Source organism: Myotis daubentonii, chromosome 2, assembly GCF_963259705.1.
Source record: "Myotis daubentonii chromosome 2, mMyoDau2.1, whole genome shotgun sequence".
Classification (NCBI taxonomy): domain Eukaryota; kingdom Metazoa; phylum Chordata; class Mammalia; order Chiroptera; family Vespertilionidae; genus Myotis; species Myotis daubentonii.
The window spans coordinates 76,925,957-76,998,045 of NC_081841.1; positions in this window are offsets into that span (position 1 = coordinate 76,925,957).

Sequence of the window (72,089 nt, forward strand, 5' to 3'; positions counted from 1 at the left end):
TATATCAAGATGTCAAATGTCTTGACAGTCTTTCAGGCTGAATCCAATAAATCAAGTCTAGGACTACAACCTTTTCCCCCAAATCCTACCCCCCACCCCACCCCTGCAAAAAAAAAAAAAAAGGATAATGTGACATTGAGATATGGCTAAAAAACAATTGAAAAACAACACTGAAATCTAAGTGAAAAATTTTCAAATGAATGGAGGTATAATATTTCAAACCAGTGTGGACATGATGACACTCTACTTTCATTGTTCAGTTTATGAGTGAAATTTTGATTTTATGTGTTTAAGCTTATGGTAAATCATATGGTGAAGAGACATAAAGAGGACGGAAAACACTAGGCATGCTTGTGCTACAGGAGAGAAGCTTTAGTAGGTGCCAGAAAAGAAGCAGTATTGTAGTAGGAATGAGAGACTAAGCTTACTGTACATGGCTCCAAGGATATAAAAAAGTCACTAGAGTGTGTCTAGAGGGGTGGGGAGGTGGGGGAGGGAGGCATAGGAGGACTTGATTTAAAGAAGAATTTTGAAATAGAACTGTCCTGTCCCAAAATAGAATGAGTCACTCAGGGGAATAATCAATTACTCATTTTCAATAACAGGCTAGACTATTGGTAAATATATCATTTTAGGAGTTCAACTATTAAATAGATGATAAGGCAAAATGATAGATGATCTACTTTCCAGTACTCTGACATATATATTTTTAGAAGATTTTTCTGGAGATTGACTGAGATACATAGAAGTACTTTGAAAAATATGTGTTTGGGTAAAAAGTTTATTTTAGGTGTTTAATTTTAATAATTTAAATTCCAGATTTATATAGAAACAAGTTATATAAACATAAATTTTATGAAAAAAAGAGCTGAACTTAGAATTTAATATTAATCAACCCTTTGAAATAACTTTAATTTTTTAGAAGTAGTAGAAGAAATAATGAAAGTATTGGTAGAGTCTTTCATAATTAAAATAAAAAAACCTTCTAGCCCTGGCTGGTGGCTTAGTTGGTTGGAGTGTCCCATACACCAAAAGTTTGCCAGTTCAGTTCCTGGTCAAGTATTGTATAGGAGGCAACTGATTGAAGTTTCTCTCTCACATCTATGTTTCTCTCTGTCTCTATCTCTCTTCCTCTCTCTCTAAAAAGTCAATAAAAAGATATATCCTCAGTTGATGATTAAGGAAAAAAAGGGAAAATATTCTAAGTTGTTTTAATTAGATATAATAATGTAAAATAGAAAACCATTTATACTACCTAACAGTTAATATCCTATATAATAAGGAGGTAATATGCAAATTGACCATCATGCCCTTACACAAGTTGGTCGTCCCATGTGGGCACAAGATGGCCACCACAAGATGCCCAGCAGGGGAGGACAATTAGGGGTGACCAGGCCAGCAGAGGAGGGCAGTTGGGGGTGACCAGGCCAGCAGGGGAGCAGTTAGGCATTGATCAGGCTTGCAGGGGAGTGGTTAGGGGCTGATCAGGCTGGCAGGCAGAAGTGGTCAGGGGCAGTCAGACAGGCAGGCAGGTAGGCAGGCAGGCAAGTGGCTGGGAGCCAGCAGTCCTGGATTGTGAGAGGGATGTCTGACTGCTGATTTAGGTGTGATCCCACAGGGATCTGGCCTAAACCAGCAGTCAGACATCTCCCAAGGGGTCCCAGATTGGAGAGAGTGAAGGCGGGGCTGAGGGAAAGCTCCCCCCACACAGTGCATGAATTTCATTCATCAGGCACTAGTATGTTATATAAAAAACTCACACAAATATACAAGATACATCTTAAAATCCTTACAGATAACTATGCAAAGAATAATACAATTTGCACAGAAGGGAATACAAATATTAAATGTAATTGCATAGAAATTGTTACTTTCTAGTAATAAATGAAATGTCAATTAAATCAGTGTTGGGAATAATTCTATACCTGTTAAATTACCAATATTATAAAGATGATTGTACCCAGGTACAAATAAACTTTTTGGGAATTTATACACAGATACTCTTTATAAGGAATTATAAATTCTTTGTTAGGCAATATTATAATATGATCATTTGTTTGGTAAGGAAAGAAAATTTTCCATAGGTCTTCCTCATTTCTATACATTTTTTGAGCAGATGCACCAATGGTCTTTGTTCTGGATAATCTTTTCCAGGTTATATAGTAGCAACAGCCTTGGGACATAGGGATAGTGCTTTTTTACTATTTAGTATAATAAAAAATATTTTCCTCCAAAAAAGTGGTTGTGCTTACTGCCCATTATAAAACTATTGGGGTATTAAGAAAAATGGAGTGTTCCTCTCCTGTAACACAGCCCACTGCTGGTGCAGGTATCACCAGCCCTTCTCATGTCACCCAGTGGGAAATGGGGCTTGAGGAACTGACACAAGAAAATTTATGATATTCTGGCTATGTATATTTCTCAGAGTAAGAAACTGCCCTTTGTCTCTGACCCAGAAGTTTTGTGTGTTCTCCCAGCATCCATGAAACTATGGCAGACTTCCCTGTTAGTTTACAGGGTAAAATCTCAATTCTTGACATTCAGCATAGAGACAATGCAGTGTATTTAGAAGAAACGTGGACTTTGGAATCAAACCATTTTGTATTCAAATTTGATCCCTGCCTCAGTTATCTTAAATAAGTCTCAAAAACCTTTCCAAGTCTCAATTCCTTATTTCCAGAATGACAGATAATAATGCCTAACTTTTAACACTTCTGAGAATATTAAGTGGAAAAATACAAGTAATGTGCTGACATTTTGCCTGGCAAATACAAGAAATATAATTAATGCTTATATTTGTCTGTCCAATTCCCCCCCCCCCCAAAAAAAAATCCATCCTATGGGAATTCAACTTAAGAATATCAATCAGCAAAAATAAAGGTGTAATTTTTAAAAATTGCATTTATTGCATGCTGTTTTATCTGACATGATGGTCAGCCAAGATCTGAAGCTGTGATGCCTAGCACGTGAGACCGTCCCATGGTCATGGGATCTGTTAAGGGCTTTCTTACCATTAATAAACCAAGTTCAGAAATGTTCCTGTTGAGTATTAAGACCAACTACAAAGGTGTCTAGAGAGAAACATAAAGCTTGGCAATCAAGCCTACCAGGTAGCATCGGTAAATCTATCCTGGCAAAGTTAGGGATGGGAAGGAAGGCGGTACTTCCTTGTTTGCTTTTTTTTTCTTTATTGATTAAGGTATTACATGTGTCCTTATCGCCCATTGCCACCCCCCATCCGCCACTCATGCCCTCACCCCCCTGGTGTCTGTGTCCATTGGTTAGGCTTATATGCATGCATACAAGTTCTTTGGTTGATCTCTCCCCCTTATCCCCACCCTCCCCTACCTTCCCTCTGAGGTTTGATGGTCTGATGGATGCTTCTCTGTCTCTGGATCTGTTCTTGTTCATCAGTTTATGTTGTTCATTATAATCCATAAATGAGTGAGATCATGTGATATTTATCTTTCTCTGACTGGCTTATTTCACTTAGCATAATGCTCTCCAGGTCCATCCATGCTGTTGCAAATGGTAAGAATTCCTTCTTTTTTACCACAATGTAGTATTCCACTGAGTAGATGTACTACAGGTTTTTAATCCACTCATCTGCTGATGGGCACTTAGGCTGTTTCCTTGTTTGCTTTTTTACCACCTCTTGCCTGGGGTATTTCTTATCTCCTTAGGTCTCTGACATTACTCCCAAATTTTCTGAGAGAAATTTAACAGGCAAATTATCTGAGGCAATTTTCTCCTTTTCTTTTTTCTCACCATCTCCAAAAGACCTGGATGTGGTTCGCATGATTCTTCCATCTGTTTCATCTCCCAATGCCATGTTCTTAATCATCTTTCTTAGATTTATATTTCCCTTTCAACACTAATTACTGCCTGGGGCCTGGATCTGTCTCTGACTTGGTGACTGTGCTGTGCCCTATTCTCTCAGAGAAAGAATATCATGTGTATTCTGTTCTGTTTGCTCAGCAACCTTTTAAGTTGGTTCCACCTGGGTCTCACTGACTCCCAGAATTCTAAGTCATCAGAGCCCAGTTCATGTCATTTCCCCTCTAGGGTAAGGCTGGACATATAATATTTGGGGAGGCGGATGGAAAAAGGAGAAAAATTCAAACATACGAAAGTTCAGTGGGTCAATTATGGCATAAACCCCTATTGATAGATGTTTGTTGCTGTTTTCTTTTCCCTCAATCTTTAGACATTACAGAAAAAAATGTTGCAATGAATAACTGTAGATATATCACATTGTAAATATACATGTAAATTGGCAGAATAAATTCTTAAATGGAACAGTAAATGCATTTTCATCTTAAGACATTGCCAATTGCCTTCACAGAGGTTGCACCATTTTACTCTCACCATGATTATATTAGATAAATTATTTTCTCACAAACTGGCTAACAGAGTTTATTGTAAATTATAGATTTTTTCCATATCTATATAGGTAAAAATTATAGTTTCATATAGTTTTAATTTGCTATTTTCTCTTTTATATTCTGAAAGGTTATGTTTTCATATTTTTAAGAAACATTTTTTTCTTTTAACCTGTAAACACTGAGTTCATATTCTTTGCCTATTTTTCTATTGGGTTTTGTTTTCTTCTTAATGTAGTATAGGAGCTTCTTGCATATTTTTGAAGTGAAATATATAATTTGAAGCTTTGCCTGTTTGTAATTTGCATTTTTAATTATGTAAAAGTTGAATTTTTGGGACTTTTAATGTCTTCTGGAATTGAGGTCATAATTTGGAAGGTTATCTTTACTCCAAAAGAGTAAAGAAATGTGCATAAAAACTTGTAGAACTGAGAAATGAATTCAGTAAAGTAGCAGTATACAAAATAAATATTCAAAAATAGGTTGTGTTTTTATACACCAATAATGAACTATTAGGAAGGGAAACTAAGAAAACAATCCTATTTACAATTGCAACAAACAAGAATAAAATATTTAGAAATAAATCTAACCCAGGAGTTAAAATACCTATATCAGAAAATTTTAAGATACTAAAGAAAGGAATTGAAGAATATACAAATAAAACAAAAGCATATATATGTGCTCATGGATAGGAAGAATTAACATTATTAAAATGTTTGTACTACCTCCCAAAATCTATAGATTCAATGCAATTCCTATCAAAATATCAATAGTATATTGTACAGGACTAGAACAAATAATCCAGGAATTTATATGGAATCACAAAAACCCCAAATAGCCACAGCAATCTTGAGAAAGAAGAACAAAGTAGGAGGTACATGCTCCCTGACATTAAACTATACTACCAGGCTATAGTAATCAAAACAGCGTGGTATTGGCATAAAAACAGACATGTAGATCAATGGAACAGAATAGAGATCCCATAAACAAGCTCATGCCTGCATGGTCAGTTAACAGGAGGCAAGAACATACAGTAGGGTAAAGACAGTATAGCCAATAAATGATGTTGAGAAAGTTGCACAGATACATGCAAAAAATGAAATAGACCACCATCTTATATCATATACAAAAAATAAGCTCTTTTTTATTCCATATGAATTTTCAGAGAGTTTGTTCTAGATCTGTGGAGTATGCCATTGGTATTTTAATTTTAATGGGGATTGCATTGAATATATATATTGCTTTGTGTAGTGTGGACATTTTAATGATGTTGATTCTACTGATCCATGAGCATGGTATATTCTTTCATTTGTTTATGTCTTCCTCTATCTCTTTTTTCTATGTCCTGTAATTTTCTGAGTACAGGTCTTTTACCTCCTTAGTTAAGTTTATTCATAGGTATCTTAATTTTTTTGTTGCAGTGGTAAATGGGATTGTGTTTTTAGTTTCTCCTTCTGTGAGTTCATTGTTGGTATATAAAAGAACCATAGATTTCTGGGTGTTAATTTTATATCCTGCTACATTGCCAAACATCTTTAAGTCCAATAGATTTTTGATGAAATTTTTGGAGTTTTCTATGTACAATATCATGTCATCTGTAAATAATGAGAGTTTTACTTACTCCTTTCCAATTTGGATGCCTTTTATTCCTTCTTCTTATCTGATCACTGTGGCTAGCACTTCCAGTACTATGTCGAATGGGAGTGGTGAAAGTGGGCATTCCTCTCTTGTTCCTGTTCTTAGGGGAAATGGTTTTAGGTTTTGCCTATTGAGTATGATATTGGCTGTAGGTTTGTCATGTAAAGCTTTTACTATGTTGAGGTATGATCCCTCTCTTCACACTTTGCTGAGAGTTTTTATCAAGAATGGGTACTTGCCCTAACCGGTTTGGCTCAGTGGATAGAGCGTCGGCCTGCGGACTGAAAGGTCCCAGGTTTGATTCCGGTCAAGGGCATGTACCTTGGTTGCGGGCACATCCCCAGTAGGAGGTGTGCAGGAAGCAGCTGATCAATGTTTCTCTCTCATCGCTGTTTCTAACTCTCTATCCCTCTCCCTTCCTCTCTGTAAAAAGTCAATAAAATATATTTTAAAAAAAAGAATGGGTGCTGGACTTTGTCAAATGCTTTTTCTGCATCGATTGATATGATCATGTGATTTTTGTCTCTCAATTTGTTTATGTGATATATCACATTTATTGATTTGCGAATATTGTATCAGCCTTGCATTCCCAGTACATAATGAACAACATACACTGATGAACTAAAATAGACCTAGAGGCATAGAATCATTGAACAGACCATCCAACCTCAGGGGAAAGGGAGAGGAAGGGGGAAGGGAGGGCGGGGGAGAGATAAACCAGAAGACTTGTATGCATGTATATGAGCATAACCCATGGACACAGTGAGTAGGAGGGGGTGAGGGCATGTGCGGAGGGGGGTATGGGTGGGGTGGGAACAAGCAGGGAGAGGTCAATGGGGAAAAAAGGATTCATATGTAATACTTATATAATAAAGAAATTTTTAAAAATAAGCTCAAAATGGATTAAAGACTTAACTTGTAAGACTTGAAATCATAAAACTCCTAGAAGAAAACATAGACAGTGAAATCTCTGACATGTCTCTAAGAAATATATTTTTCTTATATATCCCTTGGGCAAGGGAAAATAAACAAAAATGAACAAATGGGACTATATCACAATAAAAAACTTTTGCACAGCAAAGAAAACAATCAACCAAATGCAAAGATAGCCTACTGAATGGAAAAATTCATTCACCAATTATATATCTGATACAGGGTCAATGTCCAATCCAGAGACAGAGAAGCATCGATCAGACCGTCAAACCTCAGAGGGAAGGTAGGGGAGTGTGGGGGTTAGGGGGAGAGATCAACCCAAGGACTTATATGCAAGCATATAGGACTAACCAATGGACACAGACAATAGGGGGGTGAGGGCATGAGTGGGGAGGATGGGGGGTAATGTGGGGATAAGGACACATACGTAATAACTTAATCAATAAAAAAATTAAAACAAACTCATATAACTCAATACCAAATTAAAAATACACACAATCCAATGAAAAATAGGCTAAGGAACTCAATAGACACTTCTCCAGAAAGGATATACAGATGGCCAATAGACATATGAAAAAATGTTCAATGTCACAAATTATCAGAGAAATGAAAATTAAAACCACAATCAGATATCAACTGACACCTGTTAGAATGGCTATCATCAATCACAAAGAGCAAGAGTTGGTGAGGATGTGGAGAAAAGGAAACCCTAGTGCACTGTTGGTGGGATTACAGATTGGTGCAGTGACTGTGGAAAACAGTATGGAGTTTCTTCAAAAAATAGAACTTCCTTATGACCCAGTGATTCCACTTCTGGAATCAAAAGAAACCCAAAGCATTAATTTGAAAGAATACATGCACCACTATTATTCATTGCAGCATTATTTATAATAGCCAAACTATGGAAGCAACCCAAGTGTCCATCAATAGATGGATGAGTAGATAAAAAACTGTGATGTATATATACAATATACATCACTTTTTCAACCATAAAGAAGAATGAAATCTTACCATTTGTGACATCATGGATGGACCTAGAGGGTATTATGCTCAGTGAAATAAGTCAGAGAAAGACAAAGACTATACGATTCACTTCTATGTGGAATCTAAAGAATGAAATAAATGAACAAACAAAATTGAAACAGCTTGACCAATAGAATATGACATAAGCAACACAGTGCCAGTTTTTGAGCTCAGTCCCGGTGGAAAAGGCACCTTCCATTTCCTGCTTCTTGGAACACTTGCTTTTAAAACGCAGTCGAGGCGAGGAAGCCCAAGCTATGTGGTGGGACCACAGCCAGGATCAACTGCCAGACATTAAGTGTAACTACACTTAACCTGAGAGACCCCTTGAAAGAATTTCCCTGTCAATATAGAGAATCCTAGATGAGGCATATCGAGTCGAGTTTAGTCAATATACAGAATTCTGAGGGATAATAATAAAGTGAGGCTGAGCCATAATGTGATAAAAGTATGACGTATTCTCTTCTAATATTTCCATGATCTTGTTTTCCGTCTAGACATACGTTAGTACCTTTTCTGTTGCTCTGTACCAATGTGACAGTTTACTTATGACCAAATTTGGATTCTCAATAACAAGAGAACAGTTCACAGTGTCGAATAAAAGAATAATAAAAATGAATTAGTGAATAAGTTTATGATTTTAAATTCATCTTATGTTGGAAAAATAAGGAAAGACTCCAGTATGTTATAAAAGTGAAATAAATGATTTCTTGTTCATTCTGGACTAGTTGGTGTTACGTTTTTAGACACATTCCCAAGGTCTTGTTATTTGTGTTTTCATTCGTGCACTTCAGCAATTAGAAATGGCTTTGCTACTTCAAAACCCTGTGATATCTCTTTAATGTAAATTTAGATTTTAAATGCCATTGCCACTTTCTGAATGCATTTGTAAGAGATGTGCAAATCAGCAAGTCTTTTCGAAGTGTATTTCGGCTAAATTATCTTTACTTACTGAATAGTTTCGAAACAAAAGGCATGAGTGATAGTCATTACCTACTTTTGTTCTTGCTACCTTGGCAAAAGTACAGGAGACAATGAAAAGCAATCAATTTTTTCTAATTTATGAATAGTAACGATTTCTTTTTACTGTGGCTTCTAGAATTGGGCTTTGTTTAGGCTACTGTTGGAGAGCTAGAGCTATAGAAATACATGTGATAAAGTAACAATTTGAAAATGCATTTACAAATACATACAGCTAACACCTTACTCAGACAATGATGAATTATTTTCTGTTGATAGAGCATGTATTTTCCTAGTGGAATTGAAATATTGAATAACAATCAAAATAATATTACTAAATATCCCTATTATAAAAAGGTGTGCCAATTATTGTTGTTAATAAAGAAGAATGCAGCATTCAACTTTAACACTTATCAGTTAGATAAGCATGAAAAAATAACTACTGTAAGCCTCAGTTTTCTCATGTGTTTAATGTGAATAATAGTATCTACTTCATTTCACGATTATGAGAATAAAATGAAATTATGCATCTAAAGTCGCCGAAACCGGCTTGACTCAGTGGATAGAGCGTCGGCCTGCAGACTGAAAGGTCCCAGGTTCGATTCCAGTCAAGGGCATGTACCTTGGTTGCGGGCATATCCCCAGTGGGAGATGTGCAGGAGGCAGCTGATCGATGTTTCTCTCTCATCGATGTTTCTAACTCTCTATCTCTCTCCTTTCCTCTCTGTAAAAAATCAATAAAATATATTTTTAAAAAAATTTAAAAGTATTTATATAAAAAAAATAAAGCTGTAAACACAGTAGCTGGTCTACAGTAAGCACACAATTCTGGTTATTAGTATACAGATAGAAAAAAAGAATGCACACTTATTTTATTGGCCCAGACTATTAATTTATACCTCTATAAATGTGACTTCATATTATGTTAGACATGAAACTTACTGCTACACATTTATATTTACAAATTAAATGAGTACTTTAATAAAACTCATCAAACATAAAACCATACACAAGTTTATATTTACAACCAGAATTTTTGTTCTTAAAGTCTATTTATACATCTGTTTGGAGTTCTGGATTTACCAAGGGTGATTTAAGCTTATAGTTCTTTCTGTAATGTAAGTACAAGAGTATGACTATATTCTTTGGAGCTTTAAATTCATAGTAACTTTATCAACAGAAAATCTGTGGAATCAGGCAACACTCCAACTTGGTGTTCTTTAAGGCTGTGCTACCCAGTAAGATAGCCATTTGCTACATATGGCTATTTAAATTTATTAATATGTGATTATAATATTAATTTAAATATACTATTAATTGTGTAATATTAGAAATTTAATTCCTAAGTTGCACCAGCGACAATTTCAATTCTCAAGAGTCACATTGTATTGGACAGCACAGATAGAAGACGTTTCCATCACTGCAGAAAGTCCTATTGGCCAGTGTAATCTTACAGACTCTTAGCAGCTACTCCTTTACAGAGGGGTGAGAGGCTCTGACCTTCTGTGGCTAGAGATGTTTTTCTTTTTAACAGACACTTCTTCCACCTTAAACTTAAGGTTTTGAATGATTTCCCAATCTTCTCCTGCATTAACATGATGCTAGTTGGCATGTGGCATTGATACTACCATCTTCATTCAGTGATCCTCAGTCTTGGCTGCATGTTAGAACTGCTTGGGGGGAGTTTAAAAAATCTGAATATGCAGGCCACAGGCTACATCACAGAGCAATTAAATTAGAACTCCGGGGACTGACTAGCAGACATTGGTGTTTTTATTGCCCTGTCAGTGAGTTCAACATCTTGTAATGTTTGTGAGTGATGGACCTAGCCACACAGATCTGCTTTTCCTACTTTTCTCATTTGGTGATTGTGTCTTGCAAAGGCACAAAACTCTTTCCATATCTTGCATGATTTAATCTTTCCTTTAAAGATCATACTTTTTGATGCATGTGCAACATTATTTTCTCACAAACTGCTTAATTTTATCATTACTACTTTCATTCCAAATCAGAAGTCTTATTTTCCAGGCATTTTATCATTCCCATTACTTTAGCATTTTTCAGGTGTTAGTGAAAATAAGTTCATAGAATAAATAAAATTACCTCTAAACAGGAAAATAAAAAGGTCAAAAAGAAAAATTAGGCAGATGAAAACAAAATGACCTTATATTACCCTTTCCAAATGCTTGTAAGAGAGGGAGTTAAGGTACTTTTGCCCTAGAGTGCTTTTTTTTTCCACATGCACAAAACTTTTTAATTTAGAAGTTCATAAATGTAAGCTTCTGTACTGACATCTTTCCAACCGAAATGATTTTCTAGGAACAAACTTAAAACTACCTGATTATTTTGGGAAGTGCTCATGGTGCAAAAAGAGTTTATATTGAGAATTTTAGGCAAATGCTAACATTTTCTTAAAATAACAGGTGAAGAAAATCTGGGATGGTGGTAATTGAGAAATACATTTGTTAAATAATATTTTAAGCCCATGTGGCACTGAAATTATATTTTGTTCACACACCAAAATAATCTATCAGCTAGATGTGCCCCAATACCTACTCTTTCTTTGTTGCATTGTAATAACACTTCAGTTGAGTGTATTAAGATTTTTAAAGCAGGAATGAAAAAAAAATAAGTGAAAACTTTATATATTTAAGGAACCAAATATATAAGGAGAATAGGTAAGTGCTGAGTCATTATGGGAGGTGAGTGGACATAATAGTTTGGCTGTTGTTTCAGCTCAATTGAAGATAGCAAAGATTATAGTGGCTTGATCAAAAGGAACTTTTTTCTCTTTCATGTGAAAGCCTAGGAAGTTGATCCAGCCTAGCATGGTAATCCCATAAATATCAAATATCTGGTCTCCTATTTTTTTGCTCTTTCATCTTTAACAAGCAGCTCCTATCTCATGACATAATACTTTTTTGTTAGTTGGAGGAAATAAAAATAAAAATGGAGAGCACTTCTTTCCTTTATGGCCATGATTTGAAAATTTCACATAATAGCCCTATTAACATTTCATTGGTCAGAACTTACTGATAGGGCCATACCTAGCTGTAAGAACAGTGGAAATGAGTCACTTTATGCTCAACCCAAAAATCCTACAACTATATGAGAAGGAAAGAATAGATTTGAGAGGCAATTAGTCTCTATAATATAACATACAAATATTCAGACACATACTCCTCCTCTACCTTACATATGCTCCTCTCACCGCTTCATCAAATGAAACAAGCACTTACTGGACTCAGGTCGAAATCCAGGATTTCTGGTTGATAATAGTCTTTCTCTTTTGATTTTAAACCACAGTTTAAAATTATTTTATCCACGGACAGTTTTAGAGTCTGGCTTTTTGTTAGGAAGACCCATACAGATTTAAACAGAAGAAAACATCAAATGTTGCTGCTTAGACATTTTCCAAAAATATTGTCCTGCATGAGTTGCCACTTTGCATTTCTCATTAGAAAATGAAAGTTATGAGGAGTGACAGTAAGATACCACTAAGGGTTCAATTGTTAAAGCACATTCACAAAATTCAGAAATCTGACCCGTATCACACTTCGCTAATAATTCAAAGGAAATAGAACTAAAATATGGTAAAGCCAGAGTTTTCCAAGTATTTTCTTATAGCATTAGTATCTAACCTGACCCAGATTTAATATATGAATCTTAAGTGATGCATGTAGGGCACTGCCGAGACAAAACTCCTCATTTTATACTTTAATTGTGTAGCTGACATGGCACTTGTAACTGGTCATGCCTTATAAATCCATAAGATCCATGTTTGTTTACCATTAACAATCTGAATGACCAAGCTAGAGTCTGTTAAAAACATCTAGAGATAAGAAATTCTCCATTACCTTCCTACTTATAACTAGTAGTAAACGTTTAATTAGCATGTTTACTTAGAGATTTAATCAGATTATTTTTCCAAAAAGATGGTGTACTTAAGGGGAAAGTGTAATAGACCATATAACAAAGTCTAAATCAGGATGGCTCCACGTTTGGCTCAGAGGCGTTATTATCATGTCATGGACCCCATGCTCTTTTCTTCGCTATGCTCTACAGTTTCAGTGTGTCAGCTTCAACCCATCGGTTTGTTTCCTCTTACTCACGAGAAGGCTGCCACAGCTCCAGGCATCACATCCTCTTTTTGTGAAGAACAAAAATGTTTCCTGAGAACTTAACCTTGGGTCTCACTGAAGAAGATTGAGTCACCTGCCCATGCTCTACCTGAGAGATATTGTGATTCTGATATTTTCTGTTTCTATAGTGAGGAAAGTAGAAACCACCAACAAAAAAGAAAAGGGCAGAGGAAGGAGTGGCCGTTGTTTAAGCAACTAAAAGTGTCCTCTTCCACACCTTAAAAATTTATTTCTTATGCAAAATATAAAGATTCAGAATGTTGTCTTTTATATAATTCTACACAAGTCTTCCTAGCCTAGAGCTAATATCCTGAAGTGAACTTTGATAAAATTTTATATAAAGCTGTCATTGGCTAGGAAATTGGAAGGTTACACAGGAGAAATCACTCATGGAGTTAACTCAGGAGAATCTTAAAGCAAATTAATCTCCATGCAGAGATAAAAAAGCAAATACCAAAAATGGTTCAGAGGGGTTTTTGGAATACTGTCCCTATTATTATTCATTGTCATTATGAAAGGTTGAGAATTTAAAAACCATGCTGATATAATATATGTGAGCCTACTACACACATTATGTGAAAAATAAAGAAGTCTAGATGGTGTATTGTCATTATTGAACAAATTAATCTGAAAATACTTTATTTTTTTTTTTACTTTTTTAAAATCTGAAAATACTTTAAAACTCATAAAAATGATTATGCTTTAGGGTAATGATATATACTTTTTAAGTAGACCATATAAAAACATTTATTCAGTTACAATTTTAAAATATTTTAATGTTCTAGAATTAGATAATAGTGATGGCTGCAAACCTCTGTGAAAATACTAAATAGTGCACTTTAAAACAGTTAAGTTTATGATATGGGAATTATATCTCAATAAAAAATTAATTAAAAAGTATTTAACCCTTTTATTTCTTCATTAACATGTATAGCACATTCTAAAAACTTGATTAAAATTCATAATACTCAGTAACTTTTATTCATGTTAAAAAAAAACAGAAACAAAAACTATATGAATTTTTCTTTCTATAACTGGGGCTACCAACCATATATGGAAATTGTGGATCAATCTAATGTTTACCAATGAAATATAGCTAAAAACCAATATCTACATAGTATAATGGTAATTCTTCAGCATTCTGTTATTTTGATCATTGTCACATTGGTCAAATTATCAGTAAAATTAATTCTACCTGATTGCTTGCAAGCAAACGATAACCCAGTCTTGGGGCAACATGTTTAGCCGATCCCTGAATCATGCCCCAAGATTGAGGGTTTCTTTCAGAGAGCTAGAGGGAGGAAAAACTCTAGTAAATAGGCTATGAGTGACTTACTGGAGATGAGAAATTCAGAAGCTAAAAATAGTATAGTTGAGGAAAAGGGTGTGATATAAGAAAGGGCTTACCTGGCTGGCGAGACTCAGTGATTGAGCTTCGACCTATGAACTAGGAAGTCACAGTTAAATTTCCAGTCAGGGCACATGCCCAGATTGCAGGTTCAATCCCCAGTTGGGGGCGTACAGGAGGCAGCCGATCAGATCAGTGATTCTCTCTCATCATTGATGTTTCTATCCCTCTCCATTCCTCTCTGAATCAATAATAATATAACTATATATATATATATGGCTTAACTTCTGAGCATTTGAAATCTTTGAGAAAGCTGAAGAGAAGATAGTAAAGATTCAGTAAGTAAAAGAAACCAATCCTAAATTTGGGGATACAAAAGTAAGGGGAGATTCAGGAATTGAACTTAATGGTGAGACAAATATTGAGATGATTAGGATCTACGGGGATCTAGAATGGCAAGGTAGAAGAATTAAATGATAAGACTCAGCCAGTCTTACCTTCCCAGCTTCCTTTCCTATGTTCATTTGGTGTTGGTGGTGGTGGTTGGGGGGAGGTGGCGAGTGGTATCTTTAAATAGATATAGCACTCTGTTCATGGATGTGTTATTCTCTGTGGCTCCTTTAAATCAACCATAATCTACATTTAGAGCTCTTTGTAGAGAAAGGAAAACCAGTCTCTCACCTCTGGCTATTTAGTTCTGAATTTCTTTGAATGCAAATCTGATCACATTACATCTTTGCTTAAATGGTGTCAATGGCTTCCTGTTGGTCTTATGTTAAAGGCCAAAATTCAGAAAATGACCTAGAAAGTTCCATATGACCTATCTTTAGCCTATCTGCCACCCTATCCCTCCCTGTCTCCATCACCCTGTTCTCCTCACTTTCTGTGCCCCTGCCCCACAGGCCACTTTTCAGTCCCTCCAGGGCCTGCTTCAGTCTTTGTGCTTGTCCTTTCTTTTGTTTCTTTTTCCCTATCCCCCTCCCCCTCCAGATCTCAGCTCAGATTTTACTTCCCCCGCCCACCACACTTATCAGAATTGGTCATTATGTGTTTTTGCAACATTAATATCTGTTTCAGTTGTAACCAATGATTCGGGTTGTTTTATGAGCAGGGTGATTTCTTTCCCGGGTCCTTGTCCAGGTGGATTGGAAGAATGAAGCCATGGACAAAAGGTGGTGAGTGGAAAGTACAGAAACTGTATTGCAAACACATACTACCTCTCCAACCGTAATTCTAAATTCTAAGCCTAAAACTCTGTCCCTCTTGGCGCAGAGGAGCAGAGGCCACCTAAGAAAGGTGTTCTCTAAGTTCCTAAGCCTAAGACTCTGCCCCTCCTGGGTAGCCAGGGGGCCCTCTAAGAAGGGTGACTGCTGCTTTCTTTGTCTTGAGGCATTAAATAGGCTGGAGACCCTCCTTCTCTAGCATGGGCCCTTAGCCCTGTAATCAGCTCCCAGGACCCCCGCATCTGTACTTTTCCTTGTTTGGTCATCTTATCTGTTTAGGCTGGAGTCACTTTTGATTTATCTTACGGTTTTCTCCCAGTTGTGCTGGCAGAGACGCCTTGCCTTATAGCTCTCCCAGCTACTCAGGTCAGGGCTACTTTTGGTCTAACTTATGGTCACTTTAATTGCTCAGGCGAGAGATACCCCTGTCTTTCCTTGGTTTATGGCTGTTCTAATTGCTGAGGACAGGAATGTTTCCATCTGCCTGTGGCATTTCCCTATCCTCTGTACAGGTAAGACAAGCACCCTGGCGTCTTCAAGTCTCCATCTATGTATTCCTCCCCTACGGACCCTTCTCATTCCTTAAACCTTCCTAATTGAGCTAGCCAGCTAACTCTTTCATCAAGGCTTAATCTATTTCTAGGAATCATAAAAGTCTGGACATGTCTAGCAAGTAACAAGGACAAATCCAGTAGAAACATATTTGCAAGGGACAGAGGGTATCCTGAGAGAAAACTCATTCTAAATAATAGATTCCCAGTGAAGGTTGGATGAGGCAATGCTTCTCCAAAGAGGCTCATCTGAATTACATGAAGTGGGGCTACCCCTGCCTGTTGCATATCCTGGTACTTCCTCCTCCAGATATATGGCCCAGTGGTTGCAAACACTACTGTAGGTTAGTTTTTGTCAATCATGGGAGGATGGTGCATACATCAGGATAGTACAGTACCTTCTCCCCCTCTCTCATCTCAGCTTGCTATCAGAGAAAAATAGAAAGCCTTCAGAAAAGAACTTCCTCCACATGCACCTTTACATCCTGTACCTGTACCCATATGCTCCGCAGTCCCTGCCGTGACTGGATAAAACGTTCCTGATCCCACCTCAGACTGAAGCTCCTGTTTGCTCACTTGATCATATCCTCTCTTACTTAAGAATATTTCTCCTTTAATTTTCCCCTCTCTATCCAGTATATTTATTATTTCCACTTTACTGACTCAATCTTCAGCTGCCCCTTACTATTCTCTGCTTACCTGTATGAGAAAACTCTTTGCAAAAGTCATTTATACTCTGTGTTTCTAATTTCTCTCCTCCCATTTTTTTGTGAATTCTCTCCAATTAGTCTTTTATCCGTACTACTTCACTAAAACGCATCTCATTAATGTTACCAAAGACCTCCAAATTGCTAAATTCAGTCAGTTCCCAGACCTCATCTTATTCAAACCATCATGAGCATTTGAAATTTGATTACTCTTTTCTTCTCAAAACAGGGTTTTCACGTAGCTCCCTAAGTACTACGGTTCTCTTCTCTCCTCACTGACTACTGCCTCTGAGTCTGTTCTATCCGTTTCTTCTCATTACCCTGATCTGACAATGTTGCAGCATCACAGGGCTCAGCCTTGGTGCTTCCCTATCTATGCCCACTCTCTAGAGCAGCGGTTCTCAACCTGTGGGCCGCGACCCCTTTGGGGGTCGAATGACCCTTTCACAGGGGTCGCCTAAGACCATCAGAAAACACATATATAATTACATATTGTTTTTGTGATTAATCACTCTACTTTAATTATGTTCAATTTGTAACAATGAAATTGGGGGTCACCACAACATGAGGAACTGTATTAAAGGGACGCGGCTTTAGGAAGGTTGAGAACCACTGCTCTAGAGGGACCTTGTTTACTAAGTGTACCAGTTAATAATGCCGATTTTTTTCAATAGATGGAGTTACGCATATGTTGAAATATATGTGATTTGATATGTATGCTATTTTGTTGTATTGACAACAAGTTTCAAAACTTTATATGTCAAATTTGCTGAAGGTGTTAATATCATAGATATTTTTACACTTAAAAATGTCAAATTTCGGGCCAAAAAAAGCATTTGCTGGAAGTTTTAATTCATTACTTTATTTTGAAGAAAAGTGCTGCTGAATACTTTGGGAAGCTTATGGTGAACACACTTCATCTCAAGATACTTGTGAACACTGGTTTAAACTCTTTAAAAGATGATTTTGATGTGAAAGACAAAGAATGTCCAGGTCAACCGAAAAAGTTTGAAGACCAACAATTACAAGCATTATTGGGTGAAGATGCGTGTCAAACTCAAAAACAACTTGCAGAAAGATTAAATGTTGCTCAGCAAACAATTTCCAATTGTTTACAAGCAATGGGAAAGATTTTGAAGGAAGGAAAATGGTGCCACATCAACTGAACGAAAGACAAATGGAAAACCGAAAAGTCATCAGTAAAATGTTGCTTCAACAGCATGAAAGAGTCTTTTTGGCATCAAATTGTGACTGGCGAAGAAAAGTGGATTTATTTTGAGAATCCCAAATGCACAAAATCCTGGGTTGATCCAAGTCAACCATCAACATCAACTGCAAGGCCAAATCGCTTTGGAAAGAAGACAATGCTCTGTGTTTGGTGGGATCAGGAAGGTGTGGTGTATTATGAGCTTCTAAAACCAGGTGAAACTGGTTTTATACTGATTAATACTGATCGCTACAAATACCGACAACAAATAATCAATTTGAACCATGCTTTGATTGTGAAACGACCAGAATGTGCCAGAAGACACGGCAAAGTAATTTTGCTTCATGATGACGCACCATCACACACTTCAAAACCAGTTAAAGACACGTTAAAAGCTCTTGCCTGGGAAGTATTAACCCACCCACTGTATTCACCAGACCTTGCTTCTTCAGATTATCACTTGTTCCAATCGATGGCACACGCACTGTCTGAGCAGCACTTCAAAACATACGAAGAAGTAGAAAATTGAGTCTCTGAATGGTTTGCCTCCAAACAAGAAATGTTCTATTGGGACGGTATCCACAAATTACCTGAAAGATGGGGAAATGTGTAGCTAACGATGGACATTACATTGAATAAAGCACTTTTGATGTTTCTCTTGAAATGATCATGTGTTGTTGTTTTTTATTACAAAATCTGCTATTATTAACTGGTACACTTAGTAGTCTCATGGTCTTAAGCACCATCTGAAATACACCAAGGATTTCCAAATATGTAATCGGAGACAGACTCATATAACCTACTAGCCTTTCAACGATTGTACCGGATGTCTAATAGACACCTCAAACTTAATAAGTCAAATATGAAACTAATACTCTCCTTTCTCCCCCCAACCTGTTTCTACTGCAGCAACACAGCAGCCACAGTTGTCCCGCTAAAATGTGAGTCAGATCACGTCACTCCTCTGCTCAAGATTTTCCAATAGCTTTCTTATCTCGCCTACAGAAAAAACAAAAAAATACAATGGCTTATAGATACCTATGTCAGTCATCTGCCTCCTTTTATTTTTTCTGGCTTGTGTCCTACCACTGTGTTTCAACTGCATTTTCCTAGATTTTGCATCCATTAGTCACAGGTCCAAACTAATGACCAAACTTGTTTATATCTCCCCTGTGATCCCATTTTTTACAGAAATGTGAAAATCCTATTATAAACCCTCCAATAAATCCCGAGTCTGTATTACCATCCACCTTCTTATAACTCTCACAGACCAAGCCAATATTTTTCCTGCCTAAGTCAACCCAGGATCAGATACCAGACAGCTATGGACAGTCCCAGTGTTCCAGAGTCCACCAGAACTAGTGAAACTACACAATCCTAAACTATTTATCCAGCTTTGCCTTTCCAATGGAAATCCCAATAAATATGGCCTGTGCTTTCTCCTTGCTCTTGATTCTGCCTCCAGACCAAACCTAGTGCTTCCATACGTGGCTCTGGGTGGTGTGGCATGATGTCTTCTCTAGGGAACTGTAGGCAATACATTCTTTGTTCAGTGACATTAGACTCTGTGTTGTTGAGATGTGGGCACAGAGAACACCGTTACCTTATTTATTTCCCCTCCAGCCTCACTGGTTGATCTCCTTGTGCATGCTCTCATCTCAGGGCTTTTGTCTTGCTCTTTCTTTTGACTGAAATTCTCTCCCACAGTTATTCACATGGTTTAATCCCTCCTTTACTTCAGGACCTGTTCAAATGGCATCTTATCAGCAAGGCCTTGGTTGAGGCCCCCTTAACAATAGCACTTTCCATTCATCTCCCCCAACCAAAGTTGACACTGTCTATTCTCCTTAACCAGCTTTATGTTCTTTCCCCCCAGAGGTCCTCAAACTTTTTAAACAGGGGGTCAGTTCACTGTCCCTCAGACATTCCACACATGCGCACTGCGGGCCTGGGACGAGTTGGCTGCTAAGCAGGACAGGCAGTGGTGGCAAAAACACCCGGCGGGCCTGATAACTGTTTTCGGCGGGCCGCATGTGGCCCGCGGGCCGCAGTTTGAGGACCCCTGCCATAGACTGTATATCACCTAAAGTATCACCTAGTTGCTTTTCTGGAAACATGACTAGAATATAATATCTATGAGAAAGAGGTTTGCTCACAATGTATCTCCAGGTTCTAGAATAGTATTTGGAATTAAATAGATATTCAGGAACTATGTTTTGGTTGAACAGATGAATCAGTATGCCGCTCCCTGGTTGGTTCAAGGGCTGTGCACAAGATGGTCAAAAATTAAATTGTAACACTTTTACCTTTGTATTCCTGCTATAACCATCCCAACTTGCCCCGATCCCCTATCACCTGTGGATAGATAGATACATCCTTCAGTGTGATTGGGGAGGGTGTTGAGTACATTTAATTGGGAAAGAGAAGAGTCAGTTTACATAGGACAACATGTTATTCACATTATAAACAAAAACACAAAGCAATAAAATATAAGGAAAAGAGGAGAGAGAGTGAGTCCCCTGGGGCTGTCCTCTGCTGTCAGGTGGAGTGGCAGTTGCGTCCAGGGAGAGCCCATGGGCTGCAGGTGACACTGGATGTTAACAGGTATTCTGTTTGTCCCAATTGCAACAGGATGCTGAATTGACTTATGTTCAGAAATATTACATACAATGAAAACAAAAAGCTGATGGAAGTCTTGACACTACATAGTTTATTGAGGGCTTTCGTCTCATCAACCATGCTGGCCTCTCTGTCATAGAGAGAAACAGAAACTACTCTGATATTGTCTTTCAAATATGTATACATTGAATTGTATGTAATGTCCTTTGTACTCTTTCTAGATGGTAGAAAAGTCATCATCATCTAGTATCTTCTATTTTTTGCTCAGATATAATATTTTATTTTTAGATTAATTCTCCCTTCTTCTGCAAGAAATCTTTTCCAGTTTTAAGAACTTATGCTGGCTTCAAAAGATATACATTGTCATATATTATTTCTAACCATGTATTTTATATAGGAACATCGAATGGTTCTATAGATGAATATGTGGAGAGGCTTTTTAATGGTTGGGGTCTTTGATTGTTTCTCAGTGGAGCACTAAAACCTAAAACTGGGGTAAGCAAATGCCACTAATTATTAGTTAATGTTGTGTTTGCAGCTCATAATCTTTAAACACTCGGCCTTAAAAAAATCCATTAACTGATTATGTTGACTCAGGCATTTGTAGGTACTATTTTAATGGAAAAAACAGTATACACGTACAGTTGATATCATTTTTGTTGTTTTAAAATGATATTATTTAGAAATTCAAATAGAAGTTTAAACACAAAAGCCTGACTAATGAAACACCAAATTATTGCAACAGGTGGGTTCAGCTGTTACACAGTCATGGCCTTGCTATTTGTTTCTTCATTTCTCCTTGTTCATGTTCCTTTCTCTACTTTCATTTCCTAATTTGAGGAAAGAGGCTGGTTCATGCTTTCCCTGACTATCTCCACTTTTTCTTTCATCTTTATTACAGCTGCTAGAAGAACCTTTCTACAGCAATGTAGTAAATGTACGTGTCCCCGCTGAACGTCCTCTAATGGTGTTTTATTCTCAGTAACATAAAGTCCCAATCCGAAGCATGGGATCCAGCGCCCTCCCAAGGGCACCCACCTGAGCTTTTATCTCTTATCTTTATCCTTCCTGCTACTCTTCTCTCAAGCCCTGGTTTTCATTGTTCTCTCTAGATGACCTGACATTTTTTAAAAAAACAACTCTGTTTTGTTCATGCTGTTTTCTCTGCCTCGAAGAGCTGAATCCTATTTTTACCTTTGAAGTTCCACCTCCTTCATAAAGTGTACCTACCTCTGGTTGGAACTGGCTTTCTATGGTTTTGTGTGTGTTTTTTACCTATAACATTTTAATAGCACTTATGACAGCGATCCCTTTGTTTAAATAGTTGGTCACATTTCTCGTTAATCTATGTAGTTGTAGTCAAAGACTCTTTCTGGTCCCCAGCCATGCCTTCTCAGCACCAGGTTAGATAGTGAATGTACAAGACCCTTAAATCATTCTCAAACCAGAATTGACATGGTTATATTTATATGATGGAGTTAAATAATCTTTCCTGTGTTCATGAGCATCCATATGTTTGGTTTATTTTTTACTCTTTTTCTGTCTTTGAAACAGCCTGGCTAGGAATTAGTGCATACATCTCACTGACAGGCCTTCTGTCAACATTTTCTCACAGAGATCTAATTTTGAATTTTTAATATCTCAGTTTAGTGTCGCATTGGGCAATACTACATTTTTATGTACAGAAAATAAAAATCTTAGTGGTTAATTATAAATTAATAAACACAATACCCACAGATGATTGCCTCAGGGTTACATTTCTCACTTTTGGTCTCAGTTTCCTCTTCCATAATATGACGAGGATGATCCCTACAGTCACCTTTAACCTGTGCATCCTATTTTTATAGCGTCGTCCCTCAAGACCCAGCCCAATGTTGCCTCTTTGGTTTTCACACTTTAAAGTCATCTATTAAAAATCGAGTAAGCAATCTCTGGTAGAAACATTACATTCATTGGAGAAAAATCACATCATCAGCTGTCGGTCCCCTTCTGCTAGAGGACAGCAGATGGACACTCAGGTAGGCGTGAGCTCCACATCCATCCTGGAGGCCTGCGCCGTCTTGCCAGCAGCCCTCCACCCTGTCTTGAAAGCTGAATGAAATCATGGATGTGAAACTGCTCTGTAAAGTCCAAAGCACTAGTCAGCTCTTAGGGGTGGTTATCGTTAGTTTTGTGGCCAGCTTTAGAGTGTGATAAGGGCATGGTATTTTTGTTTGAAGCAAATTAACTAGCAGTTATACATCTGAGTGAGTTTTAGCCCCTTCGAAGAATATTTGGGAAGTTATACACTTAATGCAATGATGCTGCTATTGCTCAAATATGATTTAGACTTCATTCAAAAATAGAAAAAGAATTATTGATAATGGGCCCAGTGAGATTTTAAAGAAAACTGGCTGTCAATATGGCATAGTTGCACACACTAAAGCTACATAATGCTAAATACATAGTTTTGGACAATTAGACATTTAATAATGAAGCAGAGATGGAGATATTAGCTTCACATGAAAGAGACCACTTGACATTTTTTGCCTTTAGATATAAGGCAGTAAGAACTAACTATACAGCTAAAAGTATGAAATATCTTTGCCAAAATTTTAACTTGCGTCTGATAAACATCTAGATCTAAATAAAAAAATAAAGGATATACACAAAAGAGAGGAGTGTTAAATAGTAAGGTGATAGAGTTAGTAAAATCTATACTTTAGAAAATTTTATAGGACATATACCCCAGTTTCTTTGATCAAAAGCACTAGGGGGGAAAAGAGAGAAGAGGGGACTGCTATATATGAAAACATTTCTTTAGATTAACAAAATGCTAAATGTTGAACTTTTTGGACTCTAATTTGAATCAGCTAGACAATATTTATGAAACAATAAAGGACAGTTAAACCCTGATGGGATATTTGATATTATTTTAAAATTAATTTATTTTTAATTTACATTTGACAATGGTTTTATGGTTATATTACAAAAAGGAGCATATCTTTTAGCAGTAGATGCAGAAATATTTACTAATGAAATGTTAGAATGTCTAGAATTTGCTTTCATATGCTCTAATGGTGCCCAGTTAAAGAGGGAAGAGATGAAACAAGAATAACAGACTATTATGATTGATGAAACTAAGTTATAGTTTAATTGGTGTTATATTCTTACCTCTAATTTTTTGTATAATTGAAAATCTTCAAAGTAAAAAGTTCAAAATAAAAACATAAAGTAGGGATTTAAAGAGAAATCAGAGGAGTGAGAATATTTCTGGGCCTCACAGTATCGCAGCTTATAGAAGATAGCTATAAGCTATCTTCCTCCCCCTGGTTTACATAAAAAAAAAAAAATCATTGAATTCCTCTCTCTTTAAGTTAAATTTGCACTGAGATTCTATTTGCAACTAACTAGTAAGGAGAACCATCCCCAAAGAATGCTAATCAGCTTCCTTGGTAGCTTCATTAGAGAACTAAAAATGTTTCAATCTACTTTAAAAATGGCCTGAAAAAGATGTGCTTTATCTAGGTATTGCTTCCCTTTAGGTGTCAATCATTGTCATAGATATTAAGTTTCCTGGGCTATATGTTGGGCATATTTTTAATCTACAATAAAATTAAATAAAATTGAGACTATTGAAGAAGTATCACGAAGAAAAGAAAAAGAAAATGAGCTAGAAATACTCAAATTAAATCAGTGATTCTCAACCAGGGATGATTTACCCACAGGAGACAGTGGTTCATTTTTGATGTCACGACTTTGAAGGGAGATGGGGTTGGCAGGAACCAGGGAGCTGCTGTTGGCATCTGGCAGGTAAAGGCGAGGGGTGCTGTCCAACATCCTGCAGTGCACAGGGCGGCCCCCTCTCTCCTTCCCACATGCAGTCACAGATCATGCAGTTCAAATGTCCTTAGGACTGTAACTAGTACTTAGATGTCAGGCAGGCAAATATTCCTTGACTTTTTTCATCATTAGCACTTCATAATGGATTTAGCGCTATTTACATGATGTATATCATACATGAAAGTAGAAAGAAAAAAATCTGTTTTTTTTTATTAATGTTTGAGTAACAGATATAGTAGAACCCTGAAAAAAGTCAACCAATAATGATTGCTTTTCTAGCAAATAAAAAATCTTAATTTCTGTCTTTAAAATGACATCTTTTCCCATAATTGTAGTCATTCTTTTCTAGTTTGCTGAGTTGTAAACAGTAATTATTTTGTTTGTCAAAGTAATAGGTAAGTATTACATTTTCTTTCAGCTGACCTAGAACATAATTTATCAGAAAAATTGAAAATATGTATTTTAGATGTTCTTAGTTGAAATTCTATTTCACCTCGTAGTCTCTACACAAATATAATAACAATTTTATTAATATCAAAATGGATTGAAAAGTTATCTCTTATTGTAATAGTATAATATTCATTTATACTTAGTGCAGAAATGTACTATTAAGAAAGCAGTTTCTTGTTTTTTTGGAGCCTCAACGTTTTAATTTAGAAAGGCAAATTTTAAATTAAAAAACCCAATATATTTTGAGGTGTTAAAACAAAAAGAAAAGAGAAGCTAATATTTTCTCTCTAGTTACCTATTATTGTAAATAAAACATGCCACATTTTAATGGGGTGGGAAATGCTATTATTTAAAATATTTTAAGAAATAACATAAAATATCCAAAGGGTATTTCACTTTTATAAGAACTTCTATAATTTTCTTATTCTTTTTTCAAACTGCTTCTTAGATGTTCTTGCAGGCACCTAGTTCTACATAATTAGTGTGCCCATGTATTTCAGACTAGAGGCTTAGTGCACAAAATTCATGCACAGGGGGCAGGGGTCCTTCAGCCAAGCCTGCACCCTTTCACAGTCCGGGAGCCCTCAGGGGATGTCTGACCACATTTTTAAAAAATCACCCTGTAATTAATTTTCTTACTAACTCCTCCTTTTAAACTCCCCTCACTCTCACATTCTGTTTTTTCTTTTTATTTAACTATTTTCCTGGCCTAACCCCATTTTAGCATCTGTCTCTTTCCTGCTTACTTTCCCTCCCTCCCTTTGAACCTCCCACGGCCCCTCTCCCTCCCTCCCTCCTCCCTTCTCTCCCTTCATTCCCCATGTCTGCCTCCTTCTTACTCCTTTCCCCTCCCCCTCATTCACCTTTCCTTTGTGAGTCTGAACCCTGACTCCCTCCCTCTTTCCCTATTAGTACACCCCCCCCAACCCCCCAGCCCCCCACCGCCTCGCTGTGTACACTGGTTTCTCTTTTAAACCTTCCCCTTTCCTCTCTGGGACCTGCTTCCAGCCCCACCTGAGCGCACTTTGATATTAAAGCTTCTGTTTGGGAAACGTTAACCCCCAGCCCAAGGCCCAGCCCTGGCCAGGCCTTCACTGCCCCCACTTCCCAGGCCTCCCTGCTGCCATCCTCCTCCCATTCCCTGCCCGGGATGCCACAATTTCTAGTCAACAAAGTACACTTAATGCGCCACCAACCTAACCCTGGCCCGTGTCATTGGGGTCCAGCCCTCGGGGATGAAAGGGGTACCCTCCTTAGTGTCCAACTCCACCCCCGCTAAGCTGTGCCTCCCCTCCCAGCGTGGGGCGCCTGGCCCAGTGAGGGGGGCCAAGACCCGTGTGGCCCGGGCACTGCTGCTGCGAAGCAGGAGAGCCTCTGCCCAGAAGGCCTTGGACCGTCCACCTCTCCGTCCCAGAACCCACAGGCGTCTCCCCACCAACAGCCCGTGCCGGGGCCACCACCCTCCTCCCGCGTCTGGGCGGGGCTCCCCGCTCCACGCGCCTGGGTTCGGCCCCTTGCTGGGCACACCTGCTCCGCGCCCCCTTGGTCACCACTCCCCTCCTGCGTGCAGCTCCATGTTTCCTTCCCTTTTCCATTCCTGCGTCTTTTTCTTGTTCCCTTTCTGTATTTCTGTTTCTCTTCTCAGCCTGTCCACATGCAGGCCTGCCTTTCTCTTCCTCTCCCTTCTTATCCCCTCCTACTGCATCCTATCCTACCGACCCCGGGCCTCGCAGCTGCCTGAGCAGGGGGCAGGGACGCGGCCTGCTGCTCGGTCATTACATGACGGCATTCTGATCAATTTGCATATTACCCTATTATTACATAGATAATATCTTTTGAAAACGATATTGCTAGATTTTGTTTTTAAAATCTAATTGATCTTTACCTTTCAACTATTAGATTTAGTTTATTTGATATTTTTTATAAATGACTTATTAATACTTGCAATTACTTCTATCATCTCACTCTTTGCTTTTTTTTTTTCTATTTTCCCCTGCTTTAGGTATTTCCTCCTCATTCTTTGTCTCCTTTTATTAAATTGAGGTTTTATTTTTAAATTCTGTTGTTTTTCCTAAATTGATTTTGATCATGCACTCCCTATTTCTATTATCTGTTCATCAAAAGTTTTATATATGTGATTAACTTAAAATCTAATGTTAATATCTCTTTAAAATTATTGGATCTTAGAAAGTTTTACAAAAAATAATTACAAAATTATAACTTTAACTTTTTTTTTAACCACAACTTGGATGGCTTAATTACAGGAATTGATTGTCTTGCAGTTTTAGCGGCGAGATGTCCAAAACCAAGGTATCGGCAGGGTTGGCTCTTTCTGAGGCCGTGAGGGAAGGACCTGCTGGAGGCCGCTCTCCTTGCCTTGTAGTGGCCATCTTCTCCTTATGTTCCTTTAGATAAGCGGTTCTCAACCTGTGAGTCGCGACCCGTTTGGGGGTTGAATGATCCTTTCCCAGGGGTCGCCTAAGACCATCGAAAAACACATATATAATTACATATTGTTTTGTGATTAATCACTATGCTTTAATTATGTTCAATTTATAGCAATGAAAATACATCCTGCATATCAGATATTTACATTACGATTCATAACAGTAGCAAAATTACAGTTATGAAGTAGCAACGAAAATAATTTTATGGTTGGGGTTCACCACAACATGAGGAACTGTATTAAAGGGTCACGGCATTAGGAAGGTTGAGAACCACTGCTTTAGATTATCTTCCCTCTGTGTCAGTCTCTGTGTCTAAATTTTCCCTTTTGTATAAAGACTCCAGTCATATTAGGTAGGATACCACTTTAACCTGATTATATCTTTAAAGTCCCTATCTAAAAATATAGTCACATGCTGAGGTACTACAGGTTAGGACTTCAATCTATGAATGTTGGGGGACCCAACTCAAACCATAAAACTCTGAAAATTAGACACTATTATGATGATGATCAATTTTTACTGTTGATTTTTGTCTAAATGTATGTTTATTGTTTTCTTTGTTCTAGAATGAATTGTTAGATTCTAAAATGCTCTGGATTTGAATCCTTCCTTCTCCAAAAGAAGTTCTGTTAGTTAGTCTCTATTTGCAAATAAACTACCCACCTTTATCTGGAAATATTTATATTTGCCCTAGCTCTTGACTGATAGGTTTGACAATTATGCTCTTTCAGAAGTTTGAAGGGATTCTACTGTCTTTTGGCTTCCTTTATTGCTATGGTAAGTTTCTTGTAAGTGCCATTTTTATTCCTTTGTACATACTAGTATTATAGTATTGTAATATATACTAGTAGCCCTGCACACGAATCTGTGTGCCAGTAGCTCCCTCCTGTAGCTCTCCACCTGATGCTCCGCCCTCCTGTAGCACCCCTCACTCCCCCTCCTCCCTGCACCCCCATTGGCTTACTGCCCTGCCTCCTCCTGTAGCTCTCCACCGCCCGCTTGTAGCTCACTGCCCCACCCTCCTGCTGATCTGTGATCTGGTCATTACATGGTCGGTCGTTATGTAATGACCATTTACATATTACATCTTTATTATATAGGATTATATATACTATATTATATAGTATATATATATATATATATATATATATATATATATATATAGTATTATATCTTTTCCTATAATTGTTTTAAACCTCCTCCCCCCCAGTTTTTAAATTTTTACTGTTATAATTTTAGGTTTCAATAGTTTTTATATATCCAGCTTTGAATTTTTTGAGTTCCCTGAACATGAAGAATCATATCTTTATAAATTCTAAAATCCTCAACATTATTTCTCTGAAATATTTGCTTTCCCCGTTTTTATTCTCTTCTTTGAACTGAAAAACATTTCTCTTTAATCTCTTGTGTCTTTTCATCATTCTTTCATACTTTAGGTCTCTGTTTTTCTGTGACCTTGGAATTATGCCTTACTTTCTTGTTGAAGCATCTCTGTATTTGCTGAATTTTATCCAATGTAGGAATTGTGGTTAGTAAGTATTTTCATGAAAATTCTGTTTTCTATGAAGTTCTATCCCTGATCATTGTGGGGGTTGGGTCAAGTGTACAAACAGAGACCTACATATCATATGTCCACATACTTGAACATTTGAATTAAGTAATTGAATAAAGTATATCCTGTCTTCCAATCCTGACAAGTAAGTCTTCATAATGATGGGAAAGGCCAAGTTTGGATTTAGAATTCTTGGACTCTTCGTATATCTGTACTAGAATGTGGTGGTCCATTCTAGTACCATAGAGAAAGCCCAGGGCCTCTGAGCTGCAGCTTGGAGCCTGCTCCTCTTCTCTACCCACCCTTGCATCCATCCTTTAGTACAGGGGATTTCCCCACTTACATGTAGATGTGACATCCATGCATCTAAGCATCATGCCTGCCCCCACAAACAGCACTTCTGTACTCATCCCTCTAGCCTGGGGATGCGAATACCAGTGACTCAGTCTGCTCTTAGGATGGACAAAACAAGGAAGAGATTTAAGCAAAATATGGAGCAGGCTAAGGGCACAGAGGCATGGAATTTGGGTTCCTGGGTACCAGGAGCATGACCTAGAAGAGGAGAGCTAGAGATCTGACCTGGTAGGTCTCCTTGAATCCATATTTCTTAGCCTTGGAAGATGGGCATGTCCCCATGAGGACCACTTCAGGCTCTTCAAAGTGCAGGAGTGAGGCATAGGCCTCCTATGCTTAGATCCAGAGCCATAATTGTGCTACTTTACTGGAAATAGAAGCATCCTAACCCGCTCCTTAAATAGCAGGAGCCTTTTCTGAGCCTACTACTCTACTAAAAGTTACCTTCTTGAGAACAACTAATATAGCAAATATGCATGTAGTCATTTCTATTTGCAAGGCACCAAGCTAGTGCTAATATATATTTATTCATTAACGCCTCTTGGTTTTACCACTTCCTTCCATCCTTACTGTCACTGATTCAGCAGGACTTTACTATCCTTTTCCTGGACTATTGAAATATGTCCCTGAAGGGTCTCCTTGTTATACGTACCTATTTGCAGGCTCTGATTGACTTCAAAAGGAGATTCTAACACAGGGGTCGGCAAACTTTTTGACTCAAGGGCCACAATGGGTTCTTAAACTGGACCGGAGGGCTGGAACAAAAGCATGGATGGAGTGTTTGTGTGAACTAATATAAATTCAAAGTAAACATCATTACATAAAAGGGTATGGTCTTTTTTTTTTTTTTTTTAGTTTTATTCATTTCAAACGGGCCGGATCCAGCCTGCGGGCTGTAGTTCGCCCACGGCTTTGTATGATTTCAAGAGGCTTCTGTGAGATCAACCTTTACCACCTTTTCTACTTAACTGCTTATCAGCCCTCCCACATATCTTCCAGCCATATCAACAGATTTGAGTTTCTCAAACATTCTGTTTCCTAGCACCATATCTTTCTTTTCAGTGTTATTTCTACTTTTCTCTATGAAACATTTCCTTGACAAGCTGGTAGAATTCTTTCTGCCGCTACTATATGCTGAGAGACAGCAATCTGAGCCTTTAAAAGTGGATTACATAGATTGCATTATATGTTTGTCTCCCCCTACTGGACTGTAAGCAACTTGTCTTGATTGATGGTAGCCGCAGGCTACTACATTGAGAGCTACTCAACAAACAGTAAATATTTTCTGAACAAGTGAATAAATTACCATTCAAATTCTATCTCGCTGCCTGATTAATCCTGAAGTTGCACATTACGTGTGTTTTTTTCTCTATTTGAGTTCACCTTGGTCACCTTGTAGGGTAGTGCATGATGTGGGAAAAAGCAACTGCCTGCAAAGAGGTCTAGATTCCTTGGGCCAGCGGTTCTCAACCTGTGGGTCGCGACCCCTTTGGGGGTCGAATGACCCTTTCACAGGGGTCGCCCTAAGACCATTGGAAAACACATATATAATTACGTATTGTTTTTGTGATTAATCACTATGCTTTAATTATGTTCAATTTGTAACAATGAAAATACATCCTGCATATCAGATATTTACATTACGATTCATAACAGTAGCAAAATTACAGTTATGAAGTAGCAACGAAAATAATTTTATGGCTGGGTGTCACCACAACATGAGGAACTGTATTAAAGGGCATTAGGAAGGTTGGGAACCACTGCCTTAGGGCTTCTTACGCCCCATGGCATTGGTGGTGGCTTTGAAGCTGGGTCAGTTCCTGCACCATGTTCTTTATCAAGTGATTGTGGTTTGTTTGTTTGTTTTCCAAGTGATCTACCTCTAATATTAAGAAAACAAATCAGACATAGTCAGAAAGAGCAAAAGAGAGGAATGTCACCTTTTCGCAGTCTGTGAATCCTCAGGCAAATCTTCCCAAGAAGAAAACAGTTTTAATTGCCTTCAAACCTTCCCCAGAGAAAGTGAGACCAAAGTAGAGTCTTCCCATTGTTTCTTTCTCTCTCTCTCTCTCTCTCTCTCTCTCTCTCTCTCTCTCTCTCTCTCTCTCCCTTTCTATCTTCCTTTCTTCTTTTCTTGTATATGACATATAACTGGTTGAGTGCCTTTTGCTATGGCCCATGTCATTTCAGTTCAGATGCGAGAAGTCCAGGTTTGGGGTTTTTTTGGATTAAAACTTATCTAAGAAAAAGACAGTATATAAATGAGAGCTACAACTAAAGAAGCTGTGGAATTAAATTTTTAAAAAATATTTTCTGTTCCAAGGGTTTCAGTTATCAAAAATGTTGTGTTTTCCTCCATTATATATTGTGTTTTATTACTAAACTCAATATTCAACCAGGTACATTTGACTCTTGCCCAACCCAAGTTTGAACTGTGCGCATCCACTCATACACATCTTTTTTTTTTTTAAAATAAACACTGCAAATGTATTTTCTCTTTACAGTTTTCTTAATAATATTTTTTCCTTCAGGTTACTTTATTGTTAGAATAGAGTAGATAATTGATATAACATACAAAATATATGTCAATCAATTGTTTGTGTTTTCAATAAGGCTTTCCAACAACAGTATTTAAGTTTTGGGGGAGATAAGTTATATATAGATTTTCAAAAAAACTGCATGGGTGTGGGGAGATCGGTGCTCCTAACTCTCATGTTGTTCAAGGGTCAACTATATTATTTTGTTACATTTTTGTCAAGACAAAAAGGACTCTTCTGATGATTTCTCCACATTTCTTTATTATATGACCATTTCTGGACTCTTCTGTAAGGTTTCTTGATGGCTTGGAAGATAGATACCAATCACCAGAACATATTCTGTATGAGCTGTTACTGGTGCTGCCAGCCCATAAATGTCAGGCTGTAAAACTTGGTTTAGCATCAGAGTCTGGTACCTAAGGATGTCTGTTACTTGGCTTGGACACAATTTAAGTCTTTGCAAATTGAGAGTATGAAAATGTTTACCCAATTCATCACTTCTATATTCTATAAATATGGTTGTAATTGCATCCAAATCAACTTTAAGTTTGCAAAATTGCCCATGAGTCAGAATTACGAGATGTGAATGTGAATGTCATGGTGACTTTCCTGTAACACAGTTTGTTAAACTTTCTCCCCCTTAATACTCATGACCTTCCATTCCCCCTTCTTTCACTCCCTCTTCATGGCACTGTGTGTTCTGGCTATTACGAACACTCATATTCTTGCTTTGATGAGTTCTTAATTTAAGAAGCCTTCATTAAGGTGTTATTATGCATGACACTGTCCTAGATGCTGGCATAAACAAGATGAACTTGGTACAGGCAATATTCTTAGGGTGTTCATCCTCTGAAAGAAAGGGCAGTTATAAATACAAGCAATTACAGTGCATCTGTTAAGTACAAACTCGAGGTAAGCATGGGATGTTAAGGGAGCATGCAGGAGGGTGGTAGCAGTGGGGTTATTAAAAGGAGGAAACTAACTCCAGATAAAGCAGATGCCATGAATAAGAGTTTGAGCTAGAGTCATAGAATGTTTAGGTTTATTGATCATAGATCAAGGGTCATGGTAAGGAGGAATGGGATTGGAAGGTCAAGTTTGCATGCATAGATGGAACTCATGTGGGTCTCTAGGAAGACTGTGTGAGCCAAATAACACAGCTACATCAGCTTGACTTCTTTTATGGTGGCCAGAGGAAGGGAAGTATGGGACAGGTAAAGGAGAAGGTGAACATAAAAGAGAGAAATATATATAAAATACAGTCATCTGGTTGGAATTACCCTTCGTCTTTTAGTATATGTTAGTAGAAAAATCTGTATATACTTTATGGAATAGAATTTTCTAATGATTAATGGTAAATTTGTTTCTGGATATTATACTATTTTATGTCAAAATACTGGTGATACCTAACTAGTAATAACCAATTACAGAGTATGACTGAATTGAAGAAGAAGGAAAAATGATAAATATGTTAGGTTAGATATAGTGCTCATTATAGAGGGGGCTGCTGGAGAAGGTGCAGAGAGTCTTTGTCATCTTGTGACCATAGGCAAAGTGACATCTTATTACTCGGAAATAAATATGCTATTTTATACTCACTGTGGAAATACTTACAGGATGTTGACTTTGTTATTTCTGTCGCTAAAAATCTCAGTGGCATATGTTTATAAGCATTTTTACTCACATAATAATAATACTAAAAGACAACAAGCCTCGGAGTTCACCACCACCTTCTTTGAAGTGTCAATATATTGCCTCAAACCACATTTTAAAAATAAAGATTTGTCTAAGATTCATTTTTGTTTAAACACTCGCAAAACCTTGTTCACTGTTGAAATTTTTATTCACTGAGAATCATTGTTTATTTTTCTCCAGAGTTCATGTCATTCCAAAACTGAAAATAAAAAAAAAAATTATAAAGGAAAATAATTAGTTTATTTTTAAGTTTTCATTCCATATGATTTTGTATTAGATTCAGATATACAGTAGAGTGGTTAGAAAGTCATATACTTTACAAAGTATTGCCCCCCCAATATTTCCAGCACCCACCTGGCACCATCCAAAGTTATTACAATATTATTGACTATATTCTTTGTGATGTTCTTTACATCACATGACTCTTCCGTAACTACCTGTTTGTACTTCACCTTTTTCATCCAGTTCCCCAACCTCTATCTCTTCTGGAAATCATCAGTAGCTCTGTATCTCTTGAGTTTGTTTCAATTTTGTTTGTTCATTGATGTTGTCCTTTAGAATCCACATATAAGTGAAAGCATATGGTGTTTGTCTTTCTCTGACTGAATTATTGGACTTAGTCCTTTAAAGATGTACATTTATATATTTTTTCCTATTGTGAAGCCAAGCCATATGGAGTACACCCTCAGACCTCTGCTAAGGAAAAGACAGCTGCTATTTCCTGCTCTCATCATGTGCTGGGGATAAATGCAGTCTGCAAAGGATGTGACTGTGAGCTCAGAGGGATCCTAAGAATTTGAGGTGTGGTGATAGGGGGTTATTATTCATTGCTACTAGCACAGGTAGTAGACTACAGGGTATGGAACCCACTGAAAGTCATTCACAGTCATGTGTTGCCACTTTGACTTACTTTCATCTGTAAGCTTTTCATGCCTAATTGTGAAAGTCTCCAGTTAAGGGTTGATAAGAGAGATTTATTTTTCCTTTCTTCTCTTTTGTTCTTGTTGTTTTGTTTTATATCTAGGAGTAGATTTGCTTTTGCTCCTCAAATCAGGCTACACATGAGATTATCACTAAATGAAAGCTTCCTTTAATAATCAAGGATGCAGAATTCAACTAGAGCATATAAAGCTTAAACTTGCCTATCACACTAAAAAGCTTCTGCACAGCAAAAGACAACATCAGCAAAATGAAAAGGGAATCCACTGTATGGGCGGACATACTTGCCAATGATATATCTGATAAGGGGTTAATGTCCAAAATATATGAAGAACTTATACAGCTCAACACCAGGAAGATAAACAATCCAATTAAAAAATGGGCAAAGGACCTGAATAGACACGTCTCCAAAGAGGATGTATAGATGGCCAATGGACATATGAAAATATGCTCAACATCACTAATCATTAGAGAGATGCCAATTAAAACCACAGTGAGGTATCACCTCACACCTACTAGAAGGGTTATAAAAAATGAACAAAAAACAAGTGTTGTCAAGGGTGTGAAGAAAAGGGAACCCTAGTCTACTGCTGGTGGGAATGCAGAATAGTGCAGCCACTGTATAAAGCAGTATGGAGTTTCCTCAAAAAATTAAAAATAAAACTACCTTTTGACTCAGAAATTCCACTTCTGCGAATATATCCTAAGAATCCTGAGACACCAATTTGAAAGAATCTATGCACCCCTATGTTTATAGCAGCACTATTTACAATAGCCAAGATCTGGAAACAGCTCAAGTGCCCATCAGTAGCTGAGTGGGTAAAAAAGCTGTGGTATATGGGGCTGGAAGAAGGGAGGTAAAGGTGGGTGCGAGGGAGAGAATAGGAGATATCTGTAATACTATCAAAAATAAAAAAAATATATATTTTTAAAAAAAGCTGTGATATATTTACACAATGGGATACTGTGTGGCTGTAGAAAAGAAGGAAATCTTACCTTTTGTGACAACATGGATGGACCTAGAGATTATTAGCTAAGTGAAATAAGCCAGTCATAGAAGACAAATACCATATGATCTATCTCACTTATATGCAGAATCTAATGAGCAAAATAAACTGATGAACAGAATAGAACCAGAGGCATGCATACATGGAACAGACTGAGAGATGTCAGAGGGAGGGGTGTGGGAAGGACTGGATAAAAGAAGGTGAAGGATTAACAAAAGAACATATATGCCTAGCCCATGGACAACATTGTAGTGAAAGCCGAAAGAGGGGCTGGGGGAGGAGTCTGGGAGGATGGGGGAAATGAGGGATATCTCTAATAGTATCAACAATAAAAATAAGTTAAAAAAAAACTTGCCTTCTAGATCCATAGATTTAAAACTGATGGTTTTGGTGCATTAATGATTGGAGAAATTCATTTTGTGGGTTTGACTAGAACTTTTGCTAGCATAGACTCCAATAGAAGGATCAGAAGGTATCGCAAATAGTTAGTGTTGGTTTCATTTGTTACTTTTTTTTTTTAGTTATATATACAATCGAATGGAAATGACTGCTGGATTTTCCCCAGATACCTATTCACATCTTTTAAATGATAAACAACTATGTTTCAATTATGTGTTTCCCAGCCACCCTTTAGCTGTGTAGCCATGTAACTTTGAAGGGTACCAGATTATGCCACCCCAAAACATTCCTCTTTGGCATATGGTTTTATTTTAAGCTAAATCAAGACCACTGAAAAGGCCATTTCACAAGCAGGAAAGGCTCTAAAAGCAGGGCACACATTTTCCCTTTGTAAAGGGAATTTCCATTTGCTAGAGATGTCTCCCTCCCCCATCCCTGGAAGAAGAGGGCTTTTAACAACTCTTAGCAATGGAGAAGGTGCCCATTCATTTAAATCTGCATAGCAACTCCTAATCAAGGACCCTTGTTTACCATACTTACCCGGTCACCTTCCCATAACTTGCCTCCCCTGCCTGGAATCCCCAGAACCCTCTTCCTTTGTTTAGCCCAACATGGTATATAAGCCCAAGTTCTCACCAGCCCTTGGGGTTGCTCATGCATGGGTGCTGCCATGGGTAAACAATGCACGTGTTAGTAAACGTCTGTTTGTTTTTCTCGTGTTAATCTGTCTTTGGCCAGGCTAATTTACAGGGTCCCATTTGGAAAACCTAAGATGGGTAGAGGAAAAGAGTTTTTCCTCATCTGCAACCTGAATCTGGTAAAGGGATATGAACAGCGTGAAGTAGTCCTTTGAGGACAGGAAGTGGGACCTCTTCTTTCCACGGGACACCACTTCGGCTGGAATGCAGACATATCGGTGACACCTGGAGCAGCCAATTCACTAAATAGAAATCGCATATTGAGAATGGCCAGACAAGGAGATCTAATGAACCTGGATCTCTGATGATGATGGAGCCTCCATCTCAGCCCTGGATTCCCTAGCTGACTTCTAATTAAGAGATAAACAAGCAATTCTGTTCTTCAAACTTTTATTGTTTTGGATTCTCTCTGACTTGGTTGAATTGATGTTTCAGTTCATACAGACCATGGTACCTGGAAGTTGGGTTGTAGGAACAACACATACAAATTTTATATTGGCTTAGCGGTTAGGTGGCATGGAGTGAGGACACCGAGGTTAGACTAGAAAGCTGTTGACCATAGTATTTTGTAGCAAAACATTTGCCAAATTTGACCTGGAGAGATCTTGTGTGTAAGACTATATGCCAACCAAAACTGTAATGCATACTCTTACTCCCTATTGGCTGTTTATTTCTTTTTAAAATTTTTAATTCCCCCCCCCCCCCCCCCGCAACACACAGACACATGAAAAGTCCTACTAAAGAAGTGAACTCAACTTAGAACTAGCCAAAAAGAAAGGGAATGAAGCTCTGGCAAGGTAGGCTTTCTGTCTCTCTGGCCCGCAATTAAATTGACTGAGTCGTATAATGCAGGGCCTTATCAGTCAGTCCTGACAGGAAACAAAGGCACTTGCGTCCACACTGAGGCAGTGATAAATGAACCTCTAAATCAAGAAACAGTCTTAGCAGGAGATAAGACTGGACAAAACCATTAAGACTAGGTGACAAGGGGAAACCAGCTGGCCCACTGGGAAACTTTAGATTAAGGACATTGCCTTCTATCTGAAGCCAATTATTTTATTAAGCCTTAAGATAGTGCCTATTAAATTGATCAGAAGTAATTGAAAAAACAAGCAAACAAAATACCAGAATTATCAGGATCAAAAGCAACATACAGATGAGACCTTTGTTTTGTTTACTTGTCATCAGAATTGATAGAAATAAATAATTCATGACCTTCTAAAGGTTTTGCATCATTGTGTTATCAAAGAAATTGTGGGCCAGGCTTGTAAAATTTTGTTAGAGTTCACCCTTAAAGCAAACTTTGTCTCCCTAAACCTCTCCAACCAGCAGGAAGCAGCTTGTCAACATTCTGAAGCTCCTAAGTTGGGAATTCCCTCTAATGTCTACTTCATGTGTGGCCATGGAGATAATGGACATGCCACCAGAAACATAGTTAAACATTGAGAGTGACCAAGGATGTATGCCTCAGAGAGTAGAACGCAAGGCTGCCAGGCAGGTTAACCTAGGAAATGACTGCCCTGACAGGGAGTCCAATTACTGTAGTACTATTTTTCCCTTTTCAGAATTCAGTTTTGTATTATGTCTATCCTGTTCTTATTCACCACTATATAATAAGTTGGGGAGTGGGGACATGTAATTCAGTTTTGATTTATAGATTGTCAGTTCATTCTCAATTTAGATGGAACTTACCTCACCCGGCGATATCAGATTTGGAACCGGATGGAGGATCTGGGTGGGACTTTGGAGCTGTCTCTCTTGGAGAGTGGGAGGGCAGGAGTATATTTTAACTATGAACGAAGAGGAAAATATGACCTTAAGGGACAACAGTGGCAAAGCCTGAAGTAGACTTCAATATCTGCTCTCCTTTTTAGTTGCAGAGAAAACTCCCTTTCTACTTCATGCTCCCATTTATGGTGCAGAGTTGATCTTGGGAAGTGGATGCGCATCCAGGATTGTTTTGGAGTCTCTAGATCAGCGGTTCTCAACCTGTGGGTCGCGACCCCTTTGGGGGTCAAACAACCCTTTCACAGGGGTCGCCTAAGACCAACGGAAAACACATATATAATTACATATTGTTTACAGTAGCAAAATTACAGTTATGAAGTAGCAATGAAAATAATTTTATGGTTGGGGGTCACCACAACATGAGGAACTGTATTAAAGGTCTCGGCATTAGGAAGGTTGAGAACCACTGCTCTAGATGGACTCACACAACTACTTGCCAAAGATTGCAAGTCCACATGCCACACGGAGTCCCTCCCTCACCTCAATAATAAAATCCATATATTGGAGATGGTAGAGCCCCCATCCGTCTGGGTCTCTGAACAAATGCCAAATGTGAGAAATAAACATATTGTGTTTGGCCTTTTTTTTGCATCTGGGAAGGCCTCTCTCTCCCCCTCTCTCTCTTTTTGTAAACAGCAGCTAGTGTTACCCTGTCTAACACAACTTTTAACATGTAATAGAATATTAATTTGGCACATGGCCACTCAGCTAAAGCCTGCATTTTCCTGTCTCTTCTGCATCTGTATGAGGCTATGTGACTAAGTCCTGCTAGTGCAGTGGTTCTCAACCTTCCCAATGCCGCGACCCTTTAATACAGTTCCTCATGTTGTGATGACCCCCAGCCATAAAATTATTTTCGTTGCTACTTCATAACTGTAATGTTGCTACTGTTATGAATCGTGATGTAAATATCTGATATGCAGGATGTATTTTCATTGTTACAAATTGAACATAATTAAAGCATAGTGATTAATCACAAAAACAATATGTAATTATATATGTGTTTTCCGATGGTCTTAGGCGACCCCTGCGAAAGGGTCGTTTGACCCCCAAAGGGGTCGCGACCCACAGGTTGAGAACCGCTGTGCTAGTGGGATATGAACTGAAGTGATGTGTGTCATTTCTGTGGCATGCCCTTTAAGAGAAGAGGCATGCTCTCCTGTTTGATTTTTCCTCCCCCCCCCCTCCCCCGCTCTAATTCAGTGTGGGCATTGGTGCTAGGAAGTGAAGCAACCATCTTAGACAAAAGAGTGGTCTGATCAGGAAGGCAAGACACCAAGATAAAAGGAGCCTAGGTCAACATTACACACCTGAGATTCTTATTTGGAATTTTACATGAGAAAAAGAAACTTCTTTCTTATTTAAATCATCATTATATAACAGGTCTCTCTGGTACAGCATGGGAACAGATATCTTACCTTATGCATATACATATATGTGATTGGCAATACAACTTATTGTTGCTGTGAGTTGTAGTTTTAAAAAGTTTAAATAGACTGTTCCATTGCATTAATTCTACTAATACTTTTTAAGCTGGTGTCTATTAATTTTTCCTGAGCGTTCTCTTCTTCATGCCACCTCAGTAGGTCAAGAGCTCTTAAACTCAATTCCTCTTTATGGTAATTATGCTGCCTTCTTCCCCTAGAAATGACATCTGTCATCAATGTAGGGGAGGAAAAATAATTTTTCCTTTACCCTCCTAGGCTCTTGGCTGAGTCCCCCCGCCCCCAACTCAATAATAAAAGATAGACTAACAAGAGAAATACAAACAAGTTTAATTATATGTATACCTCCTGTATATGTGGGAGAGATCCAGGAAAACTAAGTAACTGCAAAATGGCCCAATCTACACCATTAAATACCATCTCTGGCAAAAGACAAGGGATGATGGTGGTGGGGACCAGCTATGGGAGGTTAGTAGGACCACAGTAAACAAGGTTGTGGTTGTTAAACAGATTTAAATCCTTTCCTTCTCCACTGATAAGTATCTAGAGATTCAGTCATCCTCCTCTTCCAGGGACTGAGAAGGAGACACCCTTATAAATGGAGATTTCCCTGATAAATGGCTCTTCTACAAAGGTGATTATTACTGGGTTTTAGAGATTCTCCTGTGGCTGCAGTTTCTTAAAAGTAACCATCTTATAATACTGCTTATGCAGATTTGGGGAGTGACAAATTGTGCTCCCCTTTATCAGTTGCTCCAAATTCAAAGCGCTCTATGTCTCCAGCTTGCAGACTTCCACAGACTTGAGGAGGGAGTAAGGTACCCTGCCTACTATGTCTAAAGGATTAGGCAAATGTAGGAAACTTAGATGGAGTCATAGGGAGTCTCAGCTGTTTCCTACACATAAGAGCAAGACCCCTGGGAATCCCATTCATTGGAGAGTAAGATTGAGGACTTTTGAATGTTAGTGCAAGGAAGAATGACAATTTTTTTTGATCAATAAATTGCTCAGTCCTTATAGACTAGGAATAATGAAAACATCAATGAATAAAATAATAAATGAGTAGTGTTAATCATGTTTACATACATAGCAAATGAGTTTAAAATTAATGGAAAACATGAAAAATACTTGACTGCATGAAGCCATGTTTTGGGTAACTTATGTTTTTACTTCCCATATAACGCAATGATTAGCTATCTTACTAAGCAGAGGTTAAATTAATGTGGAGTATTTTTTTTGAAATTATAATGTTAACTGTACATATACCAAAGTTTGTATTTTTTAAATTTCCTATTTAAATGCACCAATAGCTTTGGACCTTATGGGAGTTAAACATCAAAGACTAATAACAAATAAATACTCTAGTCCGTAAAATAAGCACAAAAATCAATCAGTGCCACTCACTCTTCCACCTTACATCTTATTTATTTGCCTTCTGCCAAAGGATTGTATGTAATAAAACCTTAAAATCACATTATTGTTGATTCACTTGTGCATGTGTTTTACTTTTGGGAGACGGCTAATTGACTATTTACGAGGTTGGAAAGCACCTATGTTCTGGTATTACTGAGAAGAGGATCTTGAAGTAATGACAGCATTTAATTAGGAGACAGGGTACTTGTGTCTCTTGGACCTCCTACTACTAAGTCACATGTCAGAGGAAATTGTAGCAATATCTGGACTTCATTTCATCATCTCTGTAATGAGGAGCACATGCTGGGTCAGCCCTGAAACTCCTTCACGTTCCCAGTATGACTTAAAGGGAATACAATGTAATTAAAAAAATGAAAGTGACACATCATAATGATTGATTCCTAATTCGAAGGAAAGGAATGGATTTTGAATTATATATTTTGCTTTTGAGAAAAAATACCTAAGTATAGTACATAACTTTACACTGTATCTTAGGAACATTCTCCATGCTCCCAGTTTCCTCAGATTGTTGTGGCTTCTCACCACTTCAGCTCAGCTCCACAGCAAATGATGTTAAAATCTCATCCCCCAGATGGCAGTGCAGCATTCCAAGTTTAGGATGGTCTGGTCCAGTGCTCTGGAAAAAGGCAATATAAGCTTGTCTCTGGCACATTTATGTGCTATGATTCTTCCTTTTGGAGGAAATATGCTACAATGCTAATGTAACAAGGCCTGAGTAATCAGAGACAAATAGCTCATCCTGAAGTGAACCCAGCAGTTATCCACTTTCATGCTTGCAGAGCACCATGTCCAGTAAATAGCAAGCAAAACACACAAGGTAACCTAATGAAATAATGGGAGGTTAAACATTATTAGGTCAAAGAAGTCACCTATATTTTTAATTTTTATTTTACATGTTATTTTATGAGTTTGAAAATATTTACAAAATGTAATAGGATTAAGTAACTAGTTAGCAATTATTTTTAAAACACATACATGAAATGGATAGCATGCACCCTAACCTTCATTTAAAGAACTGTAATCTACTTATGCTGTTATGGTTGCTGAGACTTGCTTGTGAAACATATAAAAACAAACGAACAATATAGCTCCCCATGGTGAGCATGAAAAGCAGCCAGGGAAGGGGACACATTTCAGTTTTATGATAAAACAATAGTGGAACCATTTGCATCGAAACAGTATCTGGCCTAGCCGGTGTGGCTCAGTGGTTGAGCGTCAACCCATACACCAAGAGGCTGCCAGTTGGATTACGGTCAGGGCACATGCCTGGGTTGTGGGCTTGATCCCCAGTGGGGGGTGTGCAGGAGGCAGTCAGTGGATGTTTCTCTCCCATCAATGTTTCTATCTCTCTCTCTCTCCCTCTCTCTCTACAATCAATAAAAACATATTTCAAACAAACAAACAAAAAAGCAATATCTGGTCATTTGTATGATGGTCAAAGAGATTACAGTGAATCCTTTAAGTTTCCACTATGCATTGGAGAAATTAAATTTTATAAATTCATAATTTTTAATGTATTATTACCAATGCCATGAAAGGAATCTAGGTTAAGATGGGAAAACAAAATTTTAAAAGGCTCTGAAGTGTCATCTTGAAAATAAGAAATATTTTGATGGGTTGTGGAATGTAGGTTCCTTTACCTTTAGATTCATTGAAGTCTACCCTCCATTTTTATGTTTCCCAGTAGGAAAAAGGATGCATGCTGCAGAGACTGTGGCTAATAAAGATAAAAGTTCTCTTTTTAACCACAGAATTTGGGTTATTTCATTGGATCTGCTGCTTATGAGTTGATTGTCTATCTTTACTAGAAGCACTTCAGAGGAATACTTAACCACGGTATAAAATCCTATGTCATTCTATATATAGTTTTTCAAACAATACTATATTTCTCTATTCAACTCAATTAAGGAAAAATCCACACACGCCTTATAATATTCTATTCACCTCTGTGGATACAAAGAAAAATAAGTTATATCTGCTTTCATTGAGTTTATACTCTAGTGGGGATGATAAGCAAATTGCAAATAATTGTGGAAAGAGAAGGAGTTATTAAAGAAGCAGCACGGTAAAAATAGTAAATTCTCAAGCCAGAATGCTAGGATTAAAATCTTAGTTCTGCCTCCTAATATTTTTGTAGCTTTGGAAATATTACTCTTCTGGTTTCTTTATAAAGAAGATGATTAGGTATGCATCAGAAGGGAATGAAAGCACTATTTCAAAAGGATATATGGACTACCATGTTCATTTCAGCATTATTTATAATAGCCAAGATTTGCAAACAACCTTAATGTTTGTAGATGGATGACTAGATAAAATATATATGATGAAATATTATTCAGTCACAAAAAGGATGAAATCATGCCATTTGCAACCACATGGCTGGACCTTGAAGGCATTATGCTAAGTGAAATAAGTCAGACACATAGTCATAAAGAAATACTTTCTGACCTCACTTATATGTGCATTCTAAAAACAAACAAACAATGAACTCATTGATATAGAGGTGATTGCCGGAGATGGAAGGGGTGGGAGGTGGGAAAAAGGGATGAAGGTGCTCAAAGGTTACAGACGTTCAGTTATAAAATAAATAATCCTGGGAATGTAATTTCATCATTGTGGCTATAGTTAATAAATTTTATTGCATATTTGAAAATTGCTACCAGAGTAGATGTTAAAAGTTCTCATCATAAGAAAAAATACTTTGAAACTATGCATAGTGATGGAAGTTACCTAGGCTAATTGTGGCGATCATCTTGCAGTAGATACAAATATCAAATCATTATGTTGTACACCTAAAACTAATTTAAGGTTATATGTTAATTATATTTCAATTTTTAAAGCAGATGATCATAAAAGAACCTACCTCATACAGCTGTTTTGAAGAAAATAACTTAGTTGAATGAAGTATTTGGCATATAGCAAATTCATTAACAGCTTTTTGAGAAAAGTCCTGGAGTTAAGAGAAAAGAAAGACCAATAAAGGAAGTAACACTTGAGATTAGCTTTAAAGATATGTTTTAAGGATTGTTAAGGATATATTAAAGGGTTGTATGTGTGTGTGGTGGAGGTGGAGGCAGCTGAAATGGGAAGGGCACTTCAACCTAAGATAGCAACAGGCCAAATGTTAGAAGAAAAGGCTCAGTTTGGTTGCAAGTAGACTAAGGAAGAATAAAAATGTAGGGATAAACATATACATTAAGGACAATTTATATTGGATATATTGCTTACTCCAAAAATACGGATTTTCACTGAAGATTTTTTACACAAGAAATGGATAGCCAGATTTATGCTATAAACATATCATTCTGGTAGAACTATGAAAGAGCATTTGAGTGTAGAGGGAACTAGAGACAGGCAGGTCAGAGATGAGAAAGACAACAAAATCCAAACAATAGGAGTAGCCATGATCATCAAAATAATGATTGATCGGCTTGCCAATGAATTTGAAAAGTGTATTATCTACATAAAGGCCCTTATAACCGCCTGCAAATTTTTACCTGTATTTTCTATCAAGATGCAGATACCCACTCCTGTTCCCATATACATAGCATTTCAGATGCAAAACTTTAAAATTCTGCCCAGAAATAGCTACACTTATCAATAGGCCCTCTCTCCTGCTCCCTGAACACTCTCGACCCAAACATAGAAGGAAACTCATCTTTTCCTTATAACTTCAGTTTGTTTAGAGGAAGATTGAACTTACTGAGGCTTATAAGTGAACTATTTTTTTCCATTTAGTTCTTTCCTGGTGCCCCCATCAGTGATAAACTCGATGAGCCAGCAAGAGACCCATTATGAAGAGAGTGCATTGTTTGCCTCCCCCCTTTTCCTTCCCTTGTTTCTTTTTATCTGCCTTATTTTCAGTTTCTTTCTGCCTCTGACTTGTTCCTTAGCCTCCACCATCAATTTTTATCTTTTTTCCTTTCCTTCTTCCTAAATTGGATCAAAACAGTTGAATCAAAACACTTTCCTCTCTTTCTCTCCACCCACCACTGAAACCAGAAGGGTCTTCATTTAGCTGATGGGTCTCACTGTTTTGAACAAACAGTGTGTTCTGCAACAGGCAGTCCAGATGGGATAGTGATCTTGCTCCCTGTTGCAACTATGGAAGAACAGCCAACATTACTGAATAGAAATAACATCACTTGAACTCTTGTGTCTTCACTAGAACAAATTTAATTATAAGTCTCTGGAAGGAGAGCAATAACTGGCCTTGATATGAGGCCTTCTGTAGGAACATTCCCAACTCCCAGCGTCAATCAGAAGCAGTTCGTTAAAAGGTTTGTTTAATGAGAAAAGAGATCAAGGAAATACCAAGCTTCAGGAAACCAAACTGTTCCATCACCTCTTACATTATATCTCTGCGGTCTCATGTCTCTCCCCTGGGCACTCTGCTTGGTTTTATTTACTTCCACCTGCATAAGAGCAAAGGAGTCTGCTCCAAGCACCTAAACCGACATGTCCTCAGTTCCAGAGGTCAGCAGGGGAAGAGAAGCTGGCCCAGGGAGCATGAGCTACTTACTGTTGGTCCAATTAACTATGAGTTATACTGTGATGCTGCCGTGTATTTTGTGACTTTGACTTCTATGATGTCAGAGTTCTCCATCAGAGTCTCTGCAATGGGGAAGCCAATGGGTGAAGAAAAGGACTTTTAGGCACTAGGCCTAGAAGTGGTATTCATCACTTCCATGCACTTTCCGGAGCTCAGGCATAGGACCCATCTAAATGCAAAGTAAATTCCATCTACCCGGGAACCCAGGAGTGAGAGAAATGGAATTATCTTTGCCACAGGGACACATCCTTATTGGTCAACAGGGAAATTATCAGAAGAACAGTGTTGGTTGCTGGACATGGTAGATGTCTTCTATTATGATACAGCTGACTAGCTTTTCCTGAGACTTCAGCAATGCCGTGGTTGGCTTACTCAATTCCCACAGACTAGTTTGAATAGCTTGTTTCAACTGAACGATGTTATTTTCTGACAGCATTCTGGAGAATTGAAGAAATGATTTTACTTCCTTTTACTGCTACTCCTTTAGGTTCTCAGATAGTTTCTTGGTAATCTCTCTTTCTTTTTAATGTCATCTCTAGGGGAGAAAATCCTATTTCAGCCAAGGGATTTCATTCTTTGTAATTATATCACAAAGAATCACTTAATAAAGGAAGCCATTGACTTTGAATTTCTGTCAGCTTCAATTTAAGTAGATGGGAAACTATGGAATATATACCATAAACAACAATCTTTTTTTAAGCTTTGCAACCAGCTATATTTCAGCTCTCTAAGGCAGCTGACAAGCCTAGGACCTGCTTATCAATCCTATGCCTGATAAGTTCAACAAATAAACACCTTTTTCATAAAACACAAAATGGATATGATATTTCAGACAGGAGAGAACAGAGCTGTCTCTCAAAATGAGGTTGTGTTGTTTCAGTACATCAAATTCCCCTCCTCCCCCGACTATTCTAGCAAGGCTGGCTGCAATTGCTATGTGTGCTAAACTTCAAGAAATCTATAATAATCAAACCTTTAAATTACCTCTTCTGTTTAACAGAAATCTGCTAGGGAATGTGCTGCGGCAATGTCAAAGGAATCTTAGCTGTTAAAAGCCATGTTGGCCCATAGCAGAAAGTGATTTCCACGGTTCCTACCACACCAGTAGTAAACATTTAGGAAATGAGCCTTTTCATCTCTGGTTACCCATTTCTGCTGCTGAAGCCAAAAGAAACCCCATTGGTATGCAAACCATTGAAGCCACAGTGCACTGTAGAAGTAGAGCTCTGCACACTAGCAAGATGGTATGTATTGAATGTGCATGCTACTATGTAGACAGAAAGCTAATCCCTGGATGTGTGTCTTTAAATGACCCAAATACCATATCAAGGCAATATGCCTAAATGTATGCATTTTCTAGGCCAGGGAACTCATTTTAGAAGAAATACATCTGATCTCATGGACCAGAGACAACTGAGCAAAGGAAATTGTGATATTTATGTGAGGCTGAAAGTTGTTGCTAGTTTTGTTTTGAAATATAATGATGTTTAAAAACACCAAATTCCCATTTGCAAAGCCAAAAACCTGGGAGGTATTTTTTCCTCACCCCTCACACCTGATCAGTTTGAAGACCTACTGAGTAGACTTTCCAAAACTCACTTGAATCTATCTACTTCTCTCCCAACTGTACTGCTATTCACCTCATCCAGTCTGTCATTTCTCACCTCATAGCTTTTTACTTGCTACTCAAACTGAGGACCTCAGTTCTTTAGTGTCAACATCACTGGAGTTTGTCAGAAATACGGAATCTCGGATCCCACCTGAACCTACCTATGATCTGAATTTTGACAAGATCCCCAGGTGAGTTAGATGCATGTTACATTTTGAAAACACTGACATCCCCCTGCCTCCAGCTTTATTCATCTCCATTCCATTATGAACACCAAAGCCACAGCGACCACTATAGAATTTAAATATGAACATGCCACTCACTATCTTGCCAAAACCCTTTAATTTCTCCTTCTTGTCCTTTAGCTAAAGTACAAAAGCTTCAAATTAAATTACAAAGCCCTTCACGACCTGATTCCTGATGACCTCCCAGCACCACCATATAGCACTTTTCCTTCTCACACTATACTTAGCCATCTGTGTTCCAAAGCAACATTTTCTTTCTCAGATGGGGTCTTTGCACTTGCTGTTCCCTAGCCTGGCATATTCTTTCCTCCACATTGGGCAACCTCAGTGCTTAACACTTAATTTCAGTGTCAGTTTTTTAGGAACTCTACCCTCTGACCACCTAGATCTCTTAGCATCATTTCTTGCCTTGTCATGATTCTCAATACTGTGTTAAATTGTTCAATGCATGTAATTCCAAATAAACTTTAATTTCCATGAGGACACAGACCACGTCTGTCTTGTTCAGAGCAATATCCCCAGTGTTTAGGATAGCAGCTGGCACATGGCAGGTGTGAAAGAGTGACCAAATGAAATAACTTCTCATGAAGATGAATGGTCAGTTTTCTACATCTTCAAGAATAACTGGCTTCCAAAATTATGAGGTGCTGTCAGAGGGAAGATGGATCAGACTCATTCTGATGGGTTCCACAGGGCAGTATGATATAAGAAGGGCCCAAAAACGACTGCTCCTCTATATCCCAGCATGTTGTTGGCACCAAAATATCTCTTGACTAGATGAACCAGAGCCAGTAAATTAAAGTTTTAGGAAGAGAGAAGTCATTAAAGAAATTACTTAGCATCATTTATCAGGTACTAATAATGGAATGGATTGTTTTGTGAGGAAGCTTAGATTGTTTGTCCATTTAAAGGCAGGATATGGAATAAAAAAATATCCTGCCTTGGAAAATAATTGAAGTAGATGGTCTGTCAGATACTTTGCAATTATAAGAGTCCATTATTTTATCAGTTCCTCTCTAAGGGGAAATGCTATTACCCATGAATGCTAGCCTTAACTCTTTTTTTTTTTTAAGTGACTCATTCTTGTTAATGATTGCGTCACTAATTTTCTTCAGAGACATGTAGTAAGTTGTCTCATTATTTGTTCTAAAGGACTCTGACACCAAATCTTTCCCTATGGGTTTTCAATAGTCCTTAAACTCCACCATTAGAGAGTCACTTCTTGGAAAGTATTTTTTTCTCCAGGCACCAATGTTAAGAATGAACATGTCATAGGAGAAGCAACATATTTAGTCATTACCCATAATTTTCATCTTTATTTGAGGTCTTCTATGAGAACCCATTCTCATAGTTGAGAGTAAATGATGAAAAGGAATAGGATATAGAGTGGTAGCATTCAGAAAGTAAGATGGCTCTGGCCACGGTTTCAGGTGAAATATTTCTCCACAGACCCTTTTTTAGATACCTCAGTTTAAATAATGTGTTCCTCTATGTGAATTTTCTCCTGTGCCAACTATAATGCATTTCAAATGTATTTAATGAGTTCCTGTTACGTGCTAAGCATTGTTTAAGGTACTTTGAGAGCTTGTTTGGAGGTTCTAGCAGGGGAGCGCAGCTACTCGTATATCCTTGACCAAAGACCGGTCCTCTCCTCTGCGGGGAAGGTCATCCTCTTCGACCCAGCACACAGCTTCGGGAGGGACACACGTGGATCGGTGAGGGAGGAGGGGGACACCTGCCTAGCCAGCCAGATCAGCCGACTCAACCCTGGCGATCAATGGAGTGACAGATGTCGCAGCCAGATCGCCCTCACATCCTAAGGTACTTTGAACACATCATTGAGCCAGAGACAAAAATACCTGCCATTGTGAAACTTGCCATTTAGTGAAATGTGGTCCAAGGACCAGGAGTGCCAGCATCGCCTGGAAGCTTGTGAGAAATACACAATGTAGGTGTTCCCATGTCCTGCCTTTTAACAGGATCCTCAGATTACTCATCTGTATGTTGACATTTGAGAAACACTCTTCTAGTGTTTTGTTTTTTTCTGTAGTATTTTTCACATTTTTAAATGATATATTTGTCCACCTATTTATTTGGTTAAATCCTATTTGCTCCACTAGATGATAAGCTGTATGAGGTCAGGAACTAATGGGCAAAGATGGAAGAGATGGGAAAATGTCAGTAACAAATTTTATCTCTTATTTAGCCTTGCCAAGCCACAGACTTGCCAACTGATTCACCAACTGCCCAGCAGGCAGGGCAACTGAAACCTAGCAAGAGAATTAGCTGACATCTGTGAATTCTTTTTCACCTTCTGTCTCAGCTTCGTCATCTCTGTATTTTTCAATCTTGCAAGAAAAAAAATTACTAGCATAAGAATATTTAATAAAAACTGATGGTATTCACTCCTATGGATAAAAAAAAAAAATTATTGTGGTTTGTGGTACTTGCAAAATCAATCCAGTAACCCCGCCCCTACTTTTATCCCTGAAAACCTGATTTAAGATTTTCTTTTCTACTCTAATTTGATCACACAACATGGTCCTCTTTAACATGGGCAATAGGCTTTGGTGGACAGTAAGATTGTCCCTACATTGTATTTTCTGCAACCTGTACTCTATAGCAGGAGTTGGTACACTATGTCCCAGAGGCCAGATCTGACTGACCATCCCCACTCATTTTTATGTGACCCATGAAGAAAGAATCTTTTTTACATTCTTAACTTGTTAAAGAAACCAAAAGAAGGATATTTCATGACACATAAAAATTATATTAAATTAAAATTTCAGTGCCTATAAATAAAATTTTATTAGAATACAGCCATGCTCACTCAGTTGTGCATTGTCTATGCCTGTGTTCATGCTATAATGGCAGAGATGTGGCCGCAAAACCTAAAATTGCTATCTGGGCCTTCACAAGAAAAGTTTGCCAACTTTTGCTGTACAGTAGGCAAACCTTTGTCCAGTAGAAATATAATGAGCTATGTATGCAGTTTAAAATTTTCTGATAGGCATATTAAAAGCAGTGAAAAAGATGACATTAATTTAAAATAGTTTAGCCTAATATATCCCAAATATTATCATTTTGATATGTAGTCAATATTAAAATTTGTTAATAAGATCTTTTACATTATACTGGTTATGCTAATTATACTGACAGCACAGCTCAATTCAAATTCACTGAATTTCAAGTGATAATAGGCACAGAGGCTAGTAGCTACCGTGTTAGTTAGTACAGCTTTAGAGTATGTAGTTAAAAGTTGAATAATGTAGTTTATCTTAATTGTAGGTATGGAATTAAAAGTTCTTATAATATCAACGATAAATATAGTGAATGATAAGGATATGGCAGAAGGAAAACATACCTCATAGCTTAGAGCAGACTTTCTCTGATTAATCAAGGGAGCAAAATATTGTAGGCACGTGGAAAATACCAGTATAAAAGCAAAGTACCCAGACTTCTTGGTCCTCAACATTGTAGTACAGAATAATTTCTTGCCCTCAGGTTTCTGGAGGGAGAGAAACAAACCGAACTTGATAGGGTAAAAGTTATTTCCCAGGATAAAAGGGGTGGACTTAATTTGTGGATTAGATTTGGAATGTTCTTTACTAGTAGAAATGAATGGAAGAGAGTGAGTGAGCAAGTGAGCTTGAGAGAGTGAGAGAGAAAGAGAGGGAGAGAGAGAGATCCAGAGATACTTCACCTAAAAAGTGCTATAGCGGCCTATTGGGGTAATCCACTTTTAACAGACCACCTGCTATTAAAAACAAAGCAAAACCTGTTTTAATCGAACCCCCTGGAAATACAACACTGAGGATATTGTAAATATAGGCCACTGTGCTATTGTGATATTTAAGAAATATATATCTGATCTTTCAGATGACCAAAATATATTTCTCATATGTAGTTGGTCTTTTTCCACAGTTCCTGGCTCATAGCTCTGGGAACCCTTGGCATTTAAGTGTTGAGAGTGAAAACAAGTGTCTTTTGTTATGTTAGTGATTACTTACGAAAGCACCTAAGGATGGACTCTAGTTGCCAATGGAGCCAACCACGTGATAAGAAGGTTGGCACTTTCAGTCCTACCCTCAGACCTTGGGTGGAAGAAGAACCAGAGGTTGAGCCAGTTGCCAATAGCTGATGATTTAATCAATCTCACTATGTAAGGAAGTCTCGATGAAAACCAAAAGGACAGGGCTTTGAGACCAACTTTGGTGAACAAGTGGAGATTTAGAGAGAGTGGCTCACCTGGAGAGGGCATTGACGCTTCGAGCCTTTCCCCCCATACCTTGACCTAGGCGTCTCTTCCATCTGGCGGTCCCTGAGTCATATCCTTTTATAATAAACTGGTGTTCTAGTCAGCAACGTGTTTCTCTGAGTTCTGTGAGCCATTCTACCAATCAGTCCAATTCAAGGAGTGGGTTGTGGGAACCTCCAATGTGTAGCCAGTCTGTCAGAAGCACAGGTAACCTGTGCTTGCAGCTGGCATCTGAAGTGTGTGGCAAGGCAGTCTTCTTGTAAGGACTCAAACCCTGAACCTGCAGAATCTGATGTCATCTCTGGGTATATAATGTCAGGATGTGGTTGGGTTCTTGGGTACCCTGCTGGTATCCTAAGAATTGCTTGTTGGTATAGGGGAGCACCCCCCACCACACACACACACGTGGAAATTGAGTCACAGAGCACCCTTTTTGGTCACCCTTTCCAAAGACAGCTATTTTTTACAGGCTCAAATAAGGCAGTATGGCTTGCTTTCAATATCTGGAATTTCTTTCCTATTTAGCATGCAGAATAGCACCCAACAGCCTTCCAAGTTACTAAAGGAAGGCCTCTATCTTAGTTCTTGCCTTCACTTACCATCTGTTCTTTTTCAAAACCATAGTGCCTCTGCTGTGCTGTGGAAATTGACAAAGTTAATGACTTTTAGTTCTGGCTTTTATTTTCCTAGCACTAGGTAGCTCCCATTACCTATCACTATCTCAATTTCTCCACCTGTTAAATGGGAATAATAATGATCCAATAATGGGCACAAGGTACGCAGGGGTTAGAAATGTTCTGTTTTGTTTGTTTGTTTAGATGGAAAGAGCAGGGTATTGTGTTAGTGCAGTACAAAAACAAAACAAAACAGAAATGTCCTTTGCTATTTAGCGACTCATATGCTTTCCCTGCTCTAAAAGATCCAACGTCCCTTAATTAGGTTAGACAAGAAATGGGCATCTCCTTCAGGTGAAACCTGCTTCATAACAAAAATAAAAGGATTTGACAGGTCGCTGGGACAGTTCCCAGTTCAGGGCAGGGCATTAGAGGATAATTCAATGAAAAAGATACAAGGTCTGAGCAGGCAAAGGATGACTCTTCTTTTTACACAGCAACAGAGCATGTTTGCAGCAGGCACGAGTAGACGTCAAACAGGAGGCTTTTCCTCAGGAGAACGTTCACCTGAAGCGGAGTCTGCACTTTGTTAGTTTGACGTGGCTCCATCCTGCGCTGACAACACTCGTTCTTTTCTCTGCCATCCTATGTGATTCTTTGCTCTTAGGGCCCTGGGCCCTGCAATGATGCATGATTTCTACAGAGGGCAGGGCGTGCCTTATGAGGGATGAGAGCTCCCACGATGACGGAAATCCATCATCTGTACAGTTGAGTTAATTGAAGTGACTCTGCCTGTGGCCAGTTGTCTGAGAGCGCCCTTTAAAGAAGAACCGGATATGGCATGTCATGCACTTTCCTTCTGGAATATGGCTGATCCTGCCCCAGGAACCTGGGCACAGACCACTAACCAAATGGCCAGCTGAAATGAGAAACAACACTGTGGGAAGAAGATGATCTGTGACAATGTGTACATTTGTTTGACTTGGGGAAAAGAGCGAAATGTGAACCATGATGCCCATTTCTCCTGGCCAGGCTATGGAGCTGCTGAATAGGCCATAAAGAGCCCCAACTGGAAACTTCTGAATTTTAGAACATAATCAGAAATTTCATTTTCATATAGGTCTGAGTTTTTACATAATAAGAACTAGAGATAGTCCTCAAAGTTGTCTACTTTGGTATGTAAAATTTAAACTTAGCTCATTTAAGTTCGACAAAAACTTTACATAGAAGGAATATCCTGAGCCTAAGGAAAAACGTTCTGGTTGTAGCTGCTTTACTCTCTAGCTAGGTAGTCATGAGAAGTTCATTAACCTGATATGAATCTCCCTTTCCTTAACTTCACATGAGTATGCATTCAACTGCTCCTGTATGGGAACCGCTAGCCTCACGTGGCTATTGAGCTCTTGACATGTAGCTATTGCAACGGAGAGACTAACTTTTAAATTTTACTCAATTTTAATTCATTTAAACTTAAATTTCAAACAAAGACACTGTAAATTTCTGTTAGTATTGATTACTTATTGAAATGAAATTAACAAATATCATTAAAATTTCTTTCTTTTGGCCCTAACTGGTTTGGCTCAGTGGATAGAGTGTCAGCCTATGGACTGAAGGGTTTGATTCCAATCAAGGGCACATGCCCAGGTTCCCAGGAGGCAGCCGATCAATGATTCTCTCTCATCATTGATGTTTCTATCTCTCTCTTCCTTTCTGAAATCGATAAAAATATATTTAAAAAATGAAATTTCATTCTCATTTCTTTTTGCCTTTTCTTCAACGTGGCTATTAGAAAAATTTAAATTGCCTATGTGGCTCTCATTATATTTCTTTTGGCTGTGCTATTCTAGAAAAATAATTTCCATCCACTATCCTCTTTCCTTGGGCATTTAAAGAAATGGCTATAAATGCTCAGTAGAAATATTAATGAGCTATATTTGTCCTTTCAATAAATATATTTTTCCTTTTTAAATAGTTTTCATAAGAAAAAACCTATAGTCTAGATAGCAGGGGTGAAGATATCACTTTCCTTAGGAATATAATCTTTCACATGTACGGTGACTCAGCATCCGCTCTGCATCTCCAGGGCCACTTATCTTAGCTTCAACTCTCCTGCTTTTAAGAATATGCTTCAGAAACATCATTTGAAGATTAAAAACCACCTTTAGGCAAGTCACTACGTGTAATAGTTCTCTCTTAGTTGAAGGACAGAAGAGATAAATGTTTGCCCATGCTGTGCAACTTGAGGGTGTAAATTTTCTAGACTTTGAAAGAAATGAGATATTTGCTTTTTCTTCTTCAGCAGGGAGGATCCTGGTTCTGCTATAGCTTTAAGAGCAGTGTCTTGACCTTTACCTGACATTTAAAGGCCAGGACAATCAAGTCTGTTCAAAGGTGAAAACTGCCAGTTCCAGGTTTCATCTGCCACTTCTTCTAGATGCCATCTTCACAGCTGGGGATTAAGCCCAGCACGTCATAATGCCCTAAAGATAGCACAGAAGAAAATGCATTTGGACAGATGGTTCCACATGGGCTGTATCTTTCCTGAAGAGCTAAGGTTGATACTTACACTGAGATGGAGCATGCTTATCAAATAGCTACACGTACTTATCAATGCAGATATTATTGAAAATAATATTGCCATATTAAAATACTTTCTTGGCTACGCAGTAGTTTGCCTTAGGAAAACATCCTTATTTCTAACATTTTATAGTTGATCATCCAAATACTGCCCTTTTGGCTCAGTATACTGTGTTTTGATGGTTGAGGCTACTTTCTTATTTTACTCTTTTCATTGCTGACTCCATGCTTACCAAAACTGGGACTTATCCATTTCTGTGGCTGCCCTTACATAGTGTCTCATCAGCATCATTCAAAGTTCTTGCTTTTTGTCTTTTGTCTGGTTTCTGATAGCCTAGCTTTTTATCCCTGTGTATATTTTATTTCTAAACATTGTCATTTCAACAAATTTCCTCTATGACCAAGAAATTTCCTTCACCCTAAATGCTTTTGAAGAGCTTTTGCAGGCTAGTCACTCAGCAGGGAAATGGTATTATTCTACCTGACCACTTCTGTATCTTCCACTCATGTATATTTTATTTCTATGGGAAGAGAAAAGACAGGGGCTGAAGTGTTTTCTTCCTCCCATTTCCCCTCATTCTCTGAATGATAATCACTAAAAACATCTTTTTCTAGGGCAAGATGTTTGTGGATTCTTGATGTTAGGATTCCCTCCCCTGCCAATGACTTCTGTCTGAGGGAGATGTGTACAGACTGTTTCTCAAAGAGGAAATCATTTCTCACTGGCGAGTCCGAATGACAGACTTTGCAAATAAAGATGTTGTGTTGATACAGATGTGAAAACAAAGCATATCCACAGACACTAGGTGCCCAGTGCAGTAAGACATCTACCATCATTTTCCTGAAGACTGGTCTGCCACCTAACCATAGAACACAGCAGTTATTGATGGCAGAGACCATGGTTTTAAACATAGCCTCCACAATGAGAGAAAGTATCTTCTTCCTTTTTTATTTTCTTAATCTGGTTCAATTTGCTATTTTATTAATGGACATATTATAAGAACCTTTGAGCTGGGATGTCTGTCCATATTTTATTATTTAATAAAAGACTTCTCACCCTAGCTGGTTTGGCTCAGTGGATACAGTACTGGCCTGCAGACTGAAAGGTCCCGAGTTTGATTTCCGGTCAGGGCCCAGGCCCAGGTTACAGGCTCCATCCCCAGTAGGTGCTGTGCAGGAGGCAGCTGATCAATGATTCTCTCTCATCATTGATGTTTTTTATCTCTCTTTCCTGCTTCCTTCCTCTCTCAAATAAAAAAAAAGTAAATAAATAAATACATAAAAATAAAGACTTCTCTAATTCCAAATCATTCTCAGAAAGCATATTCTGAAGTTCTTTGTAATATATTTAACAGGAAAGGCGATAAAATAAAACATGCCAATTCCCTTCCAAGCTGCTAGGAGGCTTATTGCTATGGCTATTCTCTTTCCTTTCCTGTCTTTTCCTCTCTCCCTTTTCTTCTTCCCTCTCTCCCTTTCAGGATTACTAATTGCTGTCCTCCCTGCATGATTGTGCATATGTAAGGGTTTAAGAACTTAGCATCATTGAAACCATGGCATGGAGTCACCTCCTTTTAACTTAGATGCGATCTATCAGACATGTTCTATGGCAGTAAACAGTTTTCATAAATCATAATAAAAGGCCAATAGCATTACCAGAAGTGAAGGGAACACTGAGCTGTTTACACTGTAAAATCACTCCTCATTACCAGCACTTCAAGAACAAAATGAGAAGTGAAGTGGGAAAATTTGGGCTTTGAACCAAAGAACATTTTTCTGGCATTTGATTTTTCTCATTGGACCAGAGAGCTGTGCTTTTCTGTTGTCTGTGTCAGAAAAAAAAAATTAAACGTACGTGCTTCTTCCAGAGAGGAGGATAATTACAAGTGGTTTCACCAATTATGTTCTTCACACTTGGCTCTCCATATGAAAACATTCTAAAAGGAAGAGCTCACATTATTGCAGTCAGAGATTAAACTTCAGGGTGATAATTTTATCTAACGGACTTGACTAACATCTAGTTAACAAAGAGAATTTTTAAGACAAAATTAGTTCTTTTTTTTCTGTTAAATGACCACAGTAACAAGGATTAGTTCATTGCTTTCAATTAATTCCTTATAATAAATGATCCTATTGACTAAATTCTCTTAGAGGTTCTGATGTGTGAATAATGGCCAGTCACTCCTTCAAGAGAAATGATCAAGTATTGATGGAGGGTATACAAAGGAGAATAGGGTAGATAATTCTGTGGTAACAACACTACAAAATATCAGTGGCATACTAAAGATTAAAATAAGGATTTATTTCTTTTTCATGTCCATTGCAGGGCAGCAGAGCCTTTACTCTGCATTATATTTACTATAAAATTCATGATCAAGTAGTCATTCTCCAGAACGGGGCCTGTTGACTGAGTTGACAAAGGTCATAGAAGACACTATCAGTAGGTGATGGCCAAACCGAAACATCCTAGGCTAGAAGGATTTTATGCAATGTGATAAAACAGTGTTGTTTGAAAACTCTGGGATGCAAAATGCTACTTCCTGTCACATGGATAGAAATTACATATTGGGCAATCCCCATTAAATTACCAACGGCATATTTCACAAATCTAGAACGAACATTCCAAAAATTCATCTGGAATAAAAAAAGACCCCGAATAGCTGCAGCAATCCTGAGAAAGAACAAAGTAGGTGGGATCTCAATACCAGATATCAAACTGTATTACAAAGCCACTGTTCTTAAAACAGCTTGGTACTGGCACAAGAACAGACATATAGATCAATGGAATAGAATAGAGACCCCAGAAATCAACCCAAACCACTATGCCCAATTAATATTTGACAAAGGAGGCAAGAGCATACAATGGAGTCAAGACAGTCTTTTCAATAAATGGTGTTGGGAAAATTGGACAGATACATGCAAAAGGATGAAACTAGATCACCAACTCACACCATACACAAAAATAAACTCAAAATGGATAAAAGACTTAAACGTAAGACGGGAAACCATAAAAATACTAGAGGAATCCACAGGCAGCGAAATCGCAAACATATGCCGAAGAAATTTCTTCTCTGATAATGCTCCTAGGGCAATGGAAACTAAAGAGAAAATAAACAAATGGGACTACATCAAAATAAAAAGCTTTTGCACAGCAAAGGAAACCATCAACAAAACAACAAGAAGACCCACTACATGGGAGAACATATTTACCAATGATACCACCGATAAGGGTTTAATTTCCAACATTTACAGGGATCTCATGAAACTTAACAAAAGGAAGATAAACAATCCAATAAAAAAATGGGCAACGGACCTAGATAGACACTTTTCGAAAGAGGACATACAGAAGGCCGAAAGACATATGAAAACCTGCTCAAAGTCACTAATTATACGAGAGATGCAAATCAAAACGACAATGCGTTATCATCTCACACCTGTCAGAATGGCTATCTTCAACAAATCAACAAACAAGTGTTGGAGAGGATGTGGAGAAAAAGGAACCCTTTTGCACTGCTGGTGGGAATGCAGACTGGTGCAGCCACTGTGGAGAACAGTATGGAGCTACCTCAGAAGACTAAAAATGGAACTCCCATTTGACCCAGTGATCCCACTACTAGGAATATATCCCAAGAAACCAGAAACGCCAATTAGAAAGGATATATGCACCCCTATGTTCATAGCAGCACAATTCACCATAGCTAAGATTTGGAAACAGCCTAGGTGCCCATCAGCAGATGAGTGGATTAGAAAACTGTGGTACATATACACAATGGAATACTATGCTGCGGTAAAAAAAAAAAAAAAAGGAACTCTTGCCTTTTGCAACAGCATGGATGGAACTGGAAAGCATTATGCTAAGTGAAATAAGCCAGTCAGAGAAAGATAAATACCACATGATCTCACTCATTTGTGGACTATAGAGAACAACATAGACTGATGAAAAGGGACAGACCCAAAGACTGAGAAACAGCGATCAGGCTATCAATCCCCAGAAGGAAAGTAGGGGAGGGCGGGGGTAAGGGGAAGAGATCAACAGAAGGACTTGTATACAAGTATATAAGCCAAACCAATGGACATGGACAACGGGGGGATGGGAGCATGAGTTTGTGTGTGGGGGGGAGGTTGGGGGTTAATGGGGGGGATGAGGACACATTTGTAATACCTTAACTAATAATAAAAAAAAAAGAAATTACATATTGGGGTGAAAAAACATTCAGTTGGCTTTAGATATCTGGTGGTTAGATCACTTGTTAATTATCATAGTGATGATGTCACTTCCCAACTGAGTAAAGAATAAAAGTCTAATATGGAAGAGATTTGATGCCCCTCAGAACTAGCTGAACCCTAGTCCCTGACTGTTTCAGCTCACTACTCAGAGATAAGGGAAATTCACCATCTAATCCTTAGTTCTAACTAGTAAAGGTGTATTGGCTTTCTGTGCTGGATAATCAGTTGTTTATGAGCTTAGTATGGGACTAAGGGTGCTATATCTGCTGATTTACTTATTAATCCTGGACAGCTTGGGCTCCCATAGAAATATATAGAACTTGCTTGGATTGCTTTTATATACCTCACTCTACCACCGTTAGGCATCCCAGGATTTATTTCTTGGAGAAAAAAAAGGATATGCAGAATATCCTTCATTGAAATCCCAGTTCTATCTTTTAACCAGGTGTATGATTTTGGACATACCTTTCCTTTCAGCCTTGAATTTCTCATCTGTTAAAAAGGGAGAATATAAAAGTAAAATATTATTGAATGCTTAACAACCATGACTGGTATAGATTAGTCAATAAATGTTAGCTAGACTATCCTGATTCTTGGCAGAGTAGGGAAAGAAGATATAAGGACCAGGAATGTCCTCCTGTCCTTAATCAGAATACATATTTAAAAATGATGGTTCTTGTATGGTTCAGAGTTAATTACTATAGGTCATAAGAATTTTTAAACTGACTAATAATATATAATGTATTTGGTCCTCTTGACTGTGCCTGTGCCAGAGCATTAGCTCTATGTAATGCTAGTAGACACCATTTATGTTGTATCCAAACAAATGTGTCCTCCTGGAGTGGATAATGCTCAGCCTGGCTGGCCCTGTCCATGACAGCATTTACACTGGTCCATTCCATACCTATCTGCAGAAACTGACAGAAACATTTTGATCAATTCAGGAAAAGATTGCTAGTAGAGATGTTAGTTTATGCAGACTCAGATGCTTTCTGCCCCATAAAAACGTCCAGATGTGAGAATACAGGTATTTACTTTTTTTTTTTCATTTAAATTCTTTATTGTTTAAAGTATTACATATGTCTCCTTTTTTCCCCCATTGACCTCTCTCTGGCCATTCCCACCCCCTAGCACATGCCCTCACCCACCTACTGTCTGTGTCCATGGGTTATGCTTATATGCATGCATACACGTCCCTTGGTTGATTTCTTAACTATCCCTCTCCCCTGCCTTCCCTCTGAGGTTGGACAGTCTGTTTGATGCTTCTCTGTGTCTGGATTTATTTTTGTTCATTAATTTATGTTGTTCATTATATTCCACAAATGAGTGAGATCATGTGATATTTATCTTTCTCCGATCGGCTTATTTCGCTTAGCATAATGCTCTCCGGGTCCATCCATGCTGTTGCAAATGGTAAAAGTTGCTTCTTTTTTATAGTAGCATTGTATTCCATTGTGTAGATGTACCACAGTTTTCTAATCCACTTATCTGCTGATGGGCACTTAGGCTGTTTCCAAATCTTAGCTATGGTAAATTGTGCTGCTATGAACATAGGGGTGTATGTATCCTTTCTGATTGGTGTTTCTGATTTCTTGGGATATATTACTAGAAGTGGGATCACTGGGTCAAATGGAAGTTCCATTTTTAATTTTTTGAGGAAACTCCATACTGTTCTCCATAGTGGCTGCACCAGTCTGCATTCCCACCAGCAGTGCACTAGCGTTCCTTTTTCTCCACATCCTCGCCAGCACTTGTCATTTGTGGATTTGTGGATGATAGCCATTCTGACAGGTGTGAGAGGGTACCACATGGTTATTTTGATTTGCATCTCTCAGAGGATTAGTGACTTTGAGCATGTTTTCATATGTCGCTTGGCTTTCTGAATGTCCTCTTTCGAGAAGTGTCTATTTAGGTCCTTTGCCCCAGGCATTTATTTTTATATTTCTGGTAGAGAGTATATACATTTTCTTGATGACTAAAATAATGTGATCATGACATGTATATCCCAAAGATAATAAAAAATCAAAAATGTTTGAAAAATTATATTTGTAACTAAGGAAAGGAAATTAATTAATATGGGTTGATTGTCAAGAACTATTGATTGTCAAACTCTGAGATTCAGTACACATCACTTAATATATCCTGAGTACCTAACCTGTGCCATCTGTAGTCTGCAATCCTCAGTTTTGAGTGCTGAGAACAACACGATAAATAAAAAGAGACAAAAAAGGGGGTGGGGACAGGCTAGAAGGGATTAATGAGGGGGAAGGGGACATTTGTAGTACTTTCTTTTTTTCCCATTAGTTTTGTTTTTAATCTTTATTGTTGAAAGTATACCCCCCCCTTTCCCCCCATTGACCCCCTCCAGCCCCAGACATATATAGTACTTTCCAACAATAAAGATTAAAAAAATAAAATATAGCCCAAGTCCATTCGGCTTAGTGGATGGAGCCTTGGCCGTTGGACTGAGCGGTCCCGGGTTCCTATCAGATCAAGGGCAAGTGCCTCGTTGCGGAATCGACCCCTAGCCCTAGTCTGGGTGCGTGCAGGAGGCAACCATGTTTCTCTCTCTCTCTCTGCCTCTTCCTCCCACTCTTTCTAGAAATCAATGGGGGGAAATCCTCAGGTGAGGATTAACAATAAAAAAGAAAAAAGAATAATAATTTAAAAAATCCTGACCCAGGCGTAGGTTGTAGAAAAAAACAAAACCAAAAAAACTATTGGTTATTTCCTTGTATTAGAAGCAATAGAATTTCAAACTACTGAGAAAAGTTGAATTCACATTTTTTTGTTGTTTTATAAGCATTACATTTACATCATCTGTCTTTTTCTGTTACATAAATATCAAACAAGTGTAATATATTCTCCATGTAACTGTACATATATTGGACTTTTACAACCATACATGTAGACCAGTACATAGCATTTAAACCAAGATAAAGCATTTCTCTCCTGCTTTTATCATGTTTTTATTCTGAAGCATGAGCAATGTTTGATGTGCCAATGTGTTGTATGAGAATGGGAACCTGCTGTTTTTACACTGAGGATCACTTCAATAATAAGCTTGATCAACCTAGAACACCCTGCCTAGAAGGTTCCACTGAGACAGGACCTCTCATTGCACCACTGCAGGCATCGTTCATTGTTTCTGCATCTGTGTTCTCCTAGCATTTTATATGTGCCTTTACTATATAACCTATATTTTTTCTCATTTATGTGTCTTTCTCTTTAACTATACTCGAGTTTGTTCTTATTTTAACCCTTTTCTTTTGAAAATTATTTCTTTGTTTCTCAATTTAAATGTTATTATGCCAACTATGTTCTTAAAGAATCATTGATGAATCTAATAGTAAAGGATATTATATATGCATGCATATATGTATGTGTTTATACATATATGTATACTGTTTTTATCACCTAGAAATTTCCTAGATATAATAAGCCTTTAATTAAAAGTATAATTGTTATTATTCCCATTTTACAGAATAAGAATCAGAGTTTTGGGGGCTTAGCAAAGTTGTTGTATATTCTGGTTTACAAGGTTAGTCAGTACTTATTTGGGGCTTAGATTTATGTACATTTTTTATATCCCTAAGTCCTTGTCCTCTAAGCAACTGAAATGTAAGTATTCTTAATTGATGAAAATGTTGATACTTGAATTAGAAGATGTTGATAAAGTATGAAATTTGGTTTCTTTAACACCTTTCGTACCGCTCACGAGCTTTCTCGTGTTTCGCGCGCCATCTATTAAGGACCGCTCACGAGTTTTCTCGTTTTTTCACGCGCCATCTGTTATGGCCCTTAGATATCAACACCCTGTCTTGTCCACATCGAATGAAGCGATCTCATTGGTGGAAACCGTGCAGGTCAATCTATGAAAAACTATATAATTGCACGAACCCATAAAGCATTGCAGTTGCATAGTATTTTGGTCATTCGAATAGTCTTCATCTTCAAGTTCCTGGCACTTTTAGAAATGCCCTCTCTCAGAAAAAGGAAGGAAACCAAAGAAACTGATACACTTCCTTTCGTGTTGTTCCATTCTAAGGAAAACGATGAAATGGACAAAAAAAAGTAGTACTGGGCCTTATAAACTGTGTACTTTTCAATTCATTTAGAGTGTACAACATCCTCAATCCACAAGCAAAAATGAAGTATAAACAGTTTCTGCTATCAGTGGCGGGAGACTGGATAACGGATGACAATAATGAAGGCTCTCTGGAACCAGAGACAAATCTGTCCAGCCCTTCCCCTGGGGGTGCAAGGAGAGCACCTTGTAAAGATCCACCCAAAAGGTTGTCAGGTGATATGAAGCAGCATGAACCTATGTGTGTTCCAGCGAGTGGAAAGAAAAAATTTCCTACGAGAGCCTGCAGAGTTTGTGCCGCCCATGGAAAAAGGAGCGAATCTAGATACTTATGTAAATTTTGTTTGGTCCCTCTTTATAGAGGAAAATGTTTTACGCAGTACCATGCCTTAAAAAAGTACTAGGAACTTTAATTGTTTAATTGTTTTTGTAAATAAAAATGTTATAATTATTGAAAAACAACACCTAAAGTGCATTATGATGATTTAAATAACGTGCAGTTTGCCCCAAAACGTGCGGTCCCTGGCATATGTCTTAGAGATTTCTATGCGGTATGTAAGGTGTTAAAATGAGAGAACAATCTATATAATACAAGCCTAAGTGACTGTTATGGTGGAATGACCAGAACAACCGGTCGCTATGATGCACACTGACCACCAGGGGGCTGACGCTCAACACAGGAGGTTCCCCCTGGTGGTCAGTGCGCTCCCACAGGGAGAGTGCTGCTCAGCCAGAAGCCTGGCTCAGGGCTGGCGATCGCAGTGGCGGTGGCGGGAGCCTCTCCCACCTCCGCGGGAGCACTAAGGAGCAGCGAGCAGGTGGGCAGTAAGGAGTGAGGGGTCCCGGACTGCGGGAGGGCTCAGGCCGGGCTGAGGGACCCTGCCCCACCTCCCCCAGTGCATGAATTTCGTGCACTGGGCCTTTAGTAGATTAAATATTAAGACAAATAGAACAAAAACTAATAAAACTAAAGTTTAAAGGGACATATATGTTTTTTGTTTGGTAGTGGATTTAGACTGATTTGTTATTTTTATTTTATAAGATGAACTTTTCCAAATTTGGGTGAAATTATTATATTGTTTTAGTTAATTATTTATTTTATATGCTCTCTTCATATTTGTAAAATAAGAAAACAATGGCCTTATTCAATAACTTACTTTCTTAACATTCTTTGATATGCTGTCATGTTGAAATATTACTGGAATTAGAAGAAAATGCATTCCTTGGCTGGATGCATTTGGATAGTGCAAGAGATCCTAACAGGAAATGAAAATGAGAATTAGTGAATACCTTAAAAGTGTAAGAAAATTTGGGGGTATATGTGTGCATGTGCCTTGTTCTGCAAAGAAGACCATAGCTCAGATGAGCATCTCAAAGTTATTCATGACCACAAAGAGGTCACATAGAGGAAAGAGCTTTGGAATAAGAAGTACTTAAATTCTTATTTACAGACTCCTGTACGTAAATAGCTTACCTCTGGGCTAGTGGGGAAATTAAACAATATAGCATAAGTTAACACATTGCGGATCAGTAGTTTTATTGTTAGCTTTACCTAGTGGCCAGATAAGTTTCTATTGAACAAATACAAAAAATGTTTTATATAAATGTTAAAGGCAAGCTTTAAAATTAAATAGCCATTGCATTTTGAAGTTATTTATTACATGTCCTTTCAAGCTAACATCTTTTTAAAGTATAACACTTTGTAAAACACTGTGTAATATGAAGTGAGAATTCTCGCGATAAGAATTGGTTTTAAAGGTATACTATGCACGCAATACATAGTAGTTCTCATTCTCATTCATTGCCTAAGGAATAAAGTCTACATTTCTTAGCTTGGCATTCAAGAATGTGTATGACTTTTAATCAAACTGCCGTTTCTGTCTTTCTTTTGCAACATTCTGTTCTCTAGTCAGTCAAACAGGATTATTCAACCTCAAGGACCATACTCACATTCTTACTCCTCTACGTTGTTGTTAATGTTATGCATTCTGCCTGAAGTCCTTCCTGCCAAGCTAGATTTTGCCCAAATGTTAAGGTTCAATTCAAGGCCTACTACTTCACTGAAGCCTTCACTATTCTTTTCATGAAGATATGTACTTTTACTCCTTTTAATTCCATATCACTTTGTAATCTCTAATGACTTTGAATATTTTTTTATTTAACAAAAAGTGTAGGTGTGTATCCTATAACTTTTTTCTTAGGATATATACTCCTTGAATCAAAGACCACATTTTCTTCAATTCTGTGTGTGCCTAAAACCCAGATAAAGAAAAAGCTGAATGTATATTTCTAGAATTACTGAATGAGTCCAGTCAACTCTTTACCTGCAGACAAAAATAAATCTCTAATATTCCACGTACATGCAAACCTATATTAGCCTATACTGAGAATTTACAATAAGATCTCTGGCCTGAATGATACAGAAACTCTAACTCAACAAATAAAGTATTTCCCTTTCCTTAAGAAGAAAATGCAGTGTACCTCATCTAGCACCTAAGTCAGTGCCTAAGCCTATACATGCATAAAGTGTCCTAAAATAATTCAGTTTTTAAAAAGACATTGTTGTATATGGTATAAAGCTAGTTAATCGTGACTTCAAAATAATAAAACTCCCATTAATATTAACCACAGAACCTATAATTGTTTTCCTCTTTTTACTTGTGTTCCATTAAAGTGATTCTTTTGTGAAAAACTTCTGTTTCAGAACTGACTGTCCTGACTGCCTAATCAAATTACCACCCACTCCCTTCCTCGCTAACTACAGCTCCCTGATCTCCTCAGCTCCTCAACTGTCTTTGTTCACAGTAGCTGAATATTTTAAGAGGAAATGTCCCAGGGAATACTCTTGTAGAATATTAAGAAGAAATATTTTGCCAGTGGGAAGCCATTGCTAATCTCATTTCTCATATTTACACATAGGACAAAAGTTCAGAAGTTGTTTTTTTTTCACTAAAAAACACCAGTAAAAGAGTAAATTGTTAATAATAATCAGTATTAACAGTGTGTATTGATTATTTCGTACTCTATAGGTGCAGTAACTTAGGTGCTGACCTTTCATTTATACAAAAGGTCTTCATCTGGCCAGTGGTTCTCTCTCATCATTGATGTTTCTATCTTTCTCTCCCTCCTCCTTCCTCTCTGAAGCCAATATATAGACATATATTTTAAAAAGGTCTTCACTCCTGTGTAGCCAGAAACTCAACTTTAACTGCATCTCTACTTTTCTGAGGTCAACATTTGGCAAGTAGTTCTTAGTCACCTTTATTCCCCTAAAATATTTCACAAAGAGAGAGAGAGAGAGGAAAAGACAGCAAAAATTGTGTTGGTGATAGAAGCATGGGACAGACTGTCAAACCTCAGAGGAAAGGCATGGGAGGGTGTGTGAGTGGGAAGAGATCAACCAATGAACTTGTATGCATATATGTGTAACCCATGGTCACAGACAATAGGGTAGTGAGGGCCTGGGGTGGGGAACAGGAGTGAGCTAGAGGAGGTCAATGGGGGAAAAAGGAGGCATAGGTAATATTTTCAATAATAAATATTTTTTAAAAAGTGTTGGTGCTAGCACTCAATGAATTTAGGTAGGATAAATTTCTTGCCTGTGATGAAAACAATCAATCTGAGAAACATTGAGAAACTTATTTATCAATCATAAAGAACATTGTAAGGAAAAAGATATTAGGAGAGGTTAAAGTTATCACAAAATGGTTCTAGAAATTGGCTTCTCTCTCCCAGTAAGTTTCTGCACATTGTCTTTATCCATTATCAAAACACGGCACTTGCAACAACAGATGAGACTGCAGGAAACAGAACAAACACACATATAAATACCACACACACACAACCAACAACCTTTTAATGATAAATAAAATATTTTGATAAGAATTCCTATAAATATTTATATTAAATTAGAGGCCTGATGCATGAAATTAGTGCATGGGAGACAGAGAGAAACCAAGATGGCGGCATAGGTTAACTCTGGAGATTGCTGCCTCAAACAACCACTTCAAAAAACAACTAAAAGATGGAAAGGACATCATCCAGAACCACAGGAAGGCTGGCTGAGTGGAAATTCTACAACTAAGAGGAAAGAGAATATCATACCCAGACTCAGAGGAGGCGCAGTGCTGAAGTGAAATACTAAGGTGCTGAGTGCACGCGGAGCGGGCTGGAGGCAGAGGGCCTGGTTGTTGTTTTCAATTGGGAGGGAGTTTCAGACTCTGAGCTCCAGATCCGGGCAAGTCTCTAGGGACCCAGACTCAAACGGGAGAAGCGGGACTGTCTGGCTTCGGTCAGAACTCGAAGGCAGCTTTCTCTCCGAGGTTTGCAGCGGTTGCTGGGACTCTGTGAGAGCAGCCATAACTGCTCGCTCCTGCCCGCCCTGTAGATCCCCGGGGACCTGCCCCACCCAAGCCCTGTGCAGAGCCATTTGCGGGATAGCCTCAGGCAAACGCTAGATTAACACCGCCCTAGAGATCCAGCACAGAAGCTCTCCCACTGCAGACACAGTGGACTCTCATAGCCAGTTAGCCTGGAGGTCAAATCACCCCCGGTATTGCCAACAACAATCAAGGCTTAACTACAACAAGACTGCGCACAAAGACCACTAGGGGGTGCACCAAGAAAGCATAAAAAATGCGGAGACAAAGAAACAGGACAAAACTGTCAATGGAGGAGGGTGGGGCGGGAACTGGGAGGAGGGGAGTTATGGGGGGGAAAAAGAGGAACAAATGTAATAATCTGAACAATAAAGATTTAATTAATAGTCCAAAAAAAAAAAAAAGAAATTAGTGCATGGGTATGGACCCTAGGCCTGGCTGGCGATCAGGGCCAATCTGTGGGGTGACTGGCAGGGCAATCAGGGAGGGGGGGAGGCCTGTTGGCACCTGCCTTGGCTGGCTTGGGGCCTGATGGCAGGGGGCAGATCCTGCATTGAGCATCTACCCCCTGGTGGTCAGTGCATGCCATAGTGACCAGTCATTCCACTGGTTGTTCTACTGGTCATTCTGCTGTTTGATTGATTTGCGTATTAGACTTTTATTATATAGAAATTTGTTCACTGGTGGGGGAGGGGGGTGGGGGGTGTCCCTCATCCCCACTTGTGCCCTCTCACAGTGTGGGACCCCTTGGGAGATAACCACCTGCTGGCTTAGGCCTGCTTCCCGGGTGGCAGATGGCAGGCCCAATCCCTCGGTGCCTGCCCTGCCTCCCCAGGTCGTGCACATGGCAGGGCCAATCCATGGGTTGGGGCGCCACCCTGGGTCGCACACACAGCTGGGCTGATCCGTGGGTTGGGGCGCCTCCCTGGGTCGCACACACAGCTGGGCTGATCCGGGGGTTGGGGTGCCGCCCTGGGTTACGCACACAGCAGGGTCGATCGGGAATCGGGGCACCGCCCTGGGTCGGGTCGCACACGGGATGCCCGGACGGTGGCTGGGCAGGCAAGTGGATCGCTGCTGCACCACCCGGCCACCCCGGGTCGGGTCACACACAGATGTCCGCTACCCCAGGTTGCAAATAGCAGGCCCAGATGGTGGCGGGGCAGGCGGGATGGTGCTGTCTCGCCCTGCCTGCAGTATGCAAATTAGCTGCCATGTTTGTTGGTGGTTAATTTGCATATCGTGCTGATTAGCCAATGGGAGGTGTAGCAAAGGTACAGTCAATTACCATGTTTGTCTATTATTAGATAGGATAATGGTTTGTTTATAAAACAAGATAACATTCTTATAAATCTTGATAAACCTGATTTCACCTGCATTAATCAAGTAAACTTGCTTGAAAATGTGAGAACTGCATTAGGTTATTTTTAGAACCATTTTATCATGTTTCATGCCTTTATAGCATGTAGTTGCTAATTTTCCTAATAAGGTCACCTTTCAGTAAATGGAGTGTGTTTTCAAGTTTCTGTGAGGTACTTGCCTAAAAATAAAGCCAATTTGTTTGTAGGATCCTTCTTTTATCCCAGGTGTCTTTCCCATTGCAGCATGCTCAAATTAGAGAAAGAAAATAGCTTTGGCAGCACTTACATTAATTTCTGTGCCTCTCTTGGTGTTGTCTAATAAAAGAATTTAGTGATGTAAGCTTTAAGTTCTTCCCTGGGTTCCTTGTATTTGGTGATCTTGAAGACAAAGATAAACTTCCCTCATTCTTTTATACTGACACACAGCACAGCTGCACGGGCTCTTCATAAAAAGAGGGGCTCAATAAGCCTTGTTGCCTGGTGTCTGGGGCCACATAGTCAAGTGGGGAAATCAAAGAAATGTTTGTACTTTCTCAACTCAAGTGTAGGCAGATTGAGAAAGTAGGTCTTGCAACCCTGGCTGATGAGGAAAATGGCTTGGGAATCAAAGGTTCTCTCATTTGGAAAGTTACCAAAGTGTGCTCCTAGCATTTTAACCTCAGCTATTCCCTAACATATGGGCTCAGTTATTTTGCTAAGCAGCAGGAGGGACCAGTGATCACTTTCTCTGAAAGTCTTGACTAAGGTCTTCCCCCACTTGTAATTTGCATCCCTATGTGAGTCCCTTAATAAAAATCCTAAACCTTTTGCCTCTGAACAGCCAAAAAAAATTCAAGCTGAAGGGTGTTATAGTTTCAAAGATCATTTCTGCTAAAGATAATGAGTGTTCTAGAGTGCTAATTGAAACAGCTGGAGAGAATAGTTACTTTCCAAATATCCCAGGGGAGTCCAGTGTGCCAAGGTGATGGCATAAATAAGCTAAACTAATGGACTTTGGTTTGTTAAGCCAGAGACCAAATGCAGAAATTTTAAGGAAGAAATGTTATTATGCCTTGAAAATTTGATAAACACCATTCATAAATTAATATAAAAATTTTGTTTAACACAGATGAAAGGGCTCTACCATATGTTAGTACTTCATTTGTTTAGAATCTTGCTGGGGTATAAATACTGTTATCTTGATGTACCAGGTTTCTTTGATATGAAATAATTACTTAATGGATTATTCTGATTTAATTCACATTTTTAACATCTGAGAGATATGCAGAAAACTATTTTGATTTTAATTCACTCATTATGAATTAATAGTTATTGAATACATACTAGAAGGAAGAGAGAGTGAAGTTGTAAAGATGCATGATAGCCCGATCAGTGTGGCTCAGTGGTTGAGCATTGACCTATAAACCAGGAGGTCACAGTTTGATTCCCTGTCAGGGCACATGCTTGGCTTGCAGGCTCATCCCCATTAGGGCACATGCAGGACTCAGCCAATTGATGATTCTCTCTCATCATTGATGTTTCTGTCTCCCTCTCTCTCTCCCTCTCCCTTCTCTGAAATCAATAAAAAAAAAGATTTAAAAAAGATGAATTTTGATCTAAAGAATTTGCAAATAGTATAGAATAAACCATGTACATACAAAACTATAGTGAAAGTAGAAAGTGATAAATACCACATAAAATGCTGTTTATTTCAATGTTTTTGGTCAAAAGTTTAATTAAACATATAATTCCATTTTCTTGATTTGTAAGTAAAGCTTACTAAATATAATTGTGCCTTTTGATGTTAGATATAATTGGGCTTTTTATGTTAGAAATTTTAATTTTCTCATTCTAAACATCAATTCACATTACACAACAATATAGAAAATAACAAAAATTGAAATGAATAGGTTGTAACTGCATAACGATAAGTGTAGCAATATCAATGCTGAGAGAAACTGGGTTCTGCTTAGATAATTGAGGTATTTCAGTAGTATACCTTAGGTACTCTAAAATAGGGAATAACACATTTTTGCCATCCAATTTAAAGACTTAGATTACAAGCCCACAAGGCTGCGTGATTTTAATGTTTTGAAGAGCTGAATTAATTGTGAGCATAAGACCAAAATAGTTTAAAATTATTGACAGTTATAAAGAACTTATCTAACAAATATTACTAACATTTCCATTGCTTACAATGAAAATGTCTATACTAAGGCAAAAAAAAAAATTTTTGAACTTCTTTCACTAAAAGCAACTTATTTAACCTTCTGGCCCTTTAAATACAGTTCCTCATGTTGTGACCCAACCATAAAATTATTTTCATTGCTACTTCATAACTGTAATGTTGCTACTGTTATGAATCATAATGTAAATATCTGATATGCAGGATGGTCTTAGGGGACCCCTGTGAAAGGGTTGTTCCACCACCAAAGGGGTCGCGACCCACAGGTTGAGAACCGCTGAAAGAAATTATACCCAAGTGACATTAGGATATGGAGGCGACATTGTAAAATTAAAAGACCCAGGTTCCAATCCCAGCTATGTGAACTGAACAAGTCAACCTGTGGATTGAAATTTATAAACCTTAAAGTAGCCAACACTCTTTTGTTTTATATTTATCACTATTTTTTGTTTTGCATTTATCATTATTTTTTCTGAAATTTTTCTATGTTTAATATTATGTTTATCTTTATTCCTTAATGGAGTTTTATTTTTTCTTCTTCACAAAAATAGTGGCCTCTGATTCCTGCTGTCTTCACGGGGGCAGAAATCACCTATCCTTCATTATATGCTTACTAGGGGCCCGGTGCACGAAATTCGTGCACTGGGTGTGTGTGGGGGGGAGTGTCCCTCAGCCCAGCCTGCCCCCTCTCACATACTGGGAGCCCTCAGGCGTTG